We start from the raw sequence: 72089 nt of genomic DNA on the forward strand, positions 1-72089 counted from the left end.
GCTCTCATGCTGGCTGAGTTTAATTCCACTCCCAGATAAACGTTTGGCGGAGAGGGAAGAGGACAGCTCTTCTTCCAATTTATTATGAAACCCAGGCTTTGACAGATGCGATACGAGATGTACCGTCTGTAAAGCGACTTCCTCCCTGGAGCGAGCCAGCAAATAGCAGGTCGTCCAGAGAAAACCACACTCTCATCCCTCCTCTGTGTAGTGGCTCCAGCCTTCTCTACACAAAAATGCGAGGAGCCAGGAAATATCCGAACGGCAGATGATTGTCTGGTCTGATATTCCCTGAAATGAGAAAACGCAGGAATTTCCTGTGTTTTGGGATGATGGGTAAGTGGAAGTATGCATCATACAGGTGGAAGTGAACCAGTCGTCCTGGTGAACACATTCCAGCACCTGTTTGATCGTCAGCATGTGGAATACTGACAGATCGAGGATGTCTCATTCCCCCAGTCTTTTTCGGGATTAGAAAAATAACGGGAGTGAAGACCCCTGATTTTCCTCCCTTTGAGGAACCCTGGAAATATCCTCTTTCAACAGGAGTTCCAGCAGCTTGGATTGGAGCGCAAGACATAGCTTCTGGGAGGACAGGAGTGTTTCCTGTATCCCATTGAAATGTGGGGGGGGGGAGAGGCGAACTGCAGGATGTATCCTCTGCTGATCAGCCTGCTCATCCATCTGTCCATCAGACCCACGCGCTGCCACTCTGAGAAAAACTCTGAGAGCGGGCGCGCATGCTCGAGATGTGTTTTTGGTCATCATGGTGACGAGCCACGCCAGAGCCCCTGCCGTCGCTGGCCGTGAGGCAACCCAAGGTGTGCTTGGACCGAAAGGGCTGCGCGGGGGCCTCCACACGCTGCGTCTCACTCCGACTCTCATCATGAGGCGCGTACACGCTCAGGGGATGGATGGAGGTGTGTGCAGTGCTGCCCACATGAGGCGTCTGCAAAATGCAAAAATGCACGTTTCAGAGTGGCCTTTTATTGTGGCCAGCCTAAGGCACACCTGTGCAATAATCATGCTGTCTAATCAGCATCTTGATATGCCACACCTGTGAGGTGGGACGGATTATCTCGGCAAAGGAGAGGTGCTCACTATCACAGATTTTTTCAGATTTGTGAACAATATTTGAGAGAAATGGTTATGTTCTGTATATAGAAAATGTTTTAGATCTTTGAGTTCATCTCATGAAAAATGGGAGCAAAAACAAAAGTGTTGCGTTTATATTTTTGTTCAGTGTAACTATACAGAGAATATGGTTTTTTGAACCACGATGTAAACATGTTTATTTCTGCTGTAAAGTTGGGCATTTTAACATGGGGGTCTATGGAAATTGCTCCCTTCTGCAGCCTGCTCCTACTGGCCACTAGATGAACTGCAGTGTGTGGCACTTCCGTATTGGCGTCCCGGTGTTGTGTCACATTATTATTGACAATCTAAAAAAACTGAGCAACTCAACAGTCAACTTTATGTTTCTTATTGTCTAAAGCATTTATTATTTTCATTTTCTCCCTCTCATATTCAGTGTGGACGGATTGAGACAGCATGGTGTCCAGAGAGCAGCAGAGACTTCAGGGAGAAACCTCCGTGTGATGGACGTCCTGTCTGTTGGTTTGGAGAGGACTGAGGGTCTTTCCTCTGCGAGGAGGACCAGGGCTGATGAAGGAGCCCATGCTGGGCAAAGCTGATACCAACTGCACAGGCCTAGTCTGTCACTTTATTTGACTAAATGTGTTTACTTATACATTTAATAGGTTTAAACCTTCTGTCCATATGTGCTTTTTATTTAAAACATTTGATTAACTTTTGGTTCACATTTCAATAAATTGTATTTGCACTCCTTTTGTCCATTATTCTTACTGAAAATGTTAGATTACACATTCACATCTGACTGAAGATTGGCCCCATTTATTTGTGACGTTGCAAACTCTGCGGTACAAGGCACAGGTGATGTGAAGCTCATAAAGTGAGGCAAATAGAAATAATCAGCGGATGGAGTGTAGATGTGGAAATAGCTGCATTCGATCAGCTGACTGTTTTTACAATAAAAGTAGTTTCTTAGTGAATGTCCTGTAGCCTACTGGTCTTAAAATCTCATAACATCAGCTTTTAATGTTCCTCTTGGATGTTTTTCTTGACCCTCAGAGAAGGAGAAAATGTCGTGTCTTTCAGGCATGTCCTTTCCTAACAAAAATGACAGGAAACATAAAACATATTATTGCAGAACAAGTGTGTTATTTATGAAAGCGGTGTGTTTGTGTGTTTAGGGGCTGTAGATATAATTATTTTGTAATTGTAATGTTTTTTTTTTATTTTAACAGTGAGCTACAAAGACAATCAGATTATGAATGAACAGTATGAAGTTCATCAACATTGAAATTAGGGCTGTGCGATTATGGCAAAAATCATAATCACGATTATTTGGGTCAATAATTGATATCACGATTATTTTGACGATTATTCATTGACCATTTATTGAACTTTAAAACAAATAATATTTTACCAATAAACAAGATCAACAAATATGTTGGAGCGCACTTCCAAAACCATACTAAACATATATTATTAATATGATAAATAAAAATAAATTAGACCAAAATAAATGAAATCAAATATGTTGCAGTGCACTGTCACAACCTACTGAAAACTCCTTAACATATAGCCAACATGTTGGTAAAACATATTCATTATTCCACTCAGTTAAACGTTGAAGGCTGGCCAACCGTCATGGTCCAGAAGTAACAGGAAATAAATGTTGAACTACAATTTAAGACCAAATAAAAATGTTTTGGCCACCATGGCAAATGCTGGTAGGGCTGCTCATGTCATCTCTTAAAGATGTTTTGCTAGAAACACCAGGCTGTTTACATGGTCTGGTTTCAGAGATGAGCGCAGGCAGGTGACGATATTGGCACCTGTACTGAAGACCCTCAGCCACGCCCCGACACATGGGGTGACACCGGCCAATCACAAAGCTTTGATGCGTTCAAGTGCATTATTCTGGCACAGGAAGATTATGTTACAGGACATTAACGATAAAACAGAATATTGTTGTTCTATTTTTAGACACATCTCGCGATCGACTGGTTGGGCACCCCTGGGCTAGACCATAGGTCCGTTGTGGTCGCAAAGTAGTCAGCTGAAGCCACATCTCTCTCAACTTCCCCACGGCATTTGTCATATAGCGCAGGCAGCGCAGACCTGCTGAAATAATACCGAGACGGCATCGCGTAATGCTTGTCCAACGTGTTGACAAGTTGCTTAAAGCCCTGGTTGCTAACAGTGCTAACTGGGCACATATCTTTAGCGATGTGAAATGTAATGGAAAAATACTTGCAAATAGTGGAAATAGTTTTACCCTTCTTTTTAACGAGTTGCTGCTCTTGTTCTGACATCTTCGCTCGCGCTGAACCCTCACAACACATGTCACTCCCACGTGGCCGAGTGGGCTTTTAGGGAGGGGCGAAAGCGCACCCAGCTAAATAATCGTATTTTGTCAATTATGCTGTTTTCATAATCGTCGCAAACCATAATCGTAATCGCGATTAAAATACGATTAATTGCACAGCCCTAATTGAAATATATGTTATTATCAAAATAATATTTAACTGTTATCAAAACGTAGTGCAACTGTAGAAGCTTGCTCTGTTGTCTCACTGAAAGAATAACTTTTACCACGTTTTTTACAGACAATATTGAGAGATAAATAGTAGCAGTTATCACTATTGTTATGGATATAATTGTCATAGACGCCAAGATGTGACATACAGGACAAACCTTGATGTCTGTTTACCTTCTTTAAGGACACAGGCTGCTTAGCCAATAATGTTATTGTTCCCATTCTGTGACCGGTCAATACTGGGTCACAGATGGTCTGTGTTGTGGGTACACTGGGACACTTCCTTCTCTGTATTTGTGGACTCCAAGGTGAAATCTTCGAGGTCATAAGTGTCCGACGCAAGTAGCTCAGTGTTCCCACACTGTTTAGGCTATCTCCTCAAATATGTTGTTTACTCTCTGCGAAACCAGTTAGATGGGCTGGCAAGAGAGAGGCTCTCCAGAATTGACGTGGCAACTCTACCGTGAAGTCAGAACCTCTGACTCTTGGACTTGTGATGTGAATCCTCCGGCCGTAACTCCAAATAAACCATCATGTGTTTGACATCAAAGCTACTGCTCCTACCGTGTCTCCTTCCTGAGTCGGTGACTCCCACTGCATAGCTACACAGAAGTTTCCTCTACAACTATGTGTTAAATAACTTTGCCTTCAATACATTAAATTAGAAAGCTGACAAAGTCATATTGCTAAATATCTAAATGTAACCTTTTGCATGGAAAAAACCCTCAACTTAACTGATGTGTAGGTGATCTAGTATTTAGTATTGTTTAATGGAATGTATATCAGTGTATTCAAGTCAATACTTCATTCATTTAAACTAGGGATGCACATCATTTGAATCAACTTAATTATTACATTCAAATGATGTACATTATTCAAGTTTACATTCACTTTGGATAATAACACGGGAGAAATTAGCGGAAGCGCTCTCTTTTCCTCTCTCCCCCCTCTCTCCTCAGCCTGTCAGTATCTCATGCAGCTCACTGATCCAGTAATGAGTGACCCGACAATGAAGAATACATATATTTATAATAACTAGTTTAGCTTGTTCCAGAGGTAGATAAAATAGCTAAGTGTGTTAGGTCTAACTCTTACGGTACGTCCACACAGCAGCTTTTCAAAAATCTTGAAAATCTTGGAGCTGGGCGTGTCTGAAAGCTTAGGGATTTTTTGCGAGCAACGCGACCAACAACCAATCACATGAATCTCCCGCCCCCGACATACAAAGCAAAAAACCCCGGGGATTTTATGCGAGCAATATATATATATTTAGGCAAGGCAAGGCAAGGCAAGGCAAGGCAAGGCAAGGCAAGGCAAGGCAAGGCAAGGCAAGGCAAGGCAAGGCAAGGCAAGGCAAGTTTATTTATATAGCACTTTTCAAAACAAGGCAATTCAAAGTGCTTTACAAAAAATGAAAGAGATTAAGAAAATGGCATTTAAAATCAGTCATTAAAAAGAAAAGCTAATAAAATAAACATTAAAAGAAAAAATACATGGATAAAAGTTACAGTGCAGTCAATTAAACATTAAAAGAAAAAAGTACATCGATCAAAGTTACAGTGCAGTCTAAGATATGAATAGTTCAATTAAAAGCAGCGACAAAAAGAAAAGTCTTCCGCCTGGATTTAAAATTAGTCAGAGTTGCAGCGGACCTGCAGGTTTCTGGGAGTTTGTTCCAGATATTTGGAGCATAATAACTGAACGCTGCTTTACCATGTTTAGTTCTGACTCTGGGGACAGAAAGCTGACCAGTCCCTGAAGACCTGAGAGATCTGGATGGTTCATAATTTAGCAGGAGTTCAGAAATGTATTTTGGGCCTAAACCATTCAGTGCTTTATAAACCAGCAGCAGTATTTTGAAATCTATTCTTTGACACACAGGAAGCCAGTGTAAAGACTTCAGAACAGGAGTGATGTGATCCACTTTCTTAGTGTTAGTGAGGACTCGAGCAGCGGCGTTCTGAATTAGCTGCAGCTTCCTAATAGATTTTTTAGTGAGACCTGTGAAGACACCATTGCAGTAGTCAAGTCTACTGAAGATAAAAGCATGGACAAGTTTTTCCAAATCCTGCTGTGACATTAGTCTTTTAATCCTAGATATATTCTTTAGGTGATAGTAGGCTGATTTAGTAACAGTTTTAATGTGACTGTTGAAACTCAGGTCAGAGTCCATGACTACACCTAGATTTCTGGCTTTATCTGTTGTTTTGAACATTGCAGAATGAAGCTCAGCGCTAACTTTTATACGTTCTGACTTGGCTCCAAAAACCATTACCTCAGTTTTATCTTTGTTTAATTGGAGAAAGTTCTGACACATCCAGTCATTGATGTGTTCAATGCACTTACTCAGTGTTTGAATTGGAGCATAGTCTCCTGGTGAAATTGTTACGTAAATTTGTGTGTCATCTGCATAGCTATGGTAACTTATTTTGTTGTTTTTCATTATCTGAGCCAGTGGTAGCATGTAGATGTTAAAGAGAAGAGGCCCCAAGATGGAGCCTTGAGGAACCCCATATGTCATATTTGTCAACTCAGATGTGTATTTACCTATAGAAACAAAGTTGTTTCTGTCCTTTAAGTAGGATTCAAACCAATTTAGAACTGTTTCCGATAGTCCCACCCAGTTTTCCAGTCGGTCTAGTAATATGCTGTGGTTAACAGTGTCAAACGCAGCAATGAGATCTAATAATACTAACACTGAAGTTCTGCCACTGTCTGTGTTTAAGTGGATGTCATTAAAGACCTTTACAAGAGCAGTCTCAGTGCTGTGGTTTGGACGAAAGCCTGACTGGAACACATCAAAACAGTTATTTAAATGCAAGAAATTACTCAACTGTTGAAAAACAACTTTTTCAATGATTTTACCTAGAAATGGCAGGTTTGATATGGGCCTGTAATTGTTCATTACTGAAGCATCTAGATTATTCTTTTTTAAGAGCGGTTTAATGACTGCAGATTTCAGGGCCTGTGGAAAAATACCTGAGTGAAGAGATTTGTTTACTATATGAAGTAGATCTGAGGCCATGCAAGGAAAAACATCTTTGAAGAATCCTGTTGTAATAATATCAAGGCAGCAGGAGGAGGATTTCAGAAGTTGTATAATGTCCTCTAGGTTTTTATCATTAATCTGATGGAATTGTGTCATGGTGTTTGAATTGATGTTAAGTGGAGATAGGGACAACACATTTGCTGTTCCTGATGCAGAGGCACTGACTGCTTGTCTCTCCCAAACAGGCGAAAACCTACCAGTTTCACCCACTGTCTCTGCCACCTCCCTCCATGCCTGGTTCCTCCGGTTTGTATCCCGTTAATAGTTCTGGTCGTAAAGAACCGGGTGATTTGCTACCGTAATTTCTCGTTTGGAATATGAGGAAATGAACTGCGGTCTGGTTCTCCCTGTGTGGGTGTTTCGCTGCGCTTACCGGTCCGGCGGGCGGAGCTGCAGGATTTCTGCTTCACACACGTTGCATACCACTATTTTACTGTCTTTTTCGGACACCTTAAAATAATGCCAGACCGGTGAAGCCATTTTGGCGAGCTTGTTTTGCCGCACACAGAGAAAAGTGTCATGTATTTTATGTCATGCGATCGGCTCTCGCGATCGGCATGTTTAGAGAGCACCGATCGATCGGTAGAGAGTGAGTATCGGCCGATCTCGATCGGTGACCGATCGATCGGAGCATCCCTAATTTAAACCAATATCTTTCTTGATTCTTTGTACAGTATGAAAAAAGAGTCTTTGTACCTGAGCTGAAGTTCACTGCTGTGAGGAGTCCAGTTCTGTCTCTCACTCTCTGGTCCAGCCTGTCTGCATCACCTGGACACCTTAAACAAACAGATATATATATATATATATATGTAAAGTACCATGTGTACAAACAATATAACTGATTATCTTCTGTTGAACATGTTGGATTGTGTATTGTCCGAGTCAGGGTCCTTTTTATTTTACTGTAACTTTGGAAGTTGTGTTACCAATGCTTACTGTTTATTTGATTCCCATTTGGTAATGCAATTAATAAAAACAACAAGGTTTGGGTTCGTTCTTCAGATGACTGACGTTAACATGTAAGCTCAATAATGAACTCCAGCTCAACCAACCATATTGTAATATCTAAGTAATCATCTTGAAATATGACATAATATATAATTGTAATATACACACATCTTATTGTGAGGTTGATTTCACATACACTACTTCGACATTAGCTTGTCTACATACTTGAGCATAGCCAATTTAAATTAACCTTAGATGCATACAGTTCCTACCTACATAATCAAATATCTCTAAGTTACAAAGATGTAACCTTATTTTATCAACCTCAAACAGAAGCCGTTTGTTCAACAGTATTATCCCACTTAACGCTTAACACTTGTCTATTTCGTTTTAACCTATATATGAGTCTATGATTTTAACTTGGAGGCTACGATTAGCATCGTTAGCACCGATGTAGCTACCACTAGCTTACATGCTAACCCAAGCCTTACCATTCATTACGTAGCTGATTACAATCATTAACACATAAATAAAGCACTCAAATTTCACTTACCGCATTCATGCACCGTCTGTTTTGACCGCAGAGCGAGTCACAATAGTCCGATATATAAGCATGAAGAACAAACAACCACGGCCGGCTACAAGTTGTGTTTCCTGGATGAGCTGAGCAGGCAGAGTCCCTGTAGCTAGCTTCACGGGGCAGGTAGTAGAGAGACAAGAAGCTAACAGTGGCAGTCACTTCACAGAGTCGTCACTCAATGTGACCACAACCTAATTTATGCACACACTTTAAGACCTAATATAAATAAAGGGGCCGCGTTAGAAAACAATTCACTCACAGATCCATAATCATGAAGGTGGAATCTAACTATATCGATAATAAAATGTATGGAGCCATGGGTAGAAACATGTTTTTTTCTGCTGTAAAATTGGGCATTTTAACATGGGGTCTATGGAAATTGCTCCTTTCTGCAGCCATCGCCTATCGGCCAATATATGAACTGCAGTGTGTGGCACTTCCGTATTGGCTTCCCGGTGTAGGTACCATATCTGCTCGGGGTACCATGGCCCTTTCTCATTTCTCTAACTCCCCTCCTCGACTCCCCTCCTCGACTCCTATCCTCTAGACTTAGTCCCGCCCACAGGAGATGCGAACGGAGGAGTCGAGGAGGGGAACCGAGGAGAGAGGAGGGGAAGCAACAGACGGTTAGAGAAATGAGAACTCCTCTCCTCTGAGCGGTCATTTTAAAGAGACGTCCATTAATGATGACAGGAGGCACAGCAGCCCTCTGTCTGATGGACAGATGTGTTCATGACGACTTATATATTTACTTTTAATTCATTCACCGTGCGGTATAATGAGACAATAACAGGCTACAGATGCGGACACACACACACACACACACACACACACACACACACACACACACACACACACACAACACACACACACACACACACACACACACACACACACACACACACACACACACACACACACACACACACACACACACACACACACACACACACACATATATATTTATATATATATACCATTTCAGAATCAAACAGAGCACTCTCATAATAACGTAACACTATCAGAGACTGGATATATCCCCCCCCCCTCTCTGGTCGCTACAATGAGGGAAATAAATTACGGGCCAAAAGTTTTATTTACAAGTATTACAAGTAAGCAGAGGACACCAAACCAACTGAGACCTGTTTGTCCGCTGCATCTACGCACTGTACAACACACACACCAACACACTGTACCACACACACCTACAGCTCCTAAAGCATATTATCAGGCTACAGCCGTTGTGTATTTTATTATGTGAAGCACTAAATGGTTTTAGAAAAATATCGACTCTTTGTTTGTAGTTAGGCTATCTACTAAACTACAGCAAATAAAGAGAGTAGGCCTGTTATACTGAGTGATATATATTATACACACTGCTCTGCAGTGGCGAGCCGTGACTTTTATACCTAGGCCCTTTGACCCCCACCCCTTCCCTCGAGTTATTACGTCACAGCGTACTTCAGCGGAATATCAAAACAACGGCCCGGGGTGCAAAACGCATCAATGAAAGCGACCCTCTACCACACAAAACAACACCTGTAAATAACCCTATTTGTGTTCTATGAAATTGAAAAATATATTGCATTGTGTTTGTTACTTTCGTTGCAGTTGTATGTCTTAAGTGTAATTTGGCATGCTTTTATTTTGAAGGCGAGTTAACGCTGTTGACAGGAAGTTGTTGTTGCTATGGAAACAAGAAAAGTTTCACAGCGGGCGGAACTTGTCATAAAGTCCGCGATAATAACACCCACCCATTTAGAGGGAAGATATGATTGGTCAATTATACTGTCATTTGACATTACTCTCTCGTTCAGTTACTATAGCTGGCCCTCTGTGAATTCATAGCTGGACCGCCTGGACGTCCAACAGCTCCTCTCTTCACAGTAACTCGCAGAGACGAGCTTCTTTCATTTAACCCTTCACATTCCAACATAAACTGAATAGGCAGATTCGAAGTATTTATTTCTTTGGAAATGTTATTTTAAATACAATTAAATCAAGTTATTTTGATAAAACTAATGAAAAATATAACTAAAAAAAAATATTAAAAAAAATATTAATTTTTTAATGTTTTTAATTATTATTTTGTAGAATATCTTAGGCCCTCAAAAAGGATGACGGATGCGACGGAAATACACCCGAGCAGATATGGTACCCCGAGCAGATATGGTACCGACACCGGCTCTACCCCACAGTTTGCCGCTTGGGTAATACCAGAGCCCTAGAGAGATATGTTTGCGGAGAGAGTATGTTTATTTAAATGTCCTCCTCTCTACTGGCCAACACAGGGAGCATATGCTGGGTGTATAATTGTTCCAGGAGGAGGAGATTTCCATGCCATGCAGGGTCTTTGGGGATGGGGATGATGATCGCCTCCTTCGTGGTCCACACAACAAAGTAGCAGAGACTCCGGTCTGTGATGTGCAGCTGCCCTTGGACCTGGTGCCAGTATGGGTGATTCTCCTTGAGAATATATGACCCACCCTCCTCACGGAGACAGAAGGATGGTAACTAGACTGCCTCCGCGATGGTCATGTTCCTCTGGCTGTGTGGACACTTCACCTCCAGCAGGTCAGATGGCTGCACAAGTCCATCGGGTGATGCTCTCAAAACACCCGACTCACTCACAAAGAGACCAGACTCGAACACTGTCACTTGATAGGCCTCCACAAAAGCCTTCACCCCTTCGGCCTCGTTTACAACCCCCCAGTTGACAGCCATGACTCCGTCCAAGTTGTACCCCCCAAGCACCCTCTTCATGAGGGACGCGCATGGAGTGGATGAAAGTCCCGACCGCAGCACAGCACCAAAATTGCTGGCTGTCAACCTGCCCCGCCTGTGTAACTGAGGATTTGTCCGCTGTCCTACGGTGGCTGTCTGGATGGCAGCTTGCTGGTCTCTGCTCAGTCGCATTGAGGCAAGAATTGCCTCAAGCCCCCGACCCCCATGCCCCTTCACCAGCTCCGGCACGGTGACAATGGCCTGATGTTGAGGCCGCGGCTCTGGCTCAGGTGACAAAAGCCATGCCACACTGTGCGCCCCTCAGTGCAGACCTGAACCAGTCCACATCCTCAGTGGCGATGTCTCTGGCCAGTGGGTTGTATGTCTCCTCTCGCTGTTGGTAAAGTTGAGACACCAGCTGGACTACTTTTTAAGTGCCAGGCTTCCTCCACTGGCACTCAACATCTGTGGAGCTGATCTGCCACATGGCAAATATTGCCAATGCTGCAGCGTGGCTGCATTTGTTATCCCCCGTGCACAATCACAGACAGCGCTCTGCATCGCGCCATCGTCTCCCATGCAGATCTGTAAAAATAAATTAAGTACCATTTGTTAGCATGCTATAATAGATTGAATGAGCAATAATACAAGGATGGTCCGGATCTGGGGGTGGGAGGGTTCATTTTTCCATAGTTTTGTCCTCTTGTCTGATTGTTGTTATTGTTTGTTTTTTCTGTATTTTTTGTAATTTGTGTTGTATTGGTTGTGATTGTCCATTGTATTTTTCTAAATGTGTATGAATACATTTTTGAAAAACATTTGATCAACAATAAAAAAAGGATTTGGTCAGGATCTAGACTCAGTGTGTAGTTTATTAATTAATCAATGCTCTCTACATTAGGAAAACACATACCAGTGTACCAGAGGGAGTCACACACAGCTGTGCCTAGATAACCAAACAAATTGACAAGATAACCAAAATCCTTGAATCTACACACATCAAATAAACTCAAATGACACAACGAGATGTAAAAGGAGATCACACATACAGTATAGTCGATATAAAACTGGCCGCTTCAATCTGAAGAGAAACTAAAACAAAACACGGGAGTGTACCTTGTTCTTGTGAACACTAATGTTATCCACAGCATACACAGAGACCACGAAGTTCTTAAGGAGAAAACTAGTTGCTAAAACAAAAACACGTTAGTGTACCTTGTTAGCTAATGTTAGCTAGCTGACATTAACATTACACATTGCACTCATATTACTCACCGAAACCTTGTAAAGCCGGTCCCGCTGCTCTTACAGAACCGACTAACTCCCCTTTCGTGTATGTACAGTACAGCTCTCAACATGCCCAGACTTGTAGTGATGTTCACCTCGTTTTATACTTTTTCTTTAAATAGGCCTATGTCGTGTAGTAATAGATGTATTTATTTTTCTTCTCAAGAGAGTACCAGAATGTATTTTATGTTAGTATTTCAAAAAATGTCCTGGGGGAGAATCCCCCCAGAGTCCCCCCTGCAGGGGTTGGGTTTTCAGCATGCCAACTCTTTCACTTGTGGGGAAATTGTAGGATTGGCTCCAGGTCGCCCTTTTGATTTACTACAAATGTGCAGTGGCGACTGGTCATTAGGGTTAGGCACAGCCCCACCTAGTGTCAGCAGAAAGTATTACAAATAATGATTACAACAAAATGCAAAAAAAAAATTAAAAAAAATATAAAATATATTTTAAGATCATGTTTAATCATCTGATTCGTCTGTACATTGCTGTTTAGTCTGTGTTCTTCTAATTAGTGTCTACAGTGTGTGCCTATTGAGCTGTTTAGAGCCATGTGGGACAAAACCCGATCCTGCCCCTCCCTCTATCTGTCTAAGTGAACGGTGACTGTAAAAACTACACTGCGCATGCTCAGAATATTTTCCTATTTAATGTGTGTGGCAAAAAAATAATGACCATAGGGGCATAGTGCTGCCATCCCCACCATACGTCATCTCACATCATTCAGAGCTGATTGGCTGTAAGTACGTGTGCCGCGAAAAGTGTGGTGTGTGAAGAGGAGACGAGAGAGCTGCAGTGAGGCGTCCTAAAACCCGGAAGTAAGCTGCGCATGGCTTCCCTCCACAAAAGATTTTCGAAAATAGCTCCAAATAAGGTCTGTGGGAAACGTAGCTGTTAGATAAATGCACGTTTTGTTCAGCCGGATAATATCCACATGTCTACCCTACTTTTATAATTTTCGAATCATAAATCTATTGATTAGATTAAATCTATGATAGACTTTTGAAACTACAAGAACAGAAGGAGGACTTTTACAAAAAAGTAATAGAGATTTTTGTCCAGAAGGATAGGCAAATGGACTTAATCTTCAAGTCAAGGTAAGACTGCAATTTTATTGACAATGGGATCTTACTAAGAGAGAACAATTCAATATTTAAATGATACAATTAAATTTTTTTGGGTATCCTTTTGTTGAACTGTCTGTTTAAAATTAATTGAAGCATCAGACAAAAAAAGCTTTTGAAAATAATATTATATTTTGATTTAGGTCAAAATATAATATTTGTAAACCTGAAGAGTCAGTGCCAGTGCCTCACCAGCCATAAACCTCACTGCAGAAGCTATAGACATCTAAGTTTTTTGTGCCCCACCACTTTTGTACATATAAAAACGCCACTGCAAATGTGCCTTTTTATTTCATACAGTTCAATTTGGATTGAGACAGGGAAATAATCTAAACCTCATGCGTGGCGTTTCACTGTCAATGGGGGCGATATAGTGTGTACAGTGGCGGCGCCAGAGTATTTTTGTTGGGTAATCTATGGTAGAGCTAACCCATACAGTGGTGGGGCTCAAGTCAGTATTTGTCATATAATTACATACACGCTATATCGCCCCCCTTGACAGTGAAACGCCACGCGTGAGGCTTTTATTAGCTTTTATTAGTCTCCTTTTATCAGCTAAATTACATCGAGAGCAACAGGTGTGAGTTAAACAATACAATAGCCTATTCTGCTAATTCCACGTTGTTACAACATGCTACGCAGCGGCAGAAACAAGAAAAGTTGGCATATAGAATTGACACGGGAGAGTGAGGGAAAGAGACAGAGAGAGAGACACAGACACAGGTAAACAGAGAGAGACAGACACAGCACACAACAGGTGGCCTGTGTCTCTATTGTCATACAAAACACTTTTTCAAATGACCCATTATTACAAAAATATATTCAAAACTCACTATTCACTCTTCAGGTGGGTCGTGTGACTCTGGCACCTGTTCGACTTGTACCTCAATGCGAGGGCGTTTAAGAACAAATATATCCATCCGAAATATACAATTAATCCTACAAGTTCTGCTGTCTGTCTGCAATTTACTCGGCGCGAGTTTGGGGACTTTTCACTGAACGTGACGAATCAGTAATGCATGACGCAGCAGACCCAACGTTTCGTTGCTCTGATTGGCTGTAGGTCTATTCAAATTGCATTCGGAGGCATTTTGATCTGACCGCGGCCGCGCTGATATTATAACGCGAGAGAATTTCCACACATTTAGTGTATAAAACTCCCCCACTACTTAGACTATTCCTTGCACCCCTCTAGCATAAGCCCTAATGGTCTCAACCATATTGCGTCAGTAACGTGCACTTGTTGTTACAGCAGGATCAGTTTGTGTGTTGTGGACACGACCGGTAGATTTTCGCAATCCGTGTTCTCAACATGTTTACTTTAACATACTGTAGCGTTCACAAGGTGAGTCGGAAACAGGCTTCTCGTTATTAGGCTTTAATAACTCTTGTTTGACAACAGATGATCACAGGTACATGTACACTTTGTGGGTTCTACCTCACACACCTAACTCCTACCCCTACACATATATATATAGCAGTGTCTATGTCACAACTCCCCGCCCTCCCCCGTCCGCTCCCCCAACCACGGGCCCGCACCTCAACCAGCATCACTGTGCAGCTCTATGATTGGCAGAGAGACGGGGGATGCCTGAGTGACACCCTGGACATCCTATGCAGGGTCGCTACACTACCCCCCCACTACAAAGTTCCTCGCCCACGAGGAACAAATAAACACAGCACAACACTACATCTACACACTGTACTTTGACTAGGAAGGTCTGGGTGGACTACCATCCCTTCCAGTGAGACCAGGGCGCATTCTTGCCCTCTACAGGAACTGAGGGGTCTCACTATAACTTTTCTACCAAACAAAGTCTCTGAAGCGACCCGGGGGTCGTGTCTGCCTTCTCGGCAGGGGGACTGGGGTCAGGAGGACCGGGGTTGCCGGATCTGGCCCAGGCGGCGAAAAAATGGGGGGACTGCTGCTCTGTTCGCCGGGGGGCCTGAGTGGGGATGTCGAGGGGACGGCTGTGGGCCCCGATGTTCCTTGGGTCTGTGGGGAAGCGACTCCTCTGTATGGAGCCAACCTGTCTCTGTGGAGCACCACTTTTCTCCCCTTTGGTGGCAGCTGCACCCTGTAGACCACTTCCCCCACCCTCTCCAGTACTCTGCAGGGACCAACCCACTGACTGTCCAGATTTGGGCACCGGCCTTTCTTTCGCTGTGGGCTGTAGACCCAAACCAGCTCCCCGGCCCGGAAATGCTGCCCTCTGGTCCTGGTGTCGTAGTTCCGCTTCTGTCTCACCGCAGCACTTTTCTGCTGATCGCGGGCAAAGGCGTGAGCGGAATCAAGGCGGTCCTGAAGTCTCCTGGCGTACTCAGGACCTGGAGGCGTGTCTAGGGAATCTGGTGGCCGACCAAACGCCAACACAGCAGGGGTTCGAAGCTCTCTCCCCAACATGAGGAGGGCAGGCGAACAGGCTGAGGACTCCTGGACTGCAGACCGACATGCCATGAGCACAAGGGGCAGATGCTCGTCCCAGTCGCGCTGATGCTGAGACGTGAGGATGGCCAGCTGCTGTCCCATGGTGCGATGGAATCTCTCGACTAGTCTGTCGCTCTGTGGTCGCAAGGGGGAGGTGCGTGTTTTGTGCATGCCCAGTTGTGAGCACATGGAGGCGAACACCCGGGACTCGAAATGTCTCCCCTGGTCACTATGCAGGGTCTCCGGCACTCCAAAACGGCTGAACATGCCGGCCACCAAGGCATCTGCGACTGTCTCTGCTTCTTGATCAGGGAGAGCATACGCCTCCGGCCACTTTGTGAAGTAGTCTATGGCCGTGAGAACGTAGCGGTTACCCCTGTTTGACAAGGGTAGAGGCCCCACCACATCAACCGCTACTCTCTCCATCGGGGCCCCGGCGGGAAACTGTTGCAGCGGAGCATGGGAACGACCAGGGGGGCCCTTCCGCGCCATACACGGATCACAGCGGCGACAGAAGTCTTCGACATCCCTCCTGTACTGCCCCCAGTAGCAGCCCTGACGAAGGCGCCGGAGAGTCTTAGTGACGCCAAAGTGCCCAGAGCCTGCCGTTCCATGCATGGCCTTGAGTACGACCTCTTGCAGACCCCTCGGGACCACCACTTGCCACCTCTTCTCCCCCGTTGCTGGCTCCTTCCACGCCCGCTGTAGTACGCCCTGACACAGACGTAGAGTCTCAAACTGAGACCACAGCCCCTTGGTTGCTTTGGAGAGCACTGCCACTTCCTCCCACGGTGGCCGCTGCTGCGACTCAACCCACTGCAGTACCGGCTGTAGAACGGCGTCCCGCTCTTGCTGTTGCTTCCACTCTGTCACATCCACTGTCTGGAGCTCCCGGCAGATAACCTCTTCCACTTGCTGCGCTGCCGCACAGACGATGTCCTCCTCCAGCAGCTCCTTTTCACGAGTCTCTCTCTTTTCGCAGTAGTGGCATCCGCCGGCGGCACACGGGCGGCGGGAGAGAGCGTCTGCATTTGTGTGGCGCACCCCAGCCCGGTGCTCCACCCTGAAGTCGAAAGCTTGGAGCTCTTCCAGCCACCTGGCGACCTGCCCTTCTGGCTCTTTGAATGTCATGAGCCACTGTAATGCAGAGTGATCCGTCCTCACCGTGAACGCCTGCCCGCACAGGTAGTACTTAAAGTGCCTGATGGACAGCACCACTGCCAAAAGTTCCCTGCGGGTGACGCAGTATCGTCGCTCCGCTTTGTTGAACGCCCGGCTGAAGTATGCCACCACCCGCTCCCCCTCTGGTGTAGTCTGGGAGAGCACTCCGCCTACCCCAACGCCGCTAGCGTCTGTGTCCAGGGTGAACGGCATCCTGGGGTTGGCTGGGGCGAGAACCGGGGATTCACTCAAGGCACGCCGAAGGCCGTCAAACGCTGCTTGACATTGCTCAGACCACAGGAAATCCCTGTCCTTCTGCAGCAGCTGGAACAGGGGTGCGGCAGTGCAAGCAAAACCCCGTACAAACTTCCTGTAGTACGAGGCCAGGCCCAGGAAACTCTTCAGCTGTTTCTGGTTGCGAGGATTTGGCCAGCCTGTGACCGCCTGCACTTTCTCGTGCAGGGTGCCGATGCCCTCCCCCCCCACTTTGTGGCCCATGAAAGTGACCTCTCTCTGCAGGAAATGACACTTATCTGGATGTAGCTTCAAGCCAGCGGCTCTGATCCTCTCCAGCACCACTCTCAGAGATCCCAGGGCCACCTCAAACGAGCTGCCGTGCACCAGGATGTCGTCCAGGTAAACCAAACACTGTTGGCGGGGAATCCCAGACAGCACCCTGTCCATCAATCGCACAAAGGTGGCCGGGGCATTACACAGCCCAAAACTGAGGACCTTGAACTGCCATAGTCCCCGGCCGGTGCAGAAAGCCGTTTTTGGTCTGGCCTCTGGGGCAAGAGGGACTTGGTAATACCCGCTGCGGAGGTCCAAGGAAGAGAACCACGACGACCCTGCGACCAGGTCCAGGGACTCATCGATGCGGGGAAGGGGGTATGAATCCTTCTTGGTGACCCCGTTCACCGGTCTGTAGTCTGAGCACAGCCGCCAGCCACCTGTCTTCTTCGGGACCATGACTACGGGCTGTCGGAGGGCTCGATAAAGTCTGCCTGCAGCATGCTCTGCACTGCCTCGTCGCAATCCTGCTGACGAGCCAGGGGAAGTCGGCGCGGGCGACACCTGATGGGACGCGAGTCCCCCGTATCAATCTCGTGTTCCACCAGATGCGTTCGGCCCACCTCCTCCTCCTTCATGGCAAAACTGCCCTGGAACTCTAGCAGAAGCTGCCCCAATTGCTCTTGCTGCTCGGGATTTAGGCCGCCACAGTTCTTCCTCCACACCTCCAATACTGCAGACTGAGCCTCTTCTACCTCCGTCTGGGGTAACTGGGGGGGGGGCTGTGCTCGGGTGGCGCAGTCCGGGGGTCACAGGTGGGGAATTGTCCTGAGTGGGCGTCACCGGGGATACCGGAACGGAGAGAGGGTTTTCCTCGGTTTCTAGGGTACTCACGGTGGGTGTAGGGGGTCTCCCCGCAGGCTCAGCAGGGTTGTGAATACGGGTCATAGTAATCACAGCCCCCCCCCGGAAACTCACTGTGCCTGCTTGAAGATCCAGGATGCAGCCCGTCGCCTTCAAAAAGTCCAAACCCAGAATACACGGGTCCTGTACATCCGCTATCCACACGGGGCGCCGCACTTCAACTCCCCCCACCGACACAGACAGCACGCCTCTTCCTTTCATAGCCGCCAACTCTCCTGTGACTGTGCGTAGATGCACCGATGTCGGCTCGAACATAGTCCCACTGGGCAACACATCTGCTCTCACCAGGGTTACTGTACTCCACGCCTGTGCTGTCATCTTCTTTAGGAGAGCGTAGAGTCTGGCTTCCCCGGCTGTGCTGTCGGGCTCCTTCCTCGGATGTCTGAGTCGGTAGCAATAGAGCTGTGGTTTGGTTGGGGAGTCTTTGGGCTTGGTTCCACATATTCTCCTTTATGCGGGCCCCCCGTCGTTTCCCTGGGCCCGGGGTGCCTTGGGGCAGTCTCTGGCCAAATGTCCTGGCTGACCACACCCCCAGCAGACCCTGGTACTTGGTCTGTGTGTTGGCTGCAGAGAAACAGCCCTTATCATTTCCGTCATCTCGGTAACCCATGCAGGCTTCTCCTCCTCCCTGCAGCTCCTCACAGCCGGTGCTGCCGGCACTCCGCTGCTCCTAGCAGCTCCACTCCACACGTTCTCTCTCTCCACAGCCATCTCCAAGGCCGCCTGCAAGGACTGTGGATGCTGCAGCTGTACCTCGATCCTCAAGTCCGCAGGGCGGAGAGCCCTGATGAATTGATCACGTGCCAGCTCACTCTGCACTCCGGGTGGCATGTTGTGCATACGCCCGCCGCGTCAGGCTCTCCACATTGTTAGCCAACGCACGCAGCGTCTCTCCACACTCCCTACAGCGGTTACTCAACTCGTTCCGGAGCAGCTCTGGCAGGAAACACTGTCCAAACCGCCTCTTCAAAGCCCCCGCTAACGCTTCATAGCTGAGTCGGTCCACAGGGCTAAGCAGTAGCAGACATGAAAGAGCCTCATCTGTGAGGCACAAAGCTAGCTGTAGTGCTTTAGTCTCTATTGACCACCCCCCGGCATGTGCAAGTATTTCAAATTGGGCATGGAAAGCCTCCCAGTCTGCCTTACCCGAGTATTTCTGTGTTTTCACGGACCCGGCGGCGGCTGCTGCTGGTTGATGGGTGCCACCATTGTTGTTTACATCCAGCTTGGAAATGGCGCGAAATGCCGCTGAAGACGGAGACATTCCCGCGTCTCTAGCCATCTTCACCGCCGACTCTCTCAGGCGCTCTCTCGCCTCCCGTGCACTCATGAACTCTCTACTCATGTCCTTCCACCACCCGCATGCTCCATCTTCCTCTTCATCACTACTTTCCTGCTTCACTCCCATCTTGCTGAACTTTTCCATCTCCGCTAGCTTCCCAGCTAGCTCCGTTACGCCGTTACGGACTCCCGTCAGGATAGACGTCCTCCGTTCGAAAAGTCACTTCTGACACCAATGTAGCGTTCACAAGGTGAGTCGGAAACAGGCTTCTCGTTATTAGGCTTTAATAACTCTTGTTTGACAACAGATGATCACAGGTACATGTACACTTTGTGGGTTCTACCTCACACACCTAACTCCTACCCCTACACATATATATATATAGCAGTGTCTACGTCACAACTCCCCGCCCTCCCCCGTCCGCTCCCCCAACCACAGGCCCGCACCTCAACCAGCATCACTGTGCAGCTCTATGATTGGCAGAGAGACGGGGGATGCCTGAGTGACACCCTGGACATCCTATGCAGGGTCGCTACAATACTTTTTCATGGTCGGGCTAAAGTAGGGCTAAGCCATTTCTTGGTAGCCTACCCCAGCCATACCCTGGCGCCGCCACTGAGTGTGTATGTAATTACATCGCAAATACTGACTTGAGCCCCACCTGTATGGGTTAGCCCAGGGGTCTGCAACCTTTTTGACCAAAAGAGCCATTTTGCTCCTTTTTCCAAAACATTTTTTTGTCTGGAGCCGCAAAACATATTTCATAGTTTTTTATTGTTATATCAGACAAAAACTATAGTTCTCATTCATAACACTCCGTTCGATGTCTCACTATGGGATGCGCCTCATCGCGGAGCAAACAGAAGCATCAATCTCATTACGCCAATCCTGATTGGCTGGTGATCTTGACGTCAGCGTCAGGGAAATCACCCCCTATAAATAGCTTGCGCCACGACGCATGCGCCATTCAAACACCTCTTCTCGCTTCAGAGCACATCTCTATGGTAGCCGGACAAGCTTAACGGTCCACAGACTGAACCCAAATATCCATTTCGGTCGCCGGGCGCTCGCCGGCTACTCCTTCTGCTTCGCAGGAAGACGGTAATTACTAACGCTAGTTATTGTTGAAATCGACCTCGACGCTCTCTTTCCCCGGAAAGAAAGCTAGGTCTGACTTTTTCAAGCTAGCGTTAGCTTGCTCCCTCACTACCGACACCACGGTAGCGAGGAAGTTTTTTATTTTCTCTTCCCCACGGAGGAGGAAAGGATTAAAAGGAGCATACTGCCACACCAGTCAGTATTCTCCGGGAATAAAAGACCCACACCGTCCTTTTCTCCGGATTAAGGACAGGGTGGTAACCTCTTTTTCTCCCGACCTACCTGTTGAGAGCGGGTCCTCTCCACGCCACGAGGCGAACAAGATGGACGCCCCTCTCCCTCACACCAGAGGAGTCAGGGACTCGGTGGCTCGACTCTGCGGCTGCGGGTTGAAGATCTCGGCACAGACACACACCAGGTCTGCTCGTCCTGCCTCGGGCTGGAACACGCCCGAGGCGCTATCGACAACCCCGGCTCGTGCGGACATTGTGTCCGCTTCACCGTAAAGAGCCTCTGCCGAAGGCTAGCACGCCAAGCTAGCCTGTTGGAACAGGACCCCCCCCATGTCCTCTGACCTGCCGGCCGGCAGTCAAGACGCAGGGGCATCCGCCATAGAGAGTGAACACCTCTCCATGTCGGTCTGGGGCTCAGTATCTGCGATGGCCGCAGAACCGGATTCCCACGCCCTGGCAGGCCGGGACCCGGTGACGGCAAGACACGCGGGAACGGGACCCCACGCTTTACCGAGCTGGGGCTCCCGGTTAGACCTCACCATGGTCTCACCCGCGGAGGATGTCCTCGAGCTGAACTATGACGAGGACGAAGAGGACGCCTCGGTGTTCCTCCTGTCCGAGTCGGATGAACATGAAGAGGACATCTTCATGTCATCGGCTCAGGCTGAAAAGCCTGGAGCGAGGGCTGCTCTCCCAGACGATAGCACACCAGCTTCGCCCTGTCTGAGCATGGACCTGCAGGCCGTGTGCAAACACGCTGCGGCCAGACTCAACATCCCGTGGCCTGAAATGGCCAAGGAGACCTCCAGGTCCCGCTACGAAGGGAAACATTTTCCCCAAGCAGCGCGGACAAAGAGGCAACTCCTTCCGGTCTTCCCGGAGATGTTGGATGAGGTGTCGGTCTCGTGGAGAGACCGGCCCTTCAGCAACAAGGTCCCAATCCAGGGTGCCTCCTCCCTAGACTGTGACGGAATGGAGAAGCTCGGCCTGCTCCGCATACCGCCCATGGAACCGCTGGTAGCAGCCCACCTCCTACCGAGGATGGGCCCGTCACCAAGCAGGAACCCCACGCTGCCGGCAAAGTCGGACCGATTTCAGTCGACAATGACTGAACGGTCCTACAAAGCCGCAGCGTTGTCCGCCAGGGCCCTGAATGTGGCCTCGCTGCTAACCGCTTACCAAGCGGAGCTCTGCGAGGACCTGTCGGGTAACCCGGGGGCAGCCACTCTGGACGAGATGGCAGCGGTCACAGACATCTGTCTCCGTGTCCAACGCTGCGCCGTCCAGGCCACGGGTAAGGCAATGGGGATCATGGTGGTGCAGGAAAGAGCGAGATGGCTCAACCTCACCAACCTCCCAGACCGGGAAAAGGAGGATGTGCTGGATATGCCCATCGTTCCCGAGGGAATTTTCGGCTCCGCTCTTGCTTCCATGCAAAGGAGGTGTGAGTCGAAAAAGAGGGAGGACGAGGCACTCCACCTCTGCCTCCCTCGAAGGGTCCAGCCGCTGCCTTCGCAGCAGCAGTCCTTCGCCCAAGCTGCCTTGAACCCTGCTCGGTTTAAAACACCGAAAATGCAGAGGTCGCAGCCCCCCCCGAGTCCCCAGCCCAGGCTGGAGACGAGGGCGAGCTGGCCCAGAAAATCTCCGGTTCCGGCTGCAGCTCAGGCGCAGCCAACCCAGAATTTCGGCCAGCAGGCGAGGAAGAGACCTCCTTCTCCCCTCCGTGACAGAGCTGGAAGTCCACGGTTCCCCAGCTCTAAATGTGTTCCCGCCGCCTCGAGAGATGCCTCAACACCATCCTCAAGTCCGCAAAAACACACGTCACAAATCTGTTTGTTCCTCTGTCATAAAACATTTGCCGCTGACGCATCCAGGCTTCAGGCCGAGGGCGCAGCTCAAAAAAATGATAAGAAAAACAATAAAACCAATAAACAGCCCATCAACTGTTCCCCTTCTGAGAGCAGCTACGGCATCTCTCAAAAGGCGGATTACAGGCGGGTCTGTGAAGGCACCACCGTTACGCGCATGCGCAGTGCCGGCTGGGGTTTTAAAAGCACCACCGCCACGCGCATGCGCAGTGCCGGCTGGGGTTGTGAAGGCACCACCGTCATGCGCATGCGCAGTGTCGGTGGGGATTGTCCAAAAGGGGCACCACTGTGTTCAGACACTAGAGGGCCCCATAACACAACAAATAGAGACTCAGAGGGGAAGAGATGTGACATCTCCACTGGCTCTAAGGAGCATGCAGTGGAAGATGCTCACATCATCTGCTTGGGTTTTCAAGACAGTAACACGGGGCTACAGACTCCAATTCGCTGTCACCCCCCCTCGCTTCTCGGGCATTCTGCATTCGCAGGCCCGAGGAGAGTCAGCCCATATTCTGGAGAAAGAGATTCTCTCTCTCCTAGAGAAGAGGGCTATATCTATTGTACCCGCCGAGCAGAGTCAGGGCGGCTTCTATTCCAAGTACTTCCTCGTTCCCAAACGGGGAGGGAACGGAATTCGGCCAATACTTGATTTGAGGGCTCTGAACAAATATCTAAGAAGATATAAGTTCAGAATGCTCACTCACACATCTCTGCTACGGCTCGTGCGACAAGACGACTGGTTCACATCAGTCAACCTGAAAGATGCGTATTTTCACATCCCAGTATATTACCCACACAGGAAATATCTGAGATTCGCATCTCAGGGGATCTGTTATGAATACAGAGTGCTCCCCTTCGGTCTGTCTCTCAGTCCAAGGGTGTTTGTACGATGTACGGAAGCCGCGATAGCCCCGTTAAGACAACAGGGTATTCGCCTGGCGACCTACCTGGACGACTGCCTGCTTCTCGCACAGTCGGAGCAGGAGGCTGTTACGCAGACAAATGTCCTCGTAAAGCACCTGCTCAACCTGGGTTTTCATAATAAACACAGAGAAGAGCATGTTGTGCCCCGCGCAGACTATACTCTTCCTGGGTTTACACCTGAACTCGGTGCCCTTTTCAGCTCGCTTGTCAGCGGATAGAGTGAAAGCTTTCAGAGCTTGTCTCGCTCTTTTCCAGCTGCGCAAACATGTTCTCTTCAGATCATGCCTGCGATTGCTGGGGCTCATGGCGTCAGCCATCCTGGTCGTACGACTGGGACGCTTACACATGAGGGAGTTTCAGCGCTGGGTGGCCGCCCTAAAACTAAACTAGTGATGGTTACTGTGAAATGCGTAATGGCACTGCGCCACTGGCTGCACCCGACTTTTCTAGTACGAGGTGTGCCTATGGGTGCTGTCCTTTCACGGAAAGTGGTCACCACGGACGCATGTCTGACAGGTTGGGGAGGTATTTATGAAGGTCGCCCGGTGAGGGGTCTCTGGAGCAGAGACCTCCAGCGGGCACACATAAATTACCTGGAGCTTTTAGCGGTGTTTCTCACCCTAAAACGCTTTCTGCCTTTCCTCAGGGGACATCACGTCCTCGTGAGGACAGACAATACGACCACAATATCGTATATTAACCGCCAAGGCGGTTTGCGTTCTCTCCAGTTACACACACTGGCGCGCAAACTTATCCTATGGAGCGGGAGACGTCTCCTCTCTCTGAGAGCGACGCACGTACCGGGAGTGATGAACCTCGGGGCAGATCTACTGTCCAGAGGTATACCACTTTATGCAGACTGGACTCTACATCCAAGGATTGTGAGCCAGCTGTGGGTGCGTTATGGCAGAGCCGCGGTGGATCTGTTCGCATCGAAAGACAACGCTCAGTGTCAGCTGTTCTTTTCGATGCGCGATCTAAATGCACCGTTAGGCGTGGATGCACTCGCGCACAATTGGCCCCCGGGCCTTCTGTACGCGTTCCCACCCCTGGCTCTGATACCCCCAACTCTGGCCAGAGTGAGAGAGCAACGCCACACACTTATCCTGATAGCTCCGCACTGGCCAGTTATGTACTGGCTAGCGGAGATATATCAGCTGCTGTGCGGGCAGCCATGGCAGCTCCCACTACGCAGGGACATACTGTCCCAAGCGGGGGGGGGCGATCTTTCACCCACACCCAGAGCGCTTGGCTCTATGGGCCTGGCCCGTGAGTGGTACAATCTAAATACAGTGTGACATGACGCTGACCCTGGCAGCTGCCAAGCGAGCCAGTGGCACTCATGCACTATCTGTACAGTTTTCATGCACTCAGTTTGCCCCAGGGCAAACAGAGTGTGGTTGAAGCCTAACCCTGCCTTTATCTTAAGGCGGTCGGTTCGGGTACCACATTTGACATTGAGGCATCCTCCCCGCCACTGTATTCCTCCGGGGAACAGCGGCCGGATTTGCCGTGTCCAGCCCGTGCTTCACGCACGTACAGGGACAGATCAAGGGTGCTTTGTCATAATGACCAACCCCTTGTGTCCTGGGCTAACCCTTACAAGGGCAAGCCTGTTACTAAGCAACGGCTCTCCCACTGGTCTGTGGAAGCAATTGCTTTGGGGCTCATACGAGTCAGAGTTCGCAGGCACCCTCGGGTCCGCGAGCTCTTTCGACTCAGGGTCTGGCTGCATTCTGGACTCTGTCCAGGATGTCTCCCATCAAAGACATTGGTGCAGCGGCGAGCTGGTCCTCGCCGCTCACTTTTGTCTGCCTCCTAACAGGCTGGACGTTCTGCTCCCAGTGTGACTCAAGCAGTGCTGGGCACCTGGTTGAGTCAGAGCTCTACCTGTTAAGTTCTGGTTGGTTTGGTGATTTTCGAGATAAGCTCGTCTGGCAATACGGGAGCTACAATTTCCCATAGTGAGACATCGAACGGAGTGTTATGAATGAGAACTATAGGTTACTTACGTAACCCCAGTTCTCAGAGTAACATGAAGTGAGATGTCTCACCAGACGGCCCTCCTTGCTATGGTGAAGCGAGAAGAGGTGCTTATTTTGAATGGCGCATGCGTCGTGGCGCAAGCTACTTATAGGGGGTGATTTCCCTGACGCTGACGTCAAGATCACCAGCCAATCAGGATTGGCGTAATGAGATTGATGCTTCTGTTTGCTCCGCGATGAGGCGCATCCCATAGTGAGACATCTCACTTCATGTTACTCTGAGAACTGGGGTTACGTAAGTAACCTATAGTTTTTTTGCATTTATTAGGGTATTTATTACATGATATAAAACTGTTAACCTCTAATAAGACACAAAGAACTCTTATAAGGAGAATTACAAATAATACACAGGCCTACTTTAAAATAAATTAAACACAGCACTTGGGGAGTCCTCTGCACATTTGAAGGAAACAAAAATATTATTAAAATGGGCCCACTTTGAAATAAATAAAACATATAGCTGCACCCTAAAAAGAGTTAAAGGTAGGGTAGGTAAGAATGGAGAAACCAACTCGAGTGCGCTAGAATTTGAAAGTACACAACCGGAAAAAATATGCCTCTTCCTTCAGACTTTCTTACAGAGCCCCTCCTCCAACACACACGAACGCGCACATGACCAATGAGGGCACGAGATAAGTTTGTGCACAGATGGAAGGCTGACAGGCAGGTAGGCCATCCAGTTACTTTAGCCGGGCCGGCTCAGATGATTGGTCATGCTTTTTACAGCGCTACGGCTTCCAGAGATTCATTTTTGTATGTATTTATTGTCAAAGCATTTAATATATTCATTGCTATCGGGACGTTAAGAGCATTCCATGGAATATAACAATAAGTGTTTTCTGAAATAAATTACATACCCCATTGAATTATGTCTGAAGATCGTCAGCTGTCTTCCTCTCCCGTGTTGTTCCTCGATACGCTGCACCACCGTTGACAACTTCTCTCTACATATCAAACATACCGGTAAACCAGCATCGTTTGCTGTGAAAGCATATAACTCTGTCCACACAGAATTAAATCCTGTGTTCCTCCGGTACTTTTCTTTGATTTATCCATAGTTCGCTCATCGAGCCGGGGGTCAGGTTATTCGCCTCCAAGAAAAGGCGCTCGCGCTTGACCGTAGCAGGATGTGACGCATATTTTAGTTGACCTAATTAAAACCGTTTTGTTTTTTATTTATGTGTCACAGTATCACCTCAAAATACAAGATACGAAACATTTTCAACCATGCAATACAATATAAATAGTCCTACAAATACTTTTATTTCCTTCTTATTTTTGTCTAAACTCAAGGGAGCCAGAGCAGAGGTCTTAAAGGGCCGCATGCGGCCCGTGTGCCGCGGGTTGCCGACCCCTGGGTTAGCCCTACCACAGATTACCCAACAAAAATACTCTGGCGCCGCCACTGCACATGACTATCATAACTTAATTCATTTAATCTTATCCACTTTAAAAACATGGTTTGGATGCAGTGACTACAATTAGTAGCATGTGAGCTATTCACTTTTGGTTTACCTTTGGCAACCAATTATTTTCTTGCTTTTTGAGAGTAGATTATGTCTTGTCGACTTTTGAAGAGTCGTTAGTGAAAGCCATTAGGTGTCTTCACTGATTAAGGACAATTACCTAATGTTGTCATGCAGTGTCCTGGTCTTGCAAATGGGGAGCAAACATTTGCATCCTTTAGCTCAGTTAAAACATTTCTGATTAGCTTCCTGAAAGCTAATGCGCTCATTAAATACAGGTAAACAAGGTAAAATGTCACTAATATTTCCTCTACCTCAGTTAAATTAAAAATGATATGACAGTAAAACAAGAATACAGTTTAAAAGGGGAGTGATTTGTAAAATATCCATAAAGAAAAAGAAAATCTGTTTACAGTTCTGTTTCATATGGGTGTTGAGAGATGTATCCATAGATTTTACTGTCATATAGTATTATAGTTTTATATTTAAAAGTTAAATACGTGCTAATGTGTGTACATTTCCGAAACAAATATGTGTACAATGGATAAAGCTAGGTTTAAAGTGATTGTATTTTTAGAATGTTGGCATAAATCAGCATATAGATAAATCCTGAAAAACACTGTTCAAACTTTGGGATAATAGAAAGGAATACAAACTGGAACGTGTAGTGTATATAAGTGTTACTGATGAGTATTGAAGATTATTATCATCTGATATTTAAGAAGTGTGTTACATTTGAAATGGCAGAAAGTCTTGTTGCAAATTCCAGATAGATATTAAAAGAGGTCCTTTGGGTTTCTCTGGTGGTTATCAATAGTAGCAGTTAAGTGAATACTGTTCAAACAATACCTGTGTTTGTGTTTTATATTGATTTCTCTGTTTTATCCTTTCATAAATGTAAGGGAGAGAGAGAAATGTATGTGCGTTCATTTCAGGACTCCTAAAGGAGCAGGAGAATTGAGTCACACACAGTTAAGAGAGACAATGGTCCTTCTAGATTATGGGTGAGCTGATTATGGGTGAATGGAAGTTCAGAGATGGCCTGGGGCTATGGAGACAGTTAGGCGTTGTTGGTGAGCTGGTCCTGAGGATGCCATGAGATGATGACTGTTACATTTCCAACAAGTATGGCTTTCATAAAGAAACACATGACTTAGGTGATAAGATGTGTTTTGTTGCAAAGTGAGCCTGTTTGGTTTTCTGCTGGCCAGCGCTGAGTCACGGTGACACAGCATATTTTGCGTCTCCCAATGAGATGACCTGAAAAGATGACCAGCTGACCTAACCCCTCCTTCTTATTATGGTATATCTCCTGTTGAGCCCTGGCGTTCGGCTTGATAAAGGAAGGAGTGATTGTTACATATTCGGACACCCAAGGTTCCACGCACTGTTAAAGAGGTTAACATTGTTTTTAAGTGGACCAGATTTGAAGATAAATGAATATGAGTTATGAAATACATAGCAGAGCTTTACAGATCCTAGTAATGGTTTGACTCAAGATAATAATTATGTGCACAAGTTTCTGAAATGGATCTATTAGACATTTTAATATGGATTAGGTGTTGATAAACTGCAGTAGTAGTACAATAAGGAAGTGACATTTTTTGGCAAACACTTTTCAGGGAATGTGGGGAAACAGCTGTTCCGATGAAAAGTTAGAGATATCTTGAACATTATAGTTGTAATTGTGAATTAATAAATGATGGCGCTCCATATATACATAGTTTTGAAGACAAAGGATACTGGCCTATGCTGAAATGTCAAAGTCTCTGCAGAGCACGACACATGGCCAAACAAGACTGAGACCAACTGACCTTTGACCCTGACCGACAGTGTGACTTGACAAGGCACTGTGAATGACTGACTCTGGGGTGAACCTGACCAAACTTGAATTTACAACCTGACAGTGTGAGTGTGAATGTGAGTGTATGTCTGCATGTGATCAGTGCAACTGCATGATTTAAAACAATGACTAATCAAGCATGTTTTTGGACTAACACATTTTTCTGGGGCTCAATAAAATTCCACAGAATTGGAAAACCGCACTTGTGCACTCCCACAGGAGGTGGCAGTTTGCAGAAGGTGGAACTCAAACTAAAATCTGAAGATTTTTGAAGGGTTTTGTTACACATGAGTTCATGTGTAAAAAGGGGGGAGTGTGTACAGTATAATGTATAATGTCAACATGGCTGTAAAATTCACAATTTAAATTTTTCTTTTAAGGATTGATAGAAACCTTCCGCCCCAACCCAGATGTTCAAACTGAGCATTGCATGATAGTTTTATAATTGACCTGCTCCATATCTGGGGATAAGATACTGTTTGGTGAATGTTGACATGTCTCTAATATTGATTGAGTTATAACAGGTAACACAGATGCAGAATCAGTGGCCAAGGGGCTACTGGGAGAGATGTAATTCCAGAATGGAATACTGAAGAAGTTGACCTGTGAGTAATGTTTCAACAGGTATAAAAGTAACTGAGGTTTGAAATGTAGAAAGAACATATTACAGTTAAAGCTAAAACATAGTAATGTATTGAGACAGAATTTAATTTAGACAACATCATGTAACTAGCCTGGTAAAGAAGTAAAAGCCATAGACTTTATTGTTTAGGTCATTATGGGGATATACATTTCATCTACATTTATAATAGAAAGACATTTGATGACAGTTTGTTGGAATTCTGTATTCATTTTTTCAGCGTGATAATATCTAAGCACTGACAGGTAGAAGCAGTATCACCAGGAAATCATTCACTTTGTTAGTATTGTGATTTTGGTTGTTTTTGAATCCATAACATTAGTGTGTTTCTTTACCAGAAACATTAGCAGTTCATATTATATTTAGATTTTAAATAGGATCTCAGGGATTTCATTTAAAAATAAACACAGATGCTTGTCAGAAATTCAGAGCTATTGAAATATGTTATTTAGTTTACCTAAAGATGTTGGGGTTCTTATTTAGTTGGCACAGTCCAAGTATTACGATTCTGAAGCTGCACTGGCAGATAAGAGGTCTACAATTCATTTAGAAAACCTGTTCACAGACGTCTGTTGTTTCAAGACACCCCACCAACAGGCTCCAACCCGAGAAGCACGAGGCCGACACAGCAGAGTTCGTCTGGCTGAAAGTCATCAGGACAAAGTGGCTCAACCCCAGGCTCTCCGGCCCCGACCGAGTGACCCAGCGGACCTCTCATGCCGTCTGCCTAGGAGAAAAGGGGGACAGCTCGTACCACGGGAGCCAGTGTGCGGCAGGGAAACCACCTGCTAGGACCAGGGGACGACATCAGGACGGACGTGGCCCTCGCAGACGTGGACTACTCGGAAGCAGCCATCAGTGGACTGGAGGAGCAGGACCCTGGAGACATCCTTACAGCAGACGACCCGGGAGGCATCATCGGCGGACCGGAGAAGGAGGATCGGGAAGACATCTCTCCAGCATCGACCCGGAAGCCGCCATCAGCGGGCCGGAGGAGGAGGAGGAGGAAGACATCTCTCTAGCAGGCAGCCCAGAAGCTGCCGTCAGCGGATCGGGGGGACAAAGACACGGCAAGCCAGGACGGCACAGGGGACTTGTCGAGGCAGCAGAGGAGTCTACTTCTCTCTGATCAGTTCCACCCGTGAAGGGAAAGCCGCATCTCCCCCTCCCTATCAGCTGCCCCTTGTTGGCGTATTCCTCTGAGAGGGGGGGGGGCTGATGATTCACCACACAAGGAGACTGCACTAGCACTCAGCTGCCCTCTCATGGTTCCTTCACTGCCATGGAAAGTGGTGTTCTGTTCCCAAAGATTTCAAGTACTTTGGGTCTCAGTTTCTGATAGATTTATACAATGTTGGGACGGACACAGTAGAAAAGAATGACAGTGGGTATGTTTCAAAATGCCTTGTTTAAGTTTATCTCTGGAGAAAGAGATAAAAAGGGGATTGAAGATTATTATCATCTGATATTTAAGAAGTGTGTTACATTTGAAATGGCAGAAAGTCTTGTTGCAAATTCCAGATAGATATTAAAAGAGGTCCTTTGGGTTTCTCTGGTGGTTATCAATAGTAGCAGTTAAGTGAATACTGTTCAAACAATACCTGTGTTTGTGTTTTATATTGATTTCTCTGTTTTATCTTTTCATAAATGTAAGGACTAAAAATGGCTATAAACATTCTGGGCTGGTTGGAGTAAACAGGGTTTTATTGCTCTGTGGGGGAGGTGTAGGTATGCAGGACAGGGGGCTAGGTGGATGAGAGTATATTCTGCTTAAGATCTCTAGCATGTCATGTTTCAGGGAAGTCTACATGTCTTGAATAGTATATGTGTGGGTTTAATTAATAAGCAGTCTGTGTAACCAGAAGTTGGAGATATGAGGGATGACATCTTTGTGTTATCTTTGTGAGAGAAATGTATGTGCGTTCATTTCAGGACTCCTAAAGGAGCAGGAGAATTGAGTCACACACAGTTAAGAGAGACAATGGTCCTTCTAGATTATGTAGATTGTATAGGTGATAAGATGTGTTTTGTTGCAAAGTGAGCCTGTTTTCTGCTGGCCAGCGCTGAGTCACGGTAACACAGCATATTTTGCGTCTCCCAATGAGATGACCTGAAAAGATGACCAGCTGACCTAACCCCTCCTTCTTATTATGGTATATCTCCTGTTGAGCCATGGCGTTCGGCCTCTCTTCCCATGCTGTCAGGACAGAAGGATCTCCGCAGCACGCGAACCAGGGCAGGAGTGGGCCGGCATACTCCTTACACATTACAATATAATTGTAGTATATTATATTGTATTATATTGCATTGCATTATTACCTTTGATAATTAAAACAGATTATTGTTTCAACTGGTATCTGGGTGTTCTCTGATTTCCTTCCTGTTATGATTTTAAGCAGGACTCGTCAAAACGACACGTGGAGCAGAGTGGGGTTGTAAAAACCTCAAAACTCCTACAGTATTAGAAACAAAAAATATAAATACAAAATGGTCCTTTAATACAATATGAAATTTGCAAGACACAACATGTGGACACTGTAAAAAAAACTCATATCATGATGAAAATTCCCCAGTTTTAATTGGTTAGATATAATATAAGTCCTTTTTTTTTGTATAACAAGTTTTCTAAAATGTTTTGTTTAAATGTGCTCATTAGCCACATCCTAATGCTTACATGTGTTGAATTTATAACAAAGTTAATTATAATAAAACCTCAATTTCTACATTTTTTCAAAGTTTTTTTTTGCCGGTATGGTCACGCCTTAATAGTGTTACTCTGTGGCCTGAGGAGGAACAACTACAGTTATGTACAGTACACCAAAATACTAAATTAAGGAAATACACATGCGTGTACAGTGTTCACAATAGGATTGCAATGATCATATTTATGTAACAGACTTTGGAACTATGGATATATTTTTTGTAAATCATTTTTTCTTTGTCTACTAAGGATTGTTAAATGTATATATGTATTGTACAATTCAAAGACTACTACAGGATTGCTATAATTCTACTGAACTTTTACACAAAGGCATGTTTATGTCATGTCTGCTGCGTGGCTTGAAAATAGTCCCAACTGGACTCCTAATGCTACTTAGCAACATTTAGAGTACAGGCATGAGTACTTATTCGGAGTATTTAAAAGTGTGGAATGCTATTTAGAGAAAATAACACTTTCAACAGAGTGGTGCGGGGGCTGGTCAGATTGGCCACTTTGAAGCTTTTGATCATTTTACTTTCAGTTAATCAAATCAATGAGAGAGGGGATTCTCCATCAGTATTTTCCCATAAAGAGTGTCCCAATAAAGTCCCATTCCCACAAACTGAGAGACAGTGGATGCAGAAGTAAGGAAAGGGGTGAAAAAGTTATCCCCTTGAAAGACGCTTTAAAACTCTTGGAGATATTTCCATTGTGACTCTGTCCCACTGGGGGACCAGCTCACTCGACTGAGAGCTCAAACACTCTGGTACTTAGCTCAATACTTTAAGACGGATACCACAGCTCATACACTGAAGAATTTCCCGGATTGCTTTCTCTCTCACGAGAAGGGAAGTATTTTTATATTTTGTATATAGAAAATGAGTGACTATGATGAAGACACTGCATTCCTGGGACAGACTGGTCCTTTTTTCTGGACCACATTCTTCCTCCTCAACACAGTTTTTGTCTCAACTGGATTCAATGGACTTTACATGGTGTTTATCGGGGCAACTCCGAATCATCACTGCCTCATTCCAGACTTTAACTTAACTGAAGAGTGGACAAATGCCATCATCCCTTTTACGTTAGTAATGGTGAGGAGGTGAAGAGCCAGTGCAGTAGGTACAGTCTGGACGTGGTGAGAAATATGTCAGCTGAAGGACTTATTCCTGGAAGGGATGTGAATCTCACCGACTTGGTGCAGGAGGGATGTTTAGATGGATGGAACTACAGCAAAGACATCTACCAATCCAACATTGTCACAGAGGTCAATATGAATGTGCTTGTGTGTGTTTACAGAGTGTCATTAATATGATATTTGAAGTTTTCTTTTCTTTGTTTTTGTGTTTGAAATATGTATTGTTTTTTTACAGTGGGACCTCGTCTGTGATGATCAATGGAAAGTTCCCTTTGCATCCTCAACGCTCTTTGTGGGATACCTCTTTGGATCCCTGATCTCAGGCCATGTTTCTGACAGGTATTTCATCCTTATTTATCAGTAGCTTTCCCCTAACGTTTTTATTTCATTGTTCATGTAATATTACACAATTTTGATGATTTACTTGGACTATTATATCCAGTACTCAAGTTGTAAAAAAAAATCAGGGGGGATGGTGGATTTTATCATGGGGACATAATTTGTGCTGATAACCCGCCGAGGGTGGGAGACCAACCAGCATAAAGATAATTATTATACTCCTAAAACAACATGCATGTTATGGATGTTCAGATACTCCTTTCATTGCTCTTGACCAAGGCACCTCAGAATTAGAGTCGGTCCCCGGGCTGCCATGGCACCACTAACATTTAGGGTCAAATGCAGAGGACAATTAGTGCAAAATCTTGTTTTCACTTTAATTTAATGGGGGGGAGGGGATACAAAAATGTGGTTATAATGGAAGTCTATGGTACAAATCTTGTAGGTTAACAGTCCCTCATTTATTATTCAGATGGATCAACTCATTATACTAATAATAAAGTCAAAATAGTTTTTAGAATATTGGATTATAGTGTATTTTTTCAAAAAAGCAGTTACTGGTATACGATCAAAACTAGTATCTAAAGGGTTACATTTGTATCGTAATTAATTCAATCATTATGTAAATTATTCATGAAAAATTTGAAAAATATTGATCGGTCATCATTTTATTGCAGTTCAAATACAAATATGTTATGTTAACATTCCCAATGTTACTTTTTTTAACAGGGCATTAAGTGCAAATTGAAATTGTTTACAAAATATGAAAATATATTAAAAGATTATACAGATAATACAAAATAGGACCAATGTTGTCAATGGCTGCCTACTCCACTCTCCCCCTTCTCATAGAAGTTTCCAAAGATTTTCATAATCATGCTTTTTGGTCTCGATTTTTCTGGCTCTTGCTTTCGGATTGTTAGCTAAGCAATGGCTTTGAAGCCAAGTCTTGACATATACCTCTGGTCTGAACTTGTTCAGTGGAGGGCCAACACACTTGATGAAAAGCAAGGCTGACATGCTTTTTACCTCCAGGGAGCTTCTAGTTGTGGTTAAAATGTTCATCTGACTAAACCCACGTTCACACTCAGCTGTGGAGATGACCAGAGTGTTCACTGCTTGAAGGAGGGGTTTCAGCTCTTCTGGTGCTGGTGGTATCATTTCATCAACAGTTTTGAGTCTTACCAGCTAGCTAACACGAGAGAAAAGCTAACACGAGAGAAAAACGTATAACTCCAAACTAAGTTGTTATTGCTGCATATGTCCATAGATTCCACCTTTGGTGACTAAAGTAATGAGTAATGACTAAGATTACTGACTCTTGACTTACTTGAAATGTTATTTTTAGTATTTTTATAAATTTGAAGTCCCTCAGATCGCGTTGTCCTCCTGGTTGCTTGGCCATTATGATGACCGTTACCTGCGCTTCTGGCATCGATCAAACAGGCGCATCACGGCGCTCTGGCGCCCTCTAGGGCACTCGCATAGTATAGCGTCAGTGACTTGGTAAAAATGTCATTGCGTGTGTGCGTGCTCCCTGGCCCACAGTATTTTACTCAAAATGCGCAAAATTAATGTTGAAATAGCAGTAATACCAGTGCCACGTTCATTGATACAATTACATAAGGGAAGGAAAGGGGGAATGGAAGTTTTAGAAGGGGGAGGATTTTGACCGTTTTTATTGCAGGGGGGATGCCATCCCCCCTCATCCCCCCTCAACTTGAGTACTGATTATATCTGAGGGGTTCTTATTATGTATGTAATGTTAGTGAGTGCTTGAAAAAATGCAAAATTAACTATTAAGTTAAGTGAGGTTTTCACACTGTAATGATTGTTGCTTTTTTAAAATGACAACAGCCCCATCTACTGTTCAGGTTGATATCCTACAAAAGAGGATTTGCTGTCACTGAGATAGAAGTATCTTGGTCTAGAATAGCAGACATATATTTAATCAGTTTTAATGTACAAAATGAAATACTACAAGCCGACCTAGTTTGTTTTATTATGGTCGTAGATGTTATTATATGTCAACTGTCAAGTCTACTGAACTTCATCATCTTAAGGAAGAATTTGAAATAATTTCACCTCACAAGCACGTCCTTTGATTAAATTAAGAATTGTGATTGAGTATTTGATGTTAGTCGTGAAGAGGTTGTGTTCCTTTTGAGTGTGGAAATCCACAAGGCCCAGGACAGACAGCAGCACTCTGTTTAGCCTTTTTGCAGCTGTGAAAACTGACCCCCCCCCCCCAATGATTGTAAAAGAGGGGTGAGGGCCTCTAAGGTTTTTGAGCTTTTTGATCATTGCGTCACATTTAGTAATTTTAAAGACAAAAGTAAGATAAAGATTTTATTCTAGCTCCCTTTGCCACACTCCTCCTGTTAAATACTTGCTGTTAACACCAAAGCATGAGTGAGAGTGGTGATAGGTCAAAAGCACAGTGTGTTGTCATGGCATTACATAATGAAAGAACCATGTAACTTGCTTAACTGCAAGTGTTTTACAAAACATTTAATAATCCAAATAACACAATTGTATTCTTGGACTGAAGTCAGAGCTTTGTTGTTGTATTGAACTAAGTCACAGTTGTACCTGATCAGAAGTAACAAGGTCTGATATCAGCATCTTGTTTGGATTTTGCATGAACTTAGTTGCAAAAAAATGAAATTGTAATGCACCTCAGATGTATTAAAATGAATCTTGGATATATACAGTAAAAGTTGCACAGGAAAGGTTATTGTTTTTGTCCCGTACTCCAACACAGTGGTTTTCAAATGAAACATTAACAAGGGTTAAGTGCAGATTTGTAACTTGATATGTTTAAATTCACATTGCATTTTTCAACTGTGCAGGACAGAACAGTGTTGCATGTGTCCACCAGGTTTAAGAGAAGGAAAGAAAATAACCAAGATAATGTGAACTTGAATAATGAATCGTACTTTTCTAGCAAAATGTATTGACTGGCTACTACTGCCAAAATACATCAGTTTTACGTTTTTATCTACTTTTTGCTAGCACAGCTATTGCTAGGCTTTGGTTTAAAAGGCAACAAAGCAATCACATAGATATCACTATAATCATATTGTCTAAATGCTTCTCTCTGTGAATTAATGTTAATGATATAACATTATTTTTCTTCCAGGTTTGGGAGGAAGAAGGTTGTTTTCATCTCTCTCGTGGCCCAGAGTGTGGCAGTCATGCTTCAGTCCTTCTCTCATTCATGGCAGTTGTTCTGCGTCATGTTCCTCTTTGTCGGAGCTTCCCAGATTTCCCTCTATATTTCTGCGTTTGTGCTAGGTAAGAATCGTAAAATGATCCTCCTCCTATGTTTGATATTTTATGTAGAAATGATTGTGCCTTGTGCATGAATAGATCATTAAGTGTCTCTTTTTATTCGCTCAACAACTTTGATTTTATCTCGGGCAGGAACGGAGGTTTTGAGTAAAACAATGCGAATACTCTTCACAACTCTCGGAGCCTTCCTCTTCTATTGCATTGGGTACATGACACTACCCTGGATGGATTGCATACGGCATCAGAGAATGGAGGACTCTTCTGGCAGTTCTGTCCTCAACTGCTGTTGTCTACATCCCTCTGTGGTGGTACGCCACTCATAGTTCTCATTTATAAAGTCATATACTGACAATCTGCCAATAGTCAAACTCCTGGTTTAACAACATGATGTGATCATTTAAATTAGGGCTGTGCGATTATGGCAAAAATCATTATCACGATTATTTTGGTCAATAATTGATATCACGATTATTAAAAACAATTATCCATTTACTTTGAAAACATCCATTATTGAAAAAAAAAAGTGAACTGTATGTTTTTAAGAGTTGATTAACCTGAACTTTAAGTATAATTCAACTGAAAAAACAATAAAAAAATAAAATAATAATTACATTTTTTTTTTTTTCAATAAAAATAATAATCGTTTTATTTCGATTACGTTGTTTTCGTAATCGTTGCAAGCCAAAATCGTAATCGCGATTAAAATACGATTAATTGCACAGCCCTAATTCAAATATATATTTAGAATGTAATGTTGAATCTGTATCGATTGTGCAGGTTCATCCCAGAGTCTCCTCGATGGCTGATCACCCAGGGAAGAGTGGAGGAGGCGGAGGCCATAGTGAGAGAGGCTGCACGGAAAAATAAGATTGAAGCCCCAGCTGTAATCTTTAAAGAATCTGAGGTACAGTTCACATATTGTCTGTAAAAAATACGACTGAATGTTTGTGACATGTTTGATTATAATGTCCGTTTGCCCCCAACATTTCTCTTTTTAGACATGGAGACAGTAAATAAAGTGTGGTCACATGTGTTCCTCTGCCACTTTATAAATGCTAGCTGTTGTTATGTCTGCTTCTGCCTAGCCTAAGCTGTTTCAAATATACAAAAAATGAGTGACATCCCTCTGTCAAGTTACTAATATTGCAAATTATTGCTTTAGACAAAGACGTTATTCATTGATTTCTTGACCCTGGCACCTTAGTTAGTAATGATTAAAATAAAAACAACAGTTATCACTAAAACAATGTTGGATAAGTAATCCCATACCCTGAAAGAATTAAAATAATTTAAATGGACTGTTAACATGTTTAATATAGTCTTTGTTGAAGTCAGTATAATGAAACTACATTAACTCTCGTTGCAATTCTTTCCGTCACAGGCATCGGCACAATTTAAGAAATACACCATGCTTGACATCCTAAAATCCAAGAAAATCAGAAGCATAACTTTGATGTGTCTCATTCTGTGGTAAGTGTTAGTTGTTTTTAATCATTCTTCAATTACATAATGGTAAACAAATTACTACTGCTATCTAATTATGGGAATATGTAGTGTGTTAAAAAGTCAAAGTGACATAAAATGTACAATCTAACCCTGCATGTTATGTTTTTTCTGATCATTTCTTTTTTTCAGGATGGCAATAAACATCGGGTATTTCGGATTGTCCCTGAACACCTCCAACCTGAGCGGCAACTCCTTCATGAACTGTTTTTTATCAGCTACGACTGAAGTCCCTGCATATGTCGTTTCAACTGTGCTTCTAAAGAAATGTCCGAGAAGAGCACTTCTGTCGTCGTTCCTCGTCATCGGAGGAGGAGTTCTTCTTCTCATCCAGTTCATCCCTGAAGGTAAGATTTCAGACTAACAACCAAGCTAACACACACACACACACACACACACACACACACACACACCACACACACACACACACACACACACACACACACACACACACACACACACACACACACCACACACACACACACACACACACACACACACACACACACACACACACACACACACACACACACACACACACACACACACACACACACACACTATAATTGCCTGTCTGTCAGCATAAAATCTAAGATAAGATAGAACTGAATTTATCTCTGTAAGGAAATTGTGCTGCAACAGCAAAGTAGAAAGGGGTACACATATGTAATAGTTGTTTTCACCTAAATTACATACATATGTGTTAATTTGCTCATTATTCCTTGGAAAGCTCTGCTGCATACCATATTAATTGAGTAGAATTTTCTGGTGGACCTTGGAGCATTTCAAAAAGTAAAACTTCAACAACTTCTCTTTTCAGACATAGTGTCTTCGTTACTCTGGGTAAACAGCAACACACTATGTATAGGTTTTTCTTTTTTTAAAGTGTGGTATGTTGACTATCCAGAGTACGAGAAACACATGTCCCTGTTGATCTATTAAAAATGTAGAAAAACACAAGGAGAACAAATTATAAATATAGAGTAATACATACATAGATTTCTGTATGAAATCATTTGTACTTTGGGTGAGTTGACTCGAATAGAAGCTGCTTGTTAGGTGGCACATTATGAGTTTAGAGCGTTCTCCCACCTCTTAACCCTCTACCGCATACTGTTGCCCTCAGGCAACAAACCACTTTTTTCAACCTCACACTGGCCCTCTAAATATTTTTATTTTTTTAAATATACACAATGTCACCTGACATGCTGGTGTCCAATAAAATGAGGGAATTATATGGGTGTGGCATTTTGTCTGGGGGTGGAGCAGTCCTTTCTGCAAGCAAAGCTGCAGGGGACTCTCCAATAGAGTCTGGCTGCAGACCGCAGCAAGGAGGCGGATCGTATAGGGGCGTTTCCTAAAGGGTTATGAACCCCGCCCCCACGTATTTCTTAAAGGTATATGACGCTCTCTGTTTCTCATTTATTTTTAATGCTTTGAATGAATCATAAACGAACTTTGAAAAATAATAATAATAATTAATTTGCATAAAGAATGAAGAGTATACAACCCACAGAGAAGACAAATTCTAGGCATATCATTTTTCACTGTTTGTGCAGTGGTAGTAATTATTATTCAAATCAATCAACTACGTTTTATGGAAGATATTGCTGTATATATCATTTAACAACATGAATAGAGGTTTCTGTACACCTAAAATACTGACGTTTAAGTTACTGTCCTGATGTGTATCATTCATTTGTTCATGTTGTGTCTGGTGGTAAGATTAATAAAAAAATAAAAAATATATACAGTACATACAAAGAGGAAAGTCTTTATTAAACAAACATTTTATTCTTGGAAGGTGCCTCCAGCATCATATAAACAGTCAATGCTGCAGAATCCTGCCAGCTCATCTTTTCTGATGATGCCATAACTAATGTTACATAATTATAGAAGACACATCCGAAGTGTTATTTTTACATATTGATTAGCAGCCGACATTTACTGAAAGGATGCGTCCGTCTCTCGTCTGGTTCATTACAACTAGTAGTTACAAACTGTTACAGTTACAACCTTAATCAGTACCGCACATCTTATTACTCAATTCAACCAACCAAGCTAGCCATGTTGTCTATCCGAATCCATACCATATTATTTGATTAAGTTACAGTATGTAGGGCAGGCCTACTTATATTTCCAAGATAATACAACAGTACACAACAGTACACTAGCATCATGCTAAGTGCTGGTTAGCATCACAGCATATACGCTAACCTTAGGTCAATTAGATGATCAGCTTTGGTAACACAAATCAGTATTGTTACCGAGTCTGATAATCTATTGACCTATCTAAATGTAACGTTATTACAACAGTAGAGTAGGCCTGGTTGCAAACGGGACTATAGGCCAACGTGTTTATAGCATCATGCTAAGTTAGCATTTAATACCACAAACATTTTTACCACATACAACTATTATTTACTTTATTAACGCTTAACGAGGTTGGACAGTCGATGTTGTACTTTGATAACGAGACAATTGTGTGTTAAGAAAAATGACATTACAATAAATATAAACATGCATCTCTGGAAAATACTATTACCGCTGTTTCAACTTGTTGTTCGGCCATCGTGAAAGAACGAATGACTTATTCTGCGAGAATTTATAAAAGCAGCTGGAATCCCTTAAATTGCATTACTGCCACCTACAGTATGTATTTCTGCTGAGTGTCATTCTATTGGATAAAAAAAGTTAGGAAACGCCCCTATACGATCCGCCCCTATACGATCCGCCCCTATACGATCCGCCCCCTTGCTGCGGTCTAAAGCCAGACCCATCTCGGACTCAGGGCCACCACTTGGTAAGATACATTTCACTTTTTAACATATTAGAAATGTACACAACTTAAAATAAAAAATACATGCATGTGCATGAATACGTAAAGAAGTATATTTGATTGTTTAAAGACTTATTATGTAATTATTAATTAGCTAAAACTATGTTTTTGTGTTCGTTGCCTCAGGGCAACACTGTGCACTTAGACCACTTTTTTACAGGCAATATCATACAAGTGTGCTCAGCTGTAAAATGATAAACCTAATCAATGTTTTTACCATCTACTGATATTTACAGGAAATGGACCCCAAAACATGTTATGGGCAGAAGGTAAATCAACAATTTAAACCTCTGTTGGATTAGCTTGAAACTGCATCATCACAAAGTTAAAGCAGGATTGTTCTTCCCCGACAGGCACACCCACATGCCGGAAGTTGGCTAGAGGGGACGCTGTCGTGTTTTTCGCCGCTCTTCTTGCCAATGCTTATTCCTAGTGTCTATCACTCCCTGCCGTCAAATATTTTTCACATACACAGCGAAAAGATTGTTCTGCTCTGGTTTTGTGTTTCTGCCATCTCGGAGATCCACAACATCCCCACCCTTGACGCCTTCAAAGGGCCCTCAAGTCCCATCTGTCTGCCAAGGACTTCGGCCCCAAATCTATTTGTTGTTTTGTCTGACTGCCTTTTGTTATGTTATGTTTGTTTATACTCCTGTTCTTCCTTGCAAAGCGACCTTGGGTATTATGAAAGGCGCTATAGAAATCCAAGTTATTATTATTATTATTATTATTATTCTTCTGAGCCCATAAAACTTATATTTTTAAATACTTCAAAAGATTCGAACAGGACAGCAATACTACAAAAATGTTATAATCTTATTGAAATCTACATCACTGCGACCTTTGTTCAGTCATAAATGTCATTGTTTCCTAAGAGGAGATCATGTTCAACGTGCAACACAGGGTGTAGGTTTATATAAGAGGGGGCTGGTTGTGCAAGATTATGTCATGAACCAGGGGCGTTTCCTGGACCTGGAAACATTCGGGGCTTAGCCCACAGTGGCGGCGCCAGAGATTTTCTTTTGGGGGTGCTGTGGGGTAGCTTGACATTTCATAGAGGGTCCTCAAACATGCAGGGTTTCCCATTAAGGACCGGGCGCTACAGTGGAATTTTAAAGTAAAATGCTGTCTTTTTATAATGAAGAATTTTACTCCTTTTTTATTTTCAGGTAGTTATAATAAGGCTCTTCCTTAGATCCTCATGGGAAGCCTCACAATTGCCTCATCTGTTGCGAACCTTTTCCTTCCAGAGACCCTCAACAGAGATCTTCCAGAAACAGTGGAGCAGATGCAGGAATGTCAGGGGTAAATTAATTCCACTTAAAATCCTGTGTTTTTTATGTTACTATTACATAATTGATTTTTTAATCAACTTTATTATTATTATTTAAAAAAAATTTTTAGCAGGCTATGGTTTTCTTAAAAAATGTAGATTTGGTTTTAAGATGTTTTTTGTATATATTTTAATACTCTGTATTTGTGGTAGCTGTGTTGCTTAACTGCTTTTCTTGGTCTTTCCTTTGATTGCAGGTTGTGTAATGGGCTGAAAAAAAGGAAATATTTAGAAGATGAAGGAAGGAAGAAAGAACCTGCCCATACAACGTGATGTCAGACAGGATCTGCAGGCTCCGTAGATGTTCTCAATGACCTATTTCCCTTAAAGAAAAAAAGAAACAGAAAGTTACAGAAATACATTTATCTTGCTTGACAGTAATAATCAGAAATCTGACGGATCCAAAAGTCCACTGGCAAGAGTTTTTTTTTATCCTGTTTTCTTTCTTTTGTTTTAAACAGTTTATTTTATTACTCAGTTGATGCTTGCTAATTCGAAAAAAATGTTTTGGCAAAATTCCAAGAGAAAAGTTTAGGTTCTAAAATGTATGTATGAAATTGAAGTTCATGTTTGATTGGTATGTGAGTCCGTGTTACACAATACTTGAGATTAAAATATAAACATTGGAAACCACCATGCCATTATCAGTTGTTTTTTATTTAAACATAAATAATTATCTTAAATGTTTGTTTCTCAATGTGTTAACATTGTTGCTTTCAGTGAAAAAGAGGTTTGGAGCATGCTGTGGTTGACACACTGGGAACAAAAACACTCTCACATGCCCGAATGATAAGTAATAAAAGTCAGCTAGAAACAGCAAGCCTCGCCCTGTCCAAAAGGAACAAAATACAACCTCTACAGCTCAAAAATCAACATGTATTACCTAACTTATTTATCAATTATCATACAATTTACCTTGTAAGTTGGAACAAGTATCCAAATATATCAAATTAAAAAGACGTTATATGTCCGAGTCTACCATGCACTGACAAAAATAGTAGAGGATTGAATCCCAGCAGAAAGGTGTTCTGAATACTTTGGAAAAGGAAACATTTTATACCTTTAGGAGTTGGCATGCAAAGTAACTGATCTTTATGGTTGTGCCATTAAATAATGTCCTATTCCCATGGCAGTGAGTTTAAACGTTGACTGCTAAACTAGATGCATTATTCCAAAAAGCGGTTTTGAGTGTGATCTGAAGGCATCTTTAAACATTCAGATGAATTTCAAGCATTTTTATGTCGTATACTCTATATTAAGAAGTCAATAAAAATGACTAAATAAACTCACTGGCCCTCGTAAGTTTATTGTTGACCACAAAATGCATAATTTAGAACTAGTTACTACTACTATCTCTAAACCAAAACCATAATCAGTGGAAATAAAACGTCTGGTTTGGTTATTGTTTAAACTCTGCTTGGCAATGATGAACTCCCCTGTCAAGGATTCTTTTCGTAACATTATATTTTATAATATTACTCAAATGTTCTTATTACTTGAGTTTGATAGAATACATCTAAATTAAACTAACTTATATTTGAAATGATTTTGTAGCACAACACATTTAGAAACTCTACGATGTAGAACCTTTTACTTATTTCAACCATTTATCCATTAAGGTTATGCATTATTGTTTATAAAAGGAATTGTGTTTATACAATGGGAAAAAGTTCACATAGTTTCAGAAACTTTGGTTATTATGTCTATGCCACGACATGTGATATGGTGAAATATGCAAGGCTGCAATAGCACGTTGTTAAACCAAACCCAGATTAGTGTGTAACTGTGTAACTGCAGCTCAGGTCACACAGTGCCATAAAAAGCCTGAACTCAGCTTAATTGCTCATATGTAGAAAGTGTGTGCAGTAGAGCACACTCTCTTGCGTCTATCAGTATTCAATCAGTGTCTGCTTACCTTTTTCCTTTTTTAAATGCCAATGACTAATGAGGTAATGGACAGTTCGGAAATGAGAGATTATGACACAATCACGTCTTTTCTTGGATCTTGGGGACCCTTTCAGCTAAGGATTTTCTTAGCAATGGCCTTCAGCATCCTGCCGAATGGATTTATTGGCGCCTATATTGTATTTGTAGGTGATACCCCTCCACACAAGTGCTTTATTCCTGATAATTACAGTATCAGCGAGGTGTGGAGAAATTAGACGATCCCTTTGGAAATGGTTGATGGCATCTCAAAGAGCAGCTCTTGCTCAAGACTTAACCTGGACATTGTCAGAAACTACTCTCAGAATAATATCATCCCAAATGTGGATGTAAATGTGAGTGAAATTCCTCTGGAGAAGTGTCTGGATGGGTGGACATACAGCAAAGAAATCTACCAGTCAACCATTGTCACAGAGGTGAGTGATAATAAGTCATCAATTATTTTCCCTTTGAGCATGTTTTCATGGTTTCCACAGATAAATGGTCGTATCATTTGTTATGTCTGATAGGGAATTATTAATATGGCCATTTAGTTTATGTTCTAATCGTTTTAGCTTTTTGCTCTCCTCTGAATTCTCTTTCCAAACACAGGCAAACGGCCTTGGGAGAGCTGTTTCTACTAGTGTGATAAGGAAGGCCCTTTCTTTGTACTTGGCATTTAACCACAGCTGTGGCCTAGACATGACCATAAAATAATCACTTCTTCTGTCAATAACAGGGAAGTCATGAAGTATAATATTGATTATATTTTTAGAAGTGGTTACTGTAAGTGTCAGTGACATGGGAGAACGTCAGAGTTGGTTTTGGCAGAGGCTGTGTCAATATGGTGTCTCAGAAAGTGTTTTTGTCAAGTCTACACCCGTAACTTTCAATTAATCTTCAGTGTCTGACATCAATTTAAATCTCTGAAGTGTAATTTTTGTGTTCCGGTTTCATCAAAGTGTCTAGTTTTCAGGAAGCTAAAAGTTGCTAGAATCAACAAAAGAAGAAAAATTATTATAATTTAAGTTTACAACAATGTGATTACTACGACTGCTGCTTATAATGATGTAAACACAAAAGTTACCTGTTGTGTGTTGTTGCGGCCAATATTACTCATAACATTTATATGTGTTTGATATTTTGCATCAGCTACTTCTTCTACTAGGCTTTGAATATTACTACTGTTATATGATATACATTTGGTTATTGTACAGCTTTATAACTTTATATGAATTAGAAGTGATTCATTTTCACACAGCTATGCCCTAAAGAAAACATTTTGTGTTTGCAGTGGGACTTGGTGTGTGACAATAAGTACAAACTTCCACTGTCTACCTCGATCAATTATATCGGTGTGCTAGTGGGAGCATTTATCTCAGGCCAGTTGTCTGACAGGTTGGTACTTCATAGTCTGAATACTTTAACAATCAATTATAATATTAGAATTGCAGTTACTAACTCACTAAACTGTATTTCATTCACAGGTATGGAAGGAGGCCAGCCCTCTTTCTCATGATGATTCTTCAGACAGTGGCGATCACTGCACAGATATTCTCTCCAAACTGGGAGATCTTCTGCTTCATTTTCTTCTTTGTTGGTGCTGGCGGGTTCTCCAACTATACCATTGCATTTGTGCTAGGTATGTTTTCAAGTCAGGATTTGGAACATGTTATATTTGATACTGCTTGACAAGTTTGTAGATGTCATGTTGACCTCTCTAACCTCGTAGGTAAAACACAAGTTTGTGATTCAAAACGTATTGGGGCCTAAGATAAAAACTGTGGTGTATTCAAGTGTGTAATGCAAGCTTTCAAAACACAGATCAATGTAGTGATTCAATTACTTGGCTATTGATCTCACATAAAGTCCCCCAACAGAACTGACTGGCAAAATCACTCAGAAACTCCAGTCTCAGGTTTTTATTGATACGCTCTCATTTATTTTGGTACAGGAACTGAAATACTAAGCCCAAAGTCCAGAGTGATCTTCTGCTCCATGGGTGTGTTTATGAGCTCAGCCATGGGTTACCTGGCAATGCCAGCTGTAGCCTACTTCCTCCGTGATTGGCGGATGCTGCTGATTCCCATGGCTGCATCTGGACTGATCTACGTCCCAATATGGTGGTAAGAATTAGGGAGGGACATTTAACATCAGGTCTGCATCCAACACTTTCAGAATGTGTAGTGTCTGTAGCACACTGATCTTCAACTGTGGCTCTGAATTAAATACAAGTCTAAGAGCTTTTTGCCAGTCTGTGGTTGAAACTATCTTTTCTGCACTTTGCGGATCAGCCACGAAATGTAACTGCATTTACCTCATACATCTTATTTGCTCTCATATGTGTTACTTCGGGTTAACAGACACGATAAGCTAGTGTAAGCGTTCGTCAACAAAGCATATAAACAGGAGCATATCTCCTGCAAACTGTTCAGATGTTCATAGATAGCAGTAACAACACTGTGTCCCATTCAAAACATTGAAAACGTTGGTAGAGAACAGGGTCAATTTATCATTGTATTTATCAATAAATAAGTTTGTATATGTAGCCAAAAAAGTGCTGTTAAACAGTATAAACTCATGGCAATCCCTAGTAAGTAATTTCTATGTATTGTATTAAAGCTTGCTCTCTCATACAGAAAACGTACGTTGCTTGCATGGTTAGAACACATTTATATTGAAAGGAATTTGTAAGTAGAAACTTTAAGAAAGAAGCATGTTCCTGAGATACAATGGTGATCGACCAGATGTGTATTTGCTAAACCAACTAGTTATTCATCACTAAGGATTTCTTTTCTCTAATAGCTAATATAATGGCTATCTCCATATGCTTTAATCTTATAGGTAAACATTGTCAAAATGTTTTGCATTTAGTCCAAATGGTATATTAAGAACTATGTATGTAAATGTGCTGATATTGTTGTTTCCCTGTTCTGCAGGTTAGTCCCAGAGTCTCCTCGCTGGCTGCTGTCTCGGGGCAGAGTGGAGGAGGCGGAGGCCATACTGATAGGAGCCGCTAAGAGCAACAATGTGGAGCCTCCAAAGGCCATTTTCACACAAGCTGAGGTAAGCTGCTAGTTTATTTTTAACAAGTTATACAAATAAACCATTCCTGACTCAGAATGTTAGTAAAAGTAAAAAGAGTTTACTTATTGTGTTTTTTACATCTTCCTGTTGTAAGATAAGATAAGAAGTACTGTATTGATCCCAAGTTGGGACATGTTTGTGTTGCAGCAGCATACAAATACATGGCATTGTACAATAACAATTTAAAGAAATAAACATTCCAAAATGTCATCTCAATAGCAATAAAATAGCATTAAAAAGTAGAAAATATACATAATATAAATATAAAGCAGGATATTATATATATCGAGGGGTGAGAACCAGAGGGGCGTAAGTGACATTTTGGTCAAAAATGAGTTATATATATCAAATGAAAGCTCTCAATGAGCTCTTTCTACTGCCAAAAGGGTGCATGTGAATTCAAAACCAATCCAGAGTTATTCATCAAAAACCAAAAGACCTAACACAGAACACACTGAACTATTTGGGGCCAAAAGGACGTAAGTGCACTTACGCCCTTTTGGCCCTGAGAAATGTATTATGGGTAAAGCCTTTGGATAGCACTTGAGTCAAAATGGCTGACACCATATGTAAGCAAGCTAGGTCAACCATGAGAAGAAAGCTTTTCACTGCTGAAGAAGTGTTACTAAGCTTATTTCAAGATGCAGAAGAGCTTGATGAAGAGAATGAAATAATCCAGGATTCAAAGTCAATGCCGAGTGACAAAGGAAACTTAGTTTCTACAGATCCATCTTCAACAGAGAATTCAACTCATCAGAGATCAGCACATGCATGTTCCAGTATCTGTCAACTCTTTCAGGTACTGAGCATGTGGTGCTGTACTCTGACACATGTGGTGGGCAGAACAGGAATGCTGGTTTTAGTGCCATGTGTCTCCATGCAGTTAAAACCTTGCCCATCTCCATTATTGATCATACATTCATGGAGTGTGCACAGCAAGATGGAATGTGACAGTGTTCATGCAGCCATTGAGACCGACAGAAAAAAAGGGCCTTTGTACAGTTCGGAGGGGTACTACTGTACACTCTTGTGAGGATGGCAAGGGGGAACAGGCCATAGAAGGTGATTGAGCTTGGGTACAGTGACTTTCTGGATTTCAAGTCCTTCTCACAACACACTAGGGCTGCTCAATTATGGCAAAAATCATAATCACGATTATTTTGGTCAATATTGATATCACGATTATTAAATACGATTATTAATTGACTTTGAAAACATCCATTTATTGAACTTTAAAAAATAAATAATAATTTGAACAGTATATTTTTAACAGTTGATTACCCCGAACTTTAAGTATAACTCAACTGCAAAGTATTCAGCTGAAGCCACATCTTTTTTAACTTCCCCACGGCATTTGTCATATAGGGCAGGCAGTGCAGATCTGGTGAAATGATACCGAGATGACATCGCTTAACGCTTGTCCATAGTGTTAGCCAGTTGCTTAAACCCCTGGTTGCTAACCGTACTAACCGGGCACATGTCTTTAGCTATGTAGAATGTGATGGCATGTGTTATATCTTTGTGTCCTTGCGAGCTGGTTGAGTAGGCCGTTGCACTGTAAAGTGCGTCCTTAATTGATGACTGTGATGTGGTGGATGAAGTCGAGGGGGCACGCTCGTGAACTGTCAACAGGGGGGCGGGGGGGGGGCTTTGCTGCGGGGAAACTGTGGACCTCGTTGCAAGCCGTAATCGAGATTAAAATACGATTAATTGCACAGCCCTACAACACACGGTCCGAAACAGAACCAAAGACACAGAGGGACAAACAGTTTGTTGGCAGAAAATGAAATGGCAAAAACAAAAGAGGATCACAAAATCAGGATCAAAATCACAATCAGGATCAGGATCACAATCAGGATCAGGATCACAAAAGAGGATCCGAAAAGGATTCAGTTCAAATATGAGCTGTCCGACCAAACTGCAAGTTGGAAAGCAGGAGACCAGAGGTGCTCATGCAATTGAACCAAAGAAGATGCACACAGGTCCACCTGGGATCACTGCTGTGAAAAAGAAAGACGTACTGTTGGAGATTTGGAGGGATAACTGGTCCGCTTTTCAAATCTCCGCGCGTTCCTATGAAGCTGGTTATAATACAGGAAGGAATCCATAGCTACAAAGTAACCGTTAACAATAATCTACTTTAATGGCAATATGACAATGCAATACAATCATTACAATACAACATGATATATTACAGTTATATTGCAATGCTTAAGGAGTAATGCCGGCTTACTCCTGCTCTAGTCCGCATACCGCAGAGCTACTTTCAACCCGAGGGGCAGCATGTGAAGAAGAGGCCGAACGCCAGGGATCCTCCGGAGATATACCAGAGTAAGAAGGAGGGGTTTGGTGTTAGGTCAGCTGGTCATCTTTTCAGGTCATCTCATTGGGAGACGCAACGCAGCAGGAAACGCAGCAGGAAACCAAACAGGCTCACTTTACAACAAAAGGTCTCAAGGCCTGCATACCTACACCTCCCCCACAGAGCCATAAAACCCTGTTTACTCCAACCAGCCCAGAATGTTTATAGCCATTTGTAGTCCTTACATTTATGAAAGGATAAAACAGAGAAATCAATATAAAACACAAACACAGGTATTGTCTGAACAGTATTCACTTAACTGCTACTATTGATAAGCACCAGAGAAACCCAAGGGACCTCTCTTAACATCACAACCACTGTAGCTCGTTCTAAGTTGAATGCAAATCAGGACATGCTCTCACCTTCCCCCATCTTCCTTTGTCCTCAAAAACACATGTCAACAGGCCCCAAATGCAGCTCACAGTTTTACCCAAATTATTCCCATTTTAAGCTTATCCATAGTTTGCTAACATGAATAAATACAAATATAACTCTACAAATCCCCCTTTTTATCTCCTTCTCCAGAGATAAACTTAGACAAGGCATTTTGAAATATACCCACGGTCATTCTTTTCTACTGTGTCCGTAAATCCATCTGAAGCTGGTATTCAGAGTACTTGAAACCTTCATGGAGACCGAACACCACTTCCATGGCAGTGAAGGAACCATGAGGGGGTAGCTGAGTGCTAGAATCATCAGCCCCCCCCCCCCCCCCTCGGAGGAATAGCCCACAAGGACAGCTAATAGGGAGGGAGAGATGCAGCTTTCCCTTCACGGGTAGAACTGAGTAGAACCGAAGTAGACTCCTCTGCTGCGCCGTCCTGGCTTGCCGTGTCTTTGTCCCCCAATCCGCTGACAGCAGCTTCTGGGCTGCCTGCTAGAGAGATGTCTTCCTCCTCCTCGTCCTCCGGCCCGCTGATGGCGGTTTCCGGGTCGATGTTGTAGAGATGTCTCCAGGGTCCTCCTTCTCCGGCCCGCTGATGATGCCTCCCGGGTCGTCTGCTGTAAGGATGTCTCCAGGGTCCTGCTCCTCCAGTCTGCTGCTTCCGAGTAGTCCACGTCTGCCAGGGCCACGTCCGTCCTGATGTCGTCCCCTGGTCCTAGCAGGTGGTTTCCCCGCCGCACACTGGCTCCCGTGGTACGAGCTGTCCCCCTTTTCTCCCAGGCAGACGGCATAAGAGGTCCGCTGGGTCACTCGGTCGGGGTCGGAGAGCCTGGGGTTGAGCCACTTTGTCCTCGTGCTTCTCGGGTCCCCCTTTTGGCGCCGGTGACCTGTGTGGAGAAATCTGATACAACTCCCTCAAGCCTACGCTCAGCTGTTTTGCCCCACTTGGAGCCTGTTGGTGGGGTGTCTTGAAACAACAGCCGTCTGTGAACAGGTTTTCCAAATTAATTGTAGACCTCCTATCTGCCAGTGCAGCTTCAGAATCTTAGTACTTGGATTGTGCCAACTAAATAAGAACCTCAACATCTTTAGGTAAACTAAATAACATATTTCAATAGCTCTGAATTTCTGACAAGCATCCGTGTTTATTTTTAAATGAAATCCTATTTAAAATCCAAATATAATATGAACTGCTAATGTTTCTGGTAAAGAAACACACTAATGTTATGGATTCAAAAACAACCAAAATCACGATACTAACAAAGTGAATGATTTCCTGGTGATTCTGCTTCTACCTGTCAGTGCTTAGATATTATCACGCTGAAACAATGAATACAGAATTCCAACAAACTGTCATCAAATGTCTTTCTATTATAAATTTAGATGAAATGTATATCCCCATAATGACCTAAACAATAAAGTCTATGGCTTTTACTCCTTTACCAGGCTAGTTACAGGATGTTGTCTAAATTAAATTCTGTCTCAATACACTACTATGTTTTAGCTTTAACTGTAATATGTTCTTTCTACATTTCAAACCTCAGTTACTCTAATGTCTGTTAAAATATTACAAAATTGTTTCATCATCACAGGTCAACTTCTTCGGTTTCACAGTAGCCCCTTGGCCACTGCTTCTTTGTTACCTGCTATAATTCAAATCAATATTTAGAAACATCTCAACATTCATCAAACAGTATCTTATCCCCAGATATGGAGCAGGTTAATTACATTCAATGCTCAGTTTGAACATCTGGGTTGGGGCGGAAGGTTTCTGTCAATCCTTAAAAGAAAAATGTAAATTGTGAATTTTACAGCCATGTTGACATTTATACATTATACTCACTCCCCCTTTTTACACATGAAATCATGTGTAACAAAAGCCTGTAATGGGAGGGGAACAAAAACTGTCAGGTAATTGGTTAGGGACATAACCAACATTATTATCATTATTTCCACAGTGAACACTTCAGTGAAAAGAAGTGTTCCTCTCCGTCCTTCAGGCCTAAAAGAAACAGAATCTTCAGATTGTAGTTTTACATTTGCAAACCGCCAACTCATGTGAGAGGAAAATATCACATGTGCGGTTTCCCCTTTTTGTGGAATTTTTAGGAAACCTCTCGTTTCCCTTGGAGCTCCAAAATAATATGTTAGTCCAAAAACATGCTTGGTTAGTTATTGTTTTAGAATCATGCAGTTACACTGATCACATGCCGGCATTCATTCACACTCACACTGTCTGGTTGTCATGTCAAGTTTGGTCAGGTTCACCCCAGAGTCAGTCATCCACAGTGCCTTGTCAAGTTACACTGTCGGTCAGGGTCAAAGGTCAGTTGGTCTCCGTCTTTATTGGCCATGTGTCGTGCTCTGCAGAGACTTTGACATTTCAGCATAGGCCAGTATCCTTTGTCTACAAAAATATGTCACGATTTCAACTATAATTTTCAAGATGATTCTCACTTGTCATTGGGACTTCCGCCTCCCACTTTTCCTGAAACTTGGTACAAAACTCACTTCCTTCGAGTACCACTACTAATTAAAATGTCTAATGATCTATTTCAGAAACTTTTGTACATAACTATTATCTTGAGTCAAAACATTACTAGGATCTGTGTCGCTCTGCATTTCATAGCTCATTATAATTCTGGTCTACTTAAAAAACGATGTTAAAGTCTTTAGCAGTGTGTGGAACCTTGGGTGTCCGAACATGCAACAATTACTCCCTCCTTTATCAAGGATTTAAAACCGAAGTCTGGTAATAACTATGCCACAATGGTGAAATCAACACTTTAGATTGGAATTTAATATGTGGCTTGGCACTAGCCATTAATACAAACAAAGATTTGTCCTATAGAGTGGTTCCTAAAACTATCCTTTTAATGGTGATCAATATTGTAACCAATGAGATCACTACTTTATTCACACGTGAATAAAAATGTCTTAAAGAATGAATTGTTAACATGATGAAAATATTGAAGAATAAAGTTATACTCTGTCAGTGTGTTTTAGGATGATTATCATTTTACTTTAATAGTTTCCTCTTTACTGCTATTTTTAATTTACCAAATGATTAATAAATCTTTCTGTCTTTACGTATTTATGAAGTTAATTCAAGTTATTTAAATGTGCGTTTCGTGAATAAGTGTGTTTATGTGTAACTCACTCATTCCCGTTCTCCTTTCCTCCTCCCCTGGTTTTCTCAAGCCGTGACCCCGGCCTCCTCACTTCTAATCGACCATGCCAACTCCTCTGATTCTGTCTTCTCTTCAGTCCATCAGCTGTTGAATCCATCCGCTGTAACTTTTGTAGGCAGCCATTGGCCCAGTCACATCTGCAGCCCCATCATGCCACTGTTGTTGCACTCCTCCTTTACAGTCTCTCTGCTGTTTTTATGGAGGGCGGATTCTGCTCTCATGTCCTGTTTGAGGGACCGATGAGAGTATCTCTCTGTATGTCAGCATGCTGGTTTGGTTCTGGATGCCTCAGGTGGAGATAGTTCTGGCTGCAGTCTTGATGTAGTCTTGTTGTTGTTGTTGGTTCAGCTCTGGTTCTCTGTCTGTACGATGGAGAAGGAGGAGTCTCCTGTTGGGTTAGGTCTCGTTGTCTGCTTGGAGGGTCGGGATCAAAGCCTTTCTAACTCAGAGGGGGAGTCCAGGTCCCGGTACACATTACCTATAAGAAGTCTAGCACACTGATGTTAAATAAATCCAACCCTTTCCACTCTGTCTCTTTCTAATCATACTATCTGTCTTAGTTGTTAAATGCCATCTAAACAACATAATTAATGTCTACTAATGATATTACAAAAACTAACTCCAAAAATGGTTTCATCCATTGTTACATATCTACCCAACACAACTCTGAAATACCTACATGTTTCCAGCATCACATATTCCACACACTATGAAAGAACATCTCCATATCTTCTCTCATTTTAAATCCCACTGTTACTTCGAACAATAGTAAACCTGCAGAGCACACCAATCGGATCACAGTAATGAAATTTGAATCAAGTGTAGGCCTGTCTTCTTTCTGAACATTTATTTATATTGTCTACATTTGCAAACAGTTCGAGTGTAAAATGTGTTTTGCACAATGTATTTACACTCTACAGATTCTTGAGTTTACTCATCTCCTGGTGCTGTCGTTGTAAAAAATGTTCAATCCCTTATTGTTTTGTACCAGTTTACCAAACAATACCGGCCAGCAATGTAATGATTAAACTCTAAGCTCGCATAAGTTTCAAGGGTGTGATACCCCCTTTCAGCCACTAGATGGCAGCAGCAGAAGTTTCAAAGGGTGTGATACCACACCCTTTCAGCCACTAGATGGCAGCAGCAGAAGTTTCCAGACAAAGGGAAACGCTCTACCTTGGTTTAATATATAACAGACCTCTGGCTTTAAGCTTTTAGCATTGGTCTGTTATTTAAACCCCAGTTTTTAAAACGGCGACTCGATCTGATATATCGAGTTTTCAGGTTTTGCCGTGCAGGATTCAAACCTCGCATTCACACAAACTGCACCATTTCTACGCCACTCAGGAATAAACACCTGCAGATCCGCGCCAAACTGCTCTATTTTACGTCACGCAGGACTTTCGTCTACCTGTCGATCCACGTTTACGTTTTGTATATAACTTTCCTAACATAGTAAAATATGCATTGTATATTCCATTTAAACTATAAAAACACTGTGAAACGCCTACAGACAATCCTAAAGTTTTAGCGTATCCAATTACAGACAGGCGACTTTCATCGTCTGCTTACCTTATTTGCAAAGTTGCAGAGTCCTGCTGATTGTCTGAGATGTTTGAAAGCGTCTGAATTCTTCCTCAGCTTCGTTATAGACGTCGGGTCACCATTTTGTTGGAGATTTGGAGGGATAACTGGTCCGCTTTTCAAATCTCCGCGCGTTCCTATGAAGCTGGTTATAATACAGGAAGGAATCCATAGCTACAAAGTAACCGTTAACAATAATCTACTTTAATGGCAATATGACAATGCAATACAATCATTACAATACAACATGATATATTACAGTTATATTGCAATGCTTAAGGAGTAATGCCGGCTTACTCCTGCTCTAGTCCGCATACCGCAGAGCTACTTTCACCCGAGGGCAGCATGTGAAGAAGAGGCCGAACGCCAGGGATCCTCCGGAGATATACCAGAGTAAGAAGGAGGGGTTTGGTGTTAGGTCAGCTGGTCATCTTTTCAGGTCATCTCATTGGGAGACGCAACGCAGCAGGAAACGCAGCAGGAAACCAAACAGGCTCACTTTACAACAAAAGGTCTCAAGGCCTGCATACCTACACCTCCCCCACAGAGCCATAAAACCCTGTTTACTCCAACCAGCCCAGAATGTTTATAGCCATTTGTAGTCCTTACATTTATGAAAGGATAAAACAGAGAAATCAATATAAAACACAAACACAGGTATTGTCTGAACAGTATTCACTTAACTGCTACTATTGATAAGCACCAGAGAAACCCAAGGGACCTCTCTTAACATCACAACCACTGTAGCTCGTTCTAAGTTGAATGCAAATCAGGACATGCTCTCACCTTCCCCCATCTTCCTTTGTCCTCAAAAACACATGTCAACAGGCCCCAAATGCAGCTCACAGTTTTACCCAAATTATTCCCATTTTAAGCTTATCCATAGTTTGCTAACATGAATAAATACAAATATAACTCTACAGTACTCGCACAAATGGGAGTATCCCTCACTCCTATGTAGGCAGAGTAGGCTAGTTTGTCGTTTCAAATCAATCTGAAACTTACATGATCTGCATGAAATATGCTGTTGTCGTATATAATTATATTGCTATATTTGACATTCCCAATGTTCTAAAGTAGTTTTTGATTTGCCAAACAGTTATTAGGCCAGGTTTAATGTAATTTATTGTTATTCAGTGAACTAATGTGATATTGATATTTGATATGATCACAATGGACTCTGTAGCCTATTTTCAATCCGTTATTTGGGGAAATGGCAAAATAATTAACTATTTGGCAAAATGGTTATTAATGTTTTTTTTTTTTTTAAATAATTACATTCAATGAACTAATATGATATAAGGATATTTTCATATAATATTGTTATTATAACAATTGATTACTGTTACTTTTGACCTCATTAATGTAAAGCCTTTTTCCTATATTTATCAGATACGCCCTATTTTTTAGTTCATATGATATAAAATCTTAGTTCCAAAAAGGCGCATGTGACTTTATTCCGAATAAAAAAAAAATAGAAGAATATTTTTTTCAGTGAAAGTCAAAATATTGTTTATTAAGTATATTGTCATCCACATGTTTATGAAGTGTTCATATTAAAGATTGAATTTAATAAACAAAGTCAGGATAAAGTATGGTCATTTTTTGTTTTGGCTCTCCTGTAAAGTTGGTCAAATGTCACTTACGCCCCTCTGGTTCTCACCCCTCGATATATATATATTTATATGTATATATATATACATATATAAGTAAGTAAGTAAGTAAGGAATGGAATATGAAATATTACATTGGATATAAATGTAAAATGTACAGTGTGATTTTAAGTCCATGTTTTGAGAGTATTGCATTTCATGTCAGCAATTTCGCTAAGGTAATTGTAGTCAAGTATCAACTCAATATACTATTCTGTTTTGTGAATTCTGTACTTTTTACTCAACTACATTTGACTGATTCTAACATCCAAGTTTTTTATTTTAAAAACTGCCGTGTGTTACATGAGTGGCAGGGCTATTTTCACAGTTTAGGATTTGATGTTTTTTATTGTTGCAAATGTATTTTCTTCTTTTTCCAAGATTGACGATACAATGTCTAGGAAAGACAAGAAATACAACTTTTCAGTTATTGTGAGCAGCTGCAATATGTTCTCCATTACAGTGCTGTGCTCAATGCTGTGGTATGTCTACAATCTTCTCTTTAACTCAAAAATCACTCTACAAAACAATGTAAATATTACAGATCCATCCCAAATGTGTGTCTCCCATCCTATGTGTACTCAATTTGTTGTCTTGAATGTCTCTGCAGGATTGTTGTCACCATTGGCTACTACGGTTTAGTCCTCAACACTTCAAACCTGAACGGCGACCCTTTTTTAAACTGCTTCCTGTCTGGCTTAGTACAATTGCCGGCTTACATAATAGCCTTATTACTGCTCCAATACTGCTCCAGGCACTTGTGCCAATCTTCTACACTCTTCTTCGGAGGCGTGATGATCCTCTGTGTTCACATCATCCCAACAGGTAATACTTTGCTTTCTATAGATGAATAAAACTGTTCTGTCACACTTAATGGACGGAATGCTAAATCTTTGCAGCATAACATGAACAACAACAACATGTACATAGTTCTGGTTGACAACAGTTGTGATTTTAAACATATATAAAATAAAAATACAATCTTCTATTACAATGTGTATTTATATAAACGTCTGTTAAGTCATTTTGGCCAATTGACATAAAATAATGATCAACCCTTGCATTTAAAGTGTTACAAATTAGGTTTGTGAGGCGACATTCCAAGGACGAATCACAAGCAGCGTACACTAGGATCCAAATAGATCCAAATTGTACAACTTAGACTGTTAGGAATTGCATTAGTTTTGCTGGTGATAAAAGTATTGGAAAATAGTAAAACAATTAAAATATATAATTTTCACAAGTCAGAAGGAAAAACAAGGCTAATTGAATGGGCTTTAGATGTGTTGGATGTATCATATATTTCATACGCCTCTTCTTCTTATTGCCTTATAGATTCAGAGATTGTGCCTGTGTTGTTGGAGATTTTGGGCAGATTTGGCATGACATCTGCATTTTGTGTGGTGTACACGTTCTCATCGGAGCTCTTCCCCACCGTCATCAGAAGCACAGCGATGGGCTGCTGTTCCATGACTGCTCGCATTGGAAGCATCATCTCCCCTTTTATCATTTACCTGGGTAAGTAATACGTTTTATATTTTGAGCATTTAGCAAGTGTGAGGGCATTTATTTCTGATCAATTCAGTTTATTATTATTTTCTTATTTCTGTAGTGTAGAGCTGCAGCTGTTGTACAGTTGAAGAGTTGATTTGTCCAGCCACTAAGAATTAATCGATATTCAAACAATTGATTCTGCCTTGTTGAAGCAAAAAGCCAAATATTTGATGGTTCTTCTCAAATGTAACATTTTTTATGACATATAGAAAGCGTAAGTTGAACATCTGAAGCTTAAGATATACGGTAGGCCTATACTTACTTTTTTAATTAAAAGTAAAGAAAAGTCAAATGTGTTTTTCTCTAAGGATTTAATCAGACAGAATAAGCAAACCAAAGGCATTTTTGTAGCCTATGACGCACTGTGAATCACTATTGTTCACTTTTTTAACATTTCATTAAAAGGTTTAAAAATCGACATCTTTAATTGAAGCCCTACTGCATTAAGAACGCCCTTGGTCTCTTGTCTTTACTTCAAGCTTTAGTTTGCTGAAAATGTGCTGAAACAAGTTTTTTTATTTTTATTCTCTCAAAAATAATTGTTCAGAAAGCATAGAACCGTTGTTATTTTTTTCATCTCAATTACAATACACACAGTCGTACAAGTAATTCTATTTGTTTAATGAGTAATTCCTTGCCTTTATTGTGGTATTTTCTGCTTTTTTAAAGGACAATACAACAAGTCATTACCATACATATTGATGGGTGGGTTTGCCCTTTGTGGGGCCCTCTTGTGTTTCCTGCTGCCAGAAACTTTTGGAAAGCCTTTACCAGAAACCATGGCACAAATACAGCTGATATGCGGGTGAGCTTACACTACAGCAAGTTGCACTACTCACATACTGCATGTCTACTCGTCACAGTGTTTCTTTATACACATCTCTACTACAGATGTAGTTCCAAGTCCTCTTGATCACATTAAGATTCTGTATCATCATAGTTAAGGTGAAACTCTTTACCACTCTCACTGATTAATAATAATAATAACAATAATAGATTTATTTTGTTAGCGCTTTTACAGGTGCTCAAAGACGCTTTACAGATATAGTGAAAAGAAAAGAACAACAAATAAATATATATATATAGTTAAAGTCAAATTAAAATCAAGCAATAGATGAGAGTAACAAATGCGTCACTTCCTGGCAAAAATAACGTCTCCGCCCACTTTTGGGGGAAAACAACGCTGTCAGTTGAACGGCGGTCAATACAAATTCTGAAGTTTTTGCCAATCCAATCAGAAATTTAAGAAAACCGGAGATTTTTGGATCATCAAAGAGCCCGATTCCAATGGCCAGACAGGCAAACAATTGCATTAAGCCATTAGAAATCGACGATCGGGTTCGATATATGGTTAAATATAGCAGTAGGCTATCGATTTTCATAGATGAGAGTAACATCGACGTCACTTTACGGCCCCGCCCACTTTTGGGGGAAACAACGCTGTCATTTGAACGGCGATCGAGCCTGAAGCCACAGAGCTCTTCTTTTACTGTCCTTTCTTCTTAGAGGAAGTACAGAAACACTGAACTCTGGATTATTTTTAATGTTTGAGGTGCAATAAACGACACGGCAGCTTATTGGCATGATAAAACTATTATGTTCCGCCTCGCTCATGAGAGTAACAGCTGGAGAAATTACAGCCTCGCCTACTGATTTTAATTTAACCATATATCAAGACCGATTGTCGATTACCAATGATCAAATGTAATTGTTTGCCTGTCTGGCCATCGTAATCGAGCTCTTTGAAGATCCAAAAATCGACGGTTTTCAAAAAAATTTGATCGGATTGGCAAAAACTTCAGAATTTGTATTGACCGTTCAAATGACAGCATTGTTTTCCCCCAAAAGTGGGCGGGGCCGTAATTTTTGCCCGGAAGTGACGTAGGTGTTACTCTCATCTATACAAAAACAATCACACATTAAAAGCCAGATTGAAGAGGTGAGTTTTTGTAAGTTTTTTGAAGGTGGTGAGGTCAGTGCAGTTGGCTTCTGATGAGCGGAGGCGGTGTGGTGGTGCAGCAGGTCTGTGAGGTAGGGGGGGCCTGGTTGTTGAGGGCTTTGTGAGCAATGAGGAGGACTTTGAAGCAGTAGCGTGGCGTGGGAAAAAAATTAGGGGAAGCCAATAATACGTCATTTGTTTTGGGTCGGGGGTATGGTGGTCAATGTAATAACGTAACCAGATGAGTGATTACAGCACCCGGTATCATTTTACACACATTTGTATCATACAGATGCAGGACTTACACACGCCTGTTATCTAACCGAGAGGTCCGCACGCTAGGGGTTTCACCAACTAATCGACTAGTCGACTACCTTTACCACTAGTCGGCGCTGTAGGCCCTAGTCGACTAGTCGTGTGAAAAATTGAGGTAAACGAGGTGCTGCAAAATGCTTCAAAACACGTCCGACATTCTTATGTATGGCAGTACTTCAACAAAGATGTAACCAACTCCACAGTGAAGTGTCAGTTGTGTACAGCTGTACTGAAGTACAACAAAAATACATCTGCTCTACGCAACCATCTGAAGATGAGACACCCGCTGCCGACAGCTAGCACTAGCAGTAATGCTAGCACCAGCAGTAATGCTAGCACCAGTGAGCAACGGACCGGCGTCAGCACAGGACAGAGGCAGACGAGCAGCAAGAAAAAACGGGTCAACAGTGATGTGGATGATGAGCTAGGGTTTACTGCCAGCGGACACTGCATATCCCCACAATGGATAACCCACTGGAGTGGTGGGCAGAAAACGTGCAGCGCTTCCCCCGTTTAGCCAAGCTTTCGAGGAGCTACCTGGCTATTCCAGCCACAGGCACCCCGAGTGAGAGGGTTTTTTCCCTGGCAGGCAACGCTGTCACCCGAAAGCGGTCAAGCCTCCTACCCTCACATGTCGATGCGTTCGTGTTCCTCAACGCAAACCAAAAACCTGGAAAGGTGGACGTTATCGTGGAGGATAGTGAGTAAAGTGTTGCGCAATGCGCTGTTGCGCACTGGATTTACGTGGCATTTCAGTAAACAGAGTTTTTTGCTGTCGATTTTGGTGAGTCCAGTTACTGTTTGTTATTTACTCAGCCATGTAACACAAATTAAAATGCAGTGTTTAATGTAACTGTATGAGTTCCAATATAAAATACAGTTGTACACCTCTCTTTGTGTGTCTTTATTAAGGCGTAACGACTAGTCGACTAGTCGACTGCTATTTTGAAAAACGCGTCGACTAGTAAATATTGGTAGTTGTGAAACCCCTACCGCACGCACTCTCCAGCCGAAACTCTAATAAGCATTCATTCACAAACTAAATCAGGAAACCTTTAACGTTTTACGTCCGATTCGCTCATTTTTTCCTCGCTGTACACAGCTCCAGTTTGGGCATCGGCCTGTCATCAGATTGTATTTGTTGTTGCTGCTATAGCGGAAGTTTAGTACAATTATTTTTGATTAAAAACTCCAAATCTCCACCCTCCATAATTGCACTTGCTTCAGTTGCTTGCTACTTTCAAACGGCGGTGAGAGTGGTGCAGTGACGCTATCTATCTTCTATCGATTAGATTTATGATTAGAAAATTATAAAAGTAGGGTAGACATGTGGATATTATCCGACTGAACAAAACGTGCATTCATCTAACAGGTTCGTTTTCCACTGACCTTATTTCAAGCTATTTTCCAAAATCCTATGGAGAAATCCCATTGCTTTTTTGTCGAGGGAAACTGAGCGCAGCATACTTCCGGGTTTTAGGATGCGTCACTGCAACACTAAATTGATGCGATTTGATTGGATTGCGAGGCAAGGGAAGCCAGCCGCCTCTGGCTTCCCTTGGCATGGCCCTGACTAATCACAGGTTGGCAGGGGCATGACGTGAGCCTTGTCTGATTGGTCAATCTCTCCATTTTTTTTCACCAAGGGAAGCCAATTTCGGCTGGCCTCCTCTCGCAACAGAGAGTGCAATCTACTGTTTCACCATAACATCTAGAGGGGCGCTGTTTCACTATTTGTAAAATACCAATGAGAATGGGGGAGAGACGGGTCGGCAGCAACACACAACAAAGAATTTCCGAAACTAAACAAAGTGTTTTTATTTATTTATTAAAATTATAACTACAATCCGAAAAAACAGGGGAAGCCTGGCTTCCCTTGGCCTCCAGGAGAAAACGCCACTGCTTTGAAGTCGATTCTTTGTCGGACGGGGAGCCAGTGGAGGTACTGGAGGATGGGAGTGATGTGGTCTCGGGAGCGGGTGTGGGTGAGGAGGCAGCAGAGTTCTGGATATGTTGGAGTTTATTGATCAGGTTGGATGGTATGCCGTAGAGCAACTGGTGGGTCGCGACCCAAAAGTGGGTCGCGGACCCTTTTCGAGTGAGTCGCAGATGTGTGTGTTCCAAGATGGCAGCACGTTGATTTGTTTCTGTCTCTGTTAGTGTTTGTCTCATTCTCGTTCTTCTTGTGCATACTGACATTTTATAATTTTAATTTTGCTTTTTAGACCCGTTTTTAAATTGGTCTGCTGCGCTTTTAAAAACGTTTTAAAAGCTTAAGTGTTTGGGCTGTTTTGTGCCGGTGCCTCGCTGTGACTGGATTGTTTGCTCTTCTGTCTGAGCTGTCGCTCTTTCGGACTCTGGATTGCTGTCTGTCTTGCCGTGCTGTCGGGGGCTGATTGACCTGAGCTGCTGATCGACCTGAGCTGCTGATCGACCTGAGCTGCGGATCCTGAATTGGGTGTGTTAAGGCCCAATGTTGCCTAAAGCTACCCTTGTGTTCGCTTTTTTCCTGGGATTAATTGTCAGCCCGCATGTTGGCAAAACTGACGGATTGCCTCTCAGCTTCCTTTACAGACTTAAATGTTGTTTTTCAACTTCACCCGTAAAAGGTTGGTCTCTGGCTTATTCCTGTCCCAGCTGGACTACGGTGATACCATTTATAGATTTGCCTGTCCCACTGTTTTGGCCAAACTTGACCCACTCTACCATGCTGCACTGCGTTATATCAAATGCACCCTATAGGACTCATCATTGCCAACTGTATAGCCTAACTGGATGGTCCTCACTTACTATGCGTAGGATGCAGCATTGTTTTTTATTAATGTATAAAGCCATTTTAGGTAAGCTTCCACATATGTGCCAGATTTGCTCCAGTTTGTGACTGTTACAACCTCAGATCCAGTGCCTGGATACGGTTCCAGGTACCTGCTGTGCGGACTGAGGCTGGGAAAATGAGTCTTTTTTATTATGGTCTTGGAATGACCTTCAATCATGCCTCAAACTGACGGCACTTTTCTCAATAGCATGTTTTAAATTGAAGTTGTCTGAAGTCCTTACCACTAGCTGCTCTTGCAGTAATAAGTAGTGCACCTTTCTTACTGTCCTAATGTGCACAATGTAGTGACTGCTTTTTCGTCTTTTGTTTTCTTAGTTATGTTCTCTGTATTTTATATGTTTGTGTTATGTGTTATGTGTAACGTTGCTGCCTTCTTGGCCAGGTCAGCATTGCAAATGAGATTATATCTCAATGCTGTTATCTGGTCAAATAAAGGTTAAATAAAAAGACAAAAAATTGAAACACAAAAATTATTAAAGAAAAATTATTTTGAGGAAAATGTCACATTTTTATTTTGAAAGCCCAATTTCTAACGCTGTGCATGCAGTAGGCGTTGGACTGGAAGTACCGGAGACTTGAAACGGTTTTGAAAACTTCTGTCACGTAGTGATCATCTTCTCAATAAAACATCTTTGCTGATGTTTTTTCGAGTCTGCTGGCCAATCAGAATCAAGATTGTTGCCGGAAGTCAACTATTCTTTATACATCCATGGATACAACTTCAGATACAAATGAACACATAATGAAATATGGCCCCCGGTTTGATGATTGACAGCTCACAGAACAATGGGGGCTATCTACCCTACCCACAATTTAAAGTAATTCACACAGACAAGTTCAGCTGTCAGAACAAAGTGAAAAACAAACAATGGCATAACATATTATTATGTCGGGTAGTAATAGATGTATTTATTTTCTTCTCAGAGTGTACCAGAATGCGTAGTTTATATGTTAGTATTTCAAAAAATCTCCTGGTGGAGAATCCCCCCAGACCCCTCTTCTGGGGTTGGGTTTTCAGCATGTCTGCCTTTTTATGTTATACAGTTCAGCTTTGATTCCATCATCTCATTAAACCTTCTTTAAAAGCATACTTTAGTTCTGTGAAGGGATATAAGGGATATATGCACTGTACTTCACTTTAATTAATATTGTATGCTGAAAAGCGTATATCACGATTTTTTGTTGAATAGATTTGAGTGGTTCAAATTTCAGGTCGCGATTTATTGACAAAGGAAAAAGTGGGTCCCGAGGCCTGACCAGTTGAGAACCACTGCCCTAGAGGATGCTATTGCAGTAGTCGAGTCGTGATGTGATGAATGCATGAATCAGGGTTTCAGCAGCAGAGGAGGAGAGTGATGGGCGGAGACAGGTAATGTTTTTGAGGTGGAAAAAGGCAGACCTGATGATGTGATTGATGTGGTGATTGAATTTCAGCTGACTGTCGAAGATGACTCCGAGGTTGCGGTTGTGAGGGGGGGGGTAGAGTGTTGCTGTCAATGGTGAAGTTAACATTCTGGATGGTTTTGGTACGGGATGGGGGGCCGATGATGATGTCTGATTTGGCACTGTTCAGTTGGAGATAGTTTGTTTGGATCCATGCTTTTAGAGAGACAGTTGGTGAGAGTGGAGTGTGTTGTGGGGGTGATGGTTTTTGTTGAGATATAAAGTTGGATGTGATCGGCGTAGCAGTGAAATTGAAGGTTGTGGCGACGAATGATTTTGCCAAGAGGGAGCATGTAGAGGATGAAGAGGAGGGGGCCAAGCACCGAACCCTGGGGGACGCCTTGGGACAGAGGAGCAGTGGAGAAGGTGCAGTTATTGATGTTGATACACTGATGTCTGTCGGTGAGGTAGGATGTCAGCCAGGAGAGTGCAGTGTCGGTGATGTTGAGTGATGATTCGAGGAGTTCAGGTTGCCGGGGTCAGAGGAGAGGAGGAGGTCGTTTGTGATTTTGAGAAGAGCTGTTTCGGTGCTGGAGCTGAGGGGGGATTTTAGTTGTGAGGCAATGACACATTCAAGTTTTTTTTTGATTGATTTTATCTTCAATGAAGAGCAAATAGACGTCGAAATTGGTTACTATATTGCTGTTATTTATATTTGTATGTTACAGTATATGATGCATGTTGCACGTTTGAAAGCTTTGTTCTCTTTCACATGCAGCACAAGACTGTTTGTAGTGTCAGGAGAAATGTAAAGTCCAACATGACCTTTAATAGCACTGCTGTTAAACTGTTGCTAAATCTTCTGTTAATGTTTAAACAGGGGAAGACGGAAGAAAGCAAAGGAAGATGAAAATGGAGAGAGCGCGACTGATTATCAGAATAAAGAATCCAGGTTATAGTTGTGATTTGTATTTGTATTTTTCTTTATACTCACATGATTGCTCAATAAGATGTTGTTTTAAATAAAGTTACTTTTATCATTTATTGTGTGTGATTCTGTTTGATATATTATTGTATGAAATGTCTACCTAACTTATTGTGAAGCACGATGTCAAGCCATTTTTATAAATGTAACATTTTGACACAGGAAATTGAAGACTGCATGGTTATATGTATTATAATTAAGATTGAGGAGCTTCGTTGTGTTTGTGAAAGCATTCTCTTCTTAGCCTTTATAAATGGTTAAGTATCAGATCACTGCATGTGAATCCATCATAACAAGATTCAATGAGACATAAAGATAATGAATGTTTTAGCACAGATGTTGCAGTCATGAAACATGTGTAGTCATCTCATTCATTCAGGTAGATTGATGCCAAGTCAAATATAATATATTCATCTTTAATTATATGACATTTCCTCTTGTTTATCAGCAAAAATCCAGTGGACACATATGTTTAACACCAGAGAGCCTATTTTGCTTAAGCTAATATAGCAGCCATTTAACAGTAAACTGCTTTCACTTTTAAATGTTTTCATTCTATATTTTAATACAAATATCTGAATTAAAATAAAAACATTTTGGTGTATCTCGCACTATCCTTTTTATTATATCTATTCTACACTATGCTTTAAATAGATGGGGAAACACCATAAAGACGTGTCATCTGTTTCCGTGGAAGTTACAGTCATTTCACTTTCAGTTCAGTGCAAACAGGACGCTTAGACATTTAAAAAGCGCTGTGCATTATTTTTTACAATTGAATATAAGACAATCCGTGCATTTTTGTTTGTAAAATGTTTAGTGGCACCGTCCACTGTGGAGTGAAGGGGATGTTGATAACCGGACCTCAGCCTGGCTCAGCTGCTCTGAATAACGTTAACCATTTCGCCTGAAGGCTTGACTAAAGTAAAAATGAAAGCAGTGCAGCACCAACCGCTGCTTCTTTGTTCCAGTTATCCAAACGTGTACCTCATTTCTAGATGGATCTTCCTTCAAAGCATCACCTCCATATGGAATAATACGATGGCTGCTTAACTAAAGGTGAGTTTTCTGTTCTTTATTTAATCTAAAGTGTGAAAATTCACCTTGTTACCATATGGAAATATTTCATGTGTTATGATGTTTACAAAAAGCAAATAGCCTAATTCAATGTGATGTAAAAGGCATAGCAACACTGCATTGATAAACAATAGTGTTTACTGTTTACTATACACTTCTTGAGTTTTTCTATTTTCTTCTCTTTTCAACAAAATCATGTGTAAATGAGAAAGTGAAAGCGAGGAACGAAAACCAGATTATATGACAATGATTTGCAGCATCAGCTGTATCATCGTCTGTTTATTTCTATTTTTTTTCTTCACATCTTTCTCTTAACTGCAACTTTATGACTCACTCTTAAACATTTTCGTTTTGATCGCACATATAAGTTATTTTACAAGATAACAGTGGCATATTTGAATATACGATATTTATGATTTATTACTCTCAAAATGTTAACATGTGAAATCATTGTTTAATCATACACATCTAAAGACAGGCAAATATTCTTATGTCACATGTATTTAAATGGATACTCCCAGGCCAGGCCTCATTATTAATGCCATCGGCAAATTTAGTCAAAGTGGACTAAAACGCTGCTTCATCATTAGATGCTAGATGTCACTAGATGCTGAATCATGGACAACATCCAACGTACTTGTTTATTATTTATATTTTTAGCCAAGCCTTTTATTGGTTTTTGTATTGTTTTGAATGCGCATTTAACATTTTCTCATCTATCTTTATCTGGTTGCTGATATTTGCACTTTGCACGCAGCCATTTTAACAAAAACGGTGGTGGGAAGTACATTTAAGATAATCATACTTTTATATGTACAGTTTGTGCAACTATATGGCTCTACTCCAATACATTTCAGAGAAAATGAATAACTCACCAGACATTGTTTACGATTGAACCAGTGGTTTGCATTAGTGATATGACTTATTCTTTCACCACCAATGCAAAATAAATGATCTCATTAAACATTCACAGTGTTTTTGTTGTGTGAACCATACAAAATTATACTTGCAGGGTTTTTTCGTAATTCTGTATTTATTTTAAAACTACTTTTGACACTTTGTTAATTTGTTACTTTGCAAATATGCATGTAGGACAAAAAAGGAAATAAATGATAATCCAATTTTATATAGGTTGGAATAAGACTGATCTCCTTTTTACGTCTCAAAATAATAGTTCCACTTTTACCAGTTGCAACATTAAAGTTATCTAAACATTAATGCATCAATAATCATAATTGAATACCATTATTTTTGTCTGTAATGGGCTATTTGGCATTATGAGTACTTTTTGGTTAATTAAGTTTCCTTTTATTTAAGTAGAACTTGAGTCTTCCCCCTCAGTTTACTTTAACACCTCAATAATTTAACACTCTAGGGGTGACTAAGCTTGAAGCTGCTTTTGATACTTTAGCACACTAATATACCTGTTAACATTTAAGTCACGTTTTCAATTATAATGTATGTGTATGTCATTTTCTACTCGGGGTTAATAAACAATCAGATTGTGTTCAGATACCATTGTTGTTGTACAGCTTTAGATAAACACTGTACCATGAACAACCACTAGATGGTGCCAAGGCCTTTAATATGAACACCATAAACTTAACTTCTCTTACCCTCCGATGATGGCATGTGGAAATATCAGCCTGAAATTACACTGAACAAAAATATAAACGCAACACTTTTGTTTTTGCTCCCATTTTTCATGAGATGAACTCAAAGATCTAAAACATTTAATATATGCACAAAATAACCATTTATCTCAAATATTGTTCACAAATCTGAAACAATCTGTGATAGTGAGCACTTCTCCTTTGTCGAGATAATCCATCCCACCTCACAGGTGTGGCATATCAAGATGCTGATTAGACAGCATGATTATTGCACAGGTGTGCCTTAGGCTGGCCCCAATAAAAGGTCACTCTAAACATTTTCAGTTTTATCACACAGCACAATGCCACAGATCAGGGACGGCTCTAGAACAAATCGAATGGGGGGGGGGGCAATCATTTACCAAGGGGGGGGCACACACTGCCGTCAACAACCAACACACAAACACCAACGCAACTTCAATTAAAAAAAACATGCTGTAAAGTCTATTGTCTTTCACACACATTGCAGGGGTGTAGTGCTATTGTATAGCGCACCTATGACTTGTGCATACATGCACGTTTGTGGCACGACCACCAAAACAGAAACATATAAGGACAGAGGGTGTCATTTTCTCATACTGATATTCTGCACAAACTGTGCTGTTGTATTTGCTGTAAAGTGTCTTTACTGTAGGTTATTTTTTATTATATGTACAGCACTTTGGCTCGACCAAAAATCGTTGAAAAATGTGTTATATAAATAAAACTTGATTTGATATGGACATAGGCCACCATATAAAAAGTGTGCAAATGTATTTAGTATCCTATCCATGTGAACATGTTTTAGGTGGGAGTGGACCTAACCTCCTCTAGGAGGGTCTGGGGGCATGCTCCCCGGGGAAGATTATTTTTAAAATATTGAAGTTAAATGCATCAATCTGGTGCACTTTGAGAGCAAAATGAAGAGATCTATGGATAGCCTACTGTACATCTCTCAGCATCCATATGAAACAGAACTGTACACAGATTTACTTTTTCTTTATGGATATTTTACTAATCATTCCCCTTTTAAACTGTATTCTTGTGTTACTGTCCTATAGTATTTCATACCCGTTTTTCATTTATTCTCTCTTTAATAACTATAATGATCATATAAAGGTATTCCTCGAAAATACTTACATAAATGGTGACCAAACCGTTTGAGACCCACTGAGATAACTTACACAAAAGTGAACTATCTAAACACTGAGAGAGTCCTTACCTCACTGAGCTGACGTTATAAGATCCTCTCATGCCCCTTTCACACCAGCGCTTTTTCAGCTCCGGCTCGAAGCTGGAGCCTGAATGCGCCGGTTTTTCCTGTTCACACCTAGCGCGGCGCCGGCTCTTAGCTCTGGAATCCGGTTCACTTCCAGCTCCAAAAGATTGTCAGTCTCTAGAGGCAAGAGCTTGGGAGCTAAGAGGCGGCGTCGCTTACGTCTCTCTTACGTCGAGGCGTGCAGGAAACTAAACCCACCTCCCCTGAACATGGGTCGACTGTCATGCCTGCCTACAAGCAGTAGTGCTTATAAACACACTTTATAAAGTTAGGTGTGATTCTGTTTATTTGTACCTTACTTTGACCATCCGTTCACTGTTATTGATCATTGTGGAGAGAGGCAGACGTGTTGTTTTGTATTATATAGCTATCGGAAGGAATCAATACATGGGCTGCACACGTTGTCGTGTCCGACTATCACAAGTAGAATCATAATAAAAATACGCCGGTAAAATGTGCCTGTAGAAAACGGTTTATGCCACAATAGGATAGCAATAGCAAGTAGTCAGTTTAGCTTCGGTTGCTATGCTAACATCACCCATTTTATACCAGAGAAACTTTCATAACAGCGTTGTGATGCCAAACAGCGTCAATTCAGACTGACACACATTCACTTAGGCTAAGGGGAACTGGGGATATGTATCAGCTGCTTGTGTGAGTCGGACAGTGAATACTTTAGAGCGGCCGCTGCAGTGTGAGCTAACCGGGAGCTAACTGGAGAATAAACTCCCGTGGAAGGTCAGCCAACACTGCAGCGGTCGGTAAATGCTGCAGAAACACATTAATAAACAATGAACCACGGCACTCTGGAGCAAAGTATAAGGTTGGAGAAGTCGTTATTCAATTTATTCTGGCTGTGTGATTAAAAGCAACACGATCATCGACCCGACGCAGTTCCCCATTGTTGTTGTTGTGAGCGCCGTAATGCCGTTGGGGAGCAAATCAGCGATGTAAACGGTGACGTCATGACGCAGCAGCGGCAGCACCAGTCGGGTGCTGGGCGGTGTGAACAGAGCGGGAGCAGAAAAGGGAAACCGGAGCTGAACCAGAAAAGCTCTAGCTCGGAGCTAGAAAGGGAAAAGCGCTGGTGTGAAAGCCGCATCAGTCTGACAGGAGAGGACTCTCCTCCACGGTGTAGAAACAGCCCTTTATATCCGTTAGCATAGCTGGCTAACCAGATGCTAACAACATTCCACGTTACCGCTCGCACACTCACAAAATGCGCTCGTGCCACACACACACAGAGCCGAGCTTGAATGAAACACAGAGACCCATGTACTTGTACTGTACTGTATATCATATTATTTTCGATGGCTTTACTGTATAATCAGTATTGTTAAGTGTAAGTATTAATATGTCTGCATGTAACTGCACTATAACTGTTCCACAGTAAGAGGGCGCTATAGGCGTAAGGAGGTGCATCCATTGTAGCTGACGTCAGATATCAGGTATAAGGGATTGTTCCCTCCCCTTCTCTCTCTCTCTCTCTAGCTCTCATGGAGAGCAGGTCAAGTGGTGCAAGGCACATATGAAAATAAACCACGCCAGTTAAGGCTAAAGAAGATCTCGTCGTTTTGACCAGTTTATTGCTATACATGTGACTCTGGCAACAGGTTATGGGCCCAGATCACGGAAGAGCGAAATAACGATAGCTAGTTAGCTGAAAAGTTTAGGCTAGTTTAGCGGCGGGAAAACCGCGGGACGCTAAAGCTAAGCTAACGGGCAGCTAAGCTAAGCTACAATCAAAAGATGGCGACCAGAGGCAGAAGCAAGTGGCCCACGTTTGACGGAAGGGCAGAAGAATACGAGCTCTGGAAAGAGCGGATGTTGTGCTGTATGCACGGAGTCGGGCTGAAAAAGACAATTTTGACGGGCCTCACGGGAGAAATAACGGAGGCCGCGCGACCCCTGGATACTAAGCTGAACGCCGACGCATACTGCGAACTAGCACCACTCCTAGACAACACAAGCTTGGGGCTGATATTCCGGGACACAAAGGA

General features: G+C 42.5%; 2 pseudogenes; both read left to right on the plus strand.

Annotated features, from left to right (window-relative positions):
* The first annotated feature begins 33072 nt into the window (after positions 1–33072).
* On the plus strand, positions 33073–43540 carry LOC117540064 (annotated as a pseudogene).
* A 1333-nt stretch (positions 43541–44873) lies between these two features.
* Positions 44874–59453, plus strand: LOC117540145 (annotated as a pseudogene).
* Positions 59454–72089: the final 12636 nt, after the last annotated feature.

Source organism: Gymnodraco acuticeps, unplaced genomic scaffold (assembly GCF_902827175.1).
Source record: "Gymnodraco acuticeps unplaced genomic scaffold, fGymAcu1.1, whole genome shotgun sequence".
NCBI classification, from domain to species: Eukaryota; Metazoa; Chordata; class Actinopteri; order Perciformes; family Bathydraconidae; genus Gymnodraco; species Gymnodraco acuticeps.